Source organism: Myxine glutinosa, chromosome 2 (assembly GCF_964187855.1).
Source record: "Myxine glutinosa chromosome 2, kmMyxGlut1.1, whole genome shotgun sequence".
NCBI classification, from domain to species: domain Eukaryota; kingdom Metazoa; phylum Chordata; class Myxini; order Myxiniformes; family Myxinidae; genus Myxine; species Myxine glutinosa.
The window spans coordinates 201,235,254-201,307,342 of NC_136262.1; the positions used below are offsets into that span (position 1 = coordinate 201,235,254).

Consider the following 72,089-nt stretch of genomic DNA (forward strand, 5'->3'; position numbering starts at 1 on the left):
TTGGGGAATATTGGGGAAATAGGGGAATATTTACAAGCGGATATGGAGGCCAAATGCCATATCCGCAACAATATATATATATATAGTTACGGATTTGGTGGTCGGCGCTCCCATTACCAAGGGGGGTTAATCCCCTTGTCCTTTAAGCTGGCCATTTCCCCAACCCTAGAAGTTATAACGCTCCTTCCGGTCGGGAACAGCCAGGTTGATTGGTCAATGAAGTCCCAAATACCTGAGTGCTACCCCTGGCCGTGAAACAGGGAGATAACTTCTGCTCGGACCGCGGACAAGATGGAAATTGCCGAGCGGTTTAGCAATCCACGATCTGAGCCATTAACAAAAGGACTAAACCCGATTAAAGCAGTTCCGAATCGTGCCACAGGTACTCAATGGAGAGAAAAGACGAAGACAATCGAATAAGGAGAAAACAGAAAGAACAGGGCAATTTATTAACAATTTGTACAATTAGAAGAGGAAACGAAAGAAGGGCATATACAATAAGAAGAGCAAAAGGACACAGGGCAAGCTTACACAGTCTTAAATATCACGCCCAGGACAATACAGACAGACTTACACGAAAGGGGAATAGCAGGAAGGAGGAGAATGTCCAGGCAGATGGCAGGGGAGGAAGGTCCGGGCAGGTGGTTCAGGCATTGAGGTCCGGCTCGAGGTTCACGTTCCACTCTGGTCCACGCTTCAGTTCGGTCCACGCCTCAGTTCGTGGCGAAACCCGGCAGGCAGTGCGGTTGGTATTGTCGCGGTAGCGGACCGACTCTCTCACTCAACTTCGTGTCTGGTCTCGTTCTTGACCCAACTCTCAACTCGACTCTCTCACCATCTCTCCCTCTCTCTCTGCTCTCGTCTCTTGAAGTAGTCCCAGGCGAACGCTTTTATCGCGCGCTCGCGTATCAAGCCGCCCGCTTTTTAGGTCCGCCTACCGGTGAACACGCCTCGGCCCTGATTGGTCACGAGGGCTCACCGACTCCTCCCTTCGTGACACGTTGATGGGGCCACGCCTCGCTCCGACAACTCCTCGCCCTTCTTCGCCACTCTGTACGCATGGTTAATGGCGTTTGGAGTGAGCGCTGCGGCAGCGAAGGCTCAATGCAGCGAACGCTGCTGGCAAAGGCGCGCAATACAATTTGGATGGAGGCAATGCCGCAAAATGAAGGGGATTTGAAAAGGGGCCTAGGTTATTTGATTAATGCAACGCAGAGTCAGACTATTGGAAACAGAGCCTTACCTGAAACACATACTAATGAAATAACTGAAGAAGGTTCCTATGGTGTCCTACATGTTGCAATATGGCCTAACTCGGGTGCGACCTTTGACCTTTGGGAGATGGGGATATTTACAGGGAATTATTTACAGGAATTATTATTTTACAAAGTGAAGGTTCTAAAAACCGTAACAATATATTGTTGCGGATCTCAGCGCCGGCCTTTTCCCCTTACCAAGGGGGGATTAGTCCCCTTGTCTTTGACTAGCCGACGGGACCCGGGACCTTTGACGTCCTTCCTGGACAGCGTTAAATCGGGTTTTAGGACTAAGAATTCGCTACTACCTAAGTACTAACGCTGCCCATAAATGAGGAAATACGCCCCGCCCGAATCATGGGTGTTGGTGGATATGCCGAGCGGAAGCGAACCCGTGACCCGAGCCGTTATCAATGACTAAACCCGATCCAAGCGGTTCGTAATCGTGCCACACTTACCCAATGGAGGAAATCACTGAAACGGTCGAATTTGGAAGAAAGGAATAACACGATTTATTTACACTTTGTACAATAAGAAGAAGAAAACACAGTGCAGTCTTAAACAGTCTTATACTTATCCCCTGGACAACGGGCCCGTTCACACTCAGACACACTCACACGGGGTTTGCAGTTGACCAGGTCAGCATGTCCAGGGATGGCGTCCAGGCAGCTCGCTCTCCGGTCCCCAACTCGCACCACGAAGCAGATGAAACAGACGGCAGGAGCTCTCCGCATGTCGTTTCCGCGCACGGGGTTATTACAGGGCGAACGGTAGGGCGGGCTTTGGCGGTTACACTTGCGGCTGCGGCCGCGTACGTAATAAGCGAATAGTTCAATATGCGCTAACAATGCGCTTCTCAATCAATGCCTCGACAAATCCTTCCGATACTGTCGGGTGCACGCCGGTCCTCCGAATACTCCTCACACGAGTGCTCCGAATCAGTTCTCTCTAACAAGTCCTTTGTAAGTCCTCCTTGCAAGTCCTCTTAAGGGCAGTCCTCATAAGTCCTCATCAGTCCTTTCCTCACGAGTCCTGGTTGGCTGTTGCTCTTACTGTCATCGCCTTCTAACACGCTGCCTGACGCGGCCACACCTTGACCCTCGCGCTCCTCCCTCTTCTTAGGCCTACCTCGTGGTTACCCGTCCAGTTTTGAGCGAAACCAAGGGCAGCGAACGCTGCTGGCGGCCAAAGCGTAACAAACTTGAGGGATGCCAAATGGGGCGCGGGATCGAGTTTGCCCATGGATGAAAATGAAGGGTAGCCGCAAAATGAAAAGGACCTAAGCTCATTTCTTTGCACAACGCAGATGTCACTAGGGAAATGGCCAACTCTTACACATACTATGACATAACTAATACTCTAAGTGGGCCTACGTGTTGCTTGTGGACTAACTATGGGGGGCAAACCTTTAACCTTTAATTCCTTTCTCAACAATGGATGGAGGTCCTCAATGCCAAACAGGAAATTAGAGCTGTCTCCCTTGACATATCACGTGCCTTCGATACGGTCTGGCACCCCGCTCTGCTCACCAAACTCTCCTCTTTTGGTATCCATGGAAATCTCCACACATGGCTGGCGGACTTCCTCTCTAGTCGTAGTCAACGTGTGGCCCTGAATGGGTTTCTCTCATCTCCTCTTCCTGTTCAGGCTGGAGTTCCCCAAGGCAGTGTTCTGGGCCCTGTGCTTTTTCTGGTCTTCATCAATGATCTCTCTGAATTTCTTGAAAATCCTCTCCATCTGTTTGCTGATGACTCTACTCTCTGTCGCTCCATTCTTCATCCCTCAGATGGGCAGTCTGCAGCCTCCTCACTCTCTGCAGACCTGGACAAAATCACAGACTGGGCAAACAAGTGGAACATGTCTTTCAATCCTGACAAATCTCACACTCTTACGATGTCTCTCCGAAAAGACCGACTGGACAACCCTCCCATCCACTTTCTGAATAATCCTTTCCAAGAAGTTCTGTCACTCAAGCTTTTGGGTCTCACTATCTGCCATGATCTTTCCTGGGAAAACCACATTTCCAAGCTGGCCTCCAAAGCCAGTCGCCGACTGGGCATCCTTCGTCGTGCGAAGTCCTTCCTTGGCACACTTGAGCTCCTCACCAAATACAAGGCTTTCATCCGCAGCTCAATGGAGTACTGCTCTCCCCTCTGGGCTGGTGCTCCTGCCTCACACCTAGCTCGTCTTCACGCTGTTGAAACCAAAGCATTCAGAATCATTGGAATCTACCGCGATGACGCTATCTCCGAGGGCCTTTCACTTACTCACTGCAGGCAGGTTGGTGGTCTTTCCGTCTTCTACCGACTCCTCTCTGGCCTTGCCCCCCCCCCCCCCCCCAGCTCTCTCTGGGCTCTGTCCCGCAAATATTCCTCCAGGTCGCACAAGATCTGCCTGCACCCCTCTTATGGTTAAACTGCCAAAATCAAGACTCTCTGCTCACCTTCACTCCTTCATTCCTCTTTTCTCCTGCCTCTGGAACAAACTCCCTCACTCTCTTCAATCCCACTCCACCCTCCAGGTCTTTAAAACAGCTGTTCACCACCATCTCTTATCTTCCCCCATCCAAAACCTTGAGCTTTTCTATCCCCGCTAATTTCACCCCAATTCCACTTTTTTGAAATACCAACTTCTGTCCTGGAAGTCCTTGGTGTCCTTGTGTTTTATACTTCTCCCACCCCCCCCTTCCCACACCTCCTCCCCAAGCCCCCCCTCCTTCCCACACCTCCTCCCTCCCCCCTCCTCCCCCCAACCCTCGCACACATCTCCCTGCTCTTAAATGTTGTTTGCTCTCAAGTGTTTGTGTGCTTCCCCTTCTCTTGTCTTCCGCATCCTCTTTTTATATATTTTATTTGTCTGGTTGATTTGTTTGTGAAGTAAATGTCAGCTCTTTCACGACCCTCGATTCAGTATACAACAAAAAAAAAAAAAAAAAAAAAAAAAATGATGCCATCTATCTATAATTCCAGTAATCTCTGTCTGTACGTTTGTACGTTTGTACGTCTGTACGTCTGTACGTCTGTTTGTCTGTGACCGCTGTTTCTCGACAACCACGGGTCCGATATACTTTTAACTTGCCAGGTATATTGCTGGGGACCCGAGGATGTGCCTTTTCAAGGTTTCATATTAATCGGACAATTACTTACCGAGCTATGTCTAAAAAACGATTCAACCAATCAGAGAGCAGCGAACGATCGCGTGTGCCGAACGTGGAGGACACACTCTGCCTCGGATGGCACATTTGAGAGCGTATTCATTTATTTCACGTTTGCAAACTATGTTGGCGTTAAACTATGTTTTAAAACTAATAAAACCGAATTTGCGATTCATTCGCTTTCCTGCGCGTTTGTGCACGCGATGGCGATTTCTTTACCAAACTCCGGAAGCCGTTCGCTTTGGACCAAACCATTACATGTAAATAGAGGGGGGGGGATTGTCACCGTACTCGCAAGCCGTTCGCTTTGGACCAAACCATTTCATGTAAATAGAGGGGGGGGGATATAATTTTAGATATAGATATAGTACGGGCAATGCCCTAGTATATACAAATCTCAAAACCGCAACAATATATATATATATATATATATATATATATATATATATATATATATATACATTGTTGCGGTTTTCAGAATACAGGATAAGCCCCCTCGTAGGTAGTTGCACCACAACATGTAGCCTCACTTAGTTCAGTTATTTCTTAGTTTATGTTAAGCATAGTCTCCTTTCCTGTGTTAGTATGCGTTGAGCAGGCCAGTAAGTGTAGGCCTCGATTGGGCTAGAATGCCACGTGCTAGGCCTGGAACAAGCCCAAGGGAGGAGCTGCAGGGGAGTGGCCAGTAAGTGGTGAGCAGCCAATGAACGCTCAAGGGGAGTGGCTAACAACAGCAGCCTGAGGAGGGGCTTGGAACATTCGGGTAAGACTCTGTGGCAGGGCTATAAAACCCTGCCCCGGGCCCCCTGCAGCAGTCACCCAGTCAGAGTCAGAGAGAGAGAGAGAGAGAGAGAGAGAGGGTCGGAGAAGTCAGAGAGAGAGAGAGGTGAGGTTCAGAGTCAGAGTGAGAGCTGAGAGAGAACGAGAGTCAGCGAGTCTCCGAGTGCCCCAGTTGACCCAGTCAGTGTGAGAGTCAGAGTTTTCTGTCCAAGAGGTCTGTGAACGAACACTCTCTGCCCCCCTAGCCCTCTCTGTGAACGGCCTCTCTTGCTCGCTGCCCCCGAATGATCCCCTCCATACTAAGCTCCTTCTGTTGTAGCGAGGTGTTTTGAGAGTCTCGAGAAATAGCACGAACTATCCCTGTGCCCTGCGCTCTGCTGCCTATTGGTAGCGCTTGCGAGGACGATCTCTGCCGGGGCCACAGACGCCAACGAGCGCCCTGCACACGTGCCGAGAACACCTCGAGAGACATGCCCGGCGGGCTGACCGGGGCGAATGGCGCCAAGGACGCGTTTGGTGCGCGTACTTTTCCTTCCTTCTTTTCCTTGCGTGAGTGAGTGGGCCCTTGTCTGGGCATTAACTAAGACTGATTAAGTATCTGCTCTGTGTCTCTTTACCCTGATGACAGTATCAATTGTAAATAATAATAAACCTGTGTTCTTCCTTCCATTTGACCGTGCACGTCATTTCACACCATTGGCATCGCATCGCACGAATAAAACCACTCGAATCGGGTTCAATAAGGATTGACGACACGAGTCACGTGACACGCAAACCGCTCGGCATATCCGATTAGCGTGGCTCATGCGAAGTCCAGTCCCCGTTCTCGTGGCGGCGTGTGTACCGAAGGTACTTAGGGAATCGACCAGATACCCTTCCGCACGCTAGCTACGGGAGTGGAGGCTCGGCCTTGTGGACTCAAAGCTTGAGGGGGAAAAGGGTTTAAGCCCCCTCTGTATGTCGACGGGCTCGAGAGATCCGCAACAATATATATATCTATATATATGTATGTGTGTGTGTGTGTGTGTATATATATATATATATATATATATATATATATATATATATATATAAATTTTTCTTTAATAAACAGGAATTTAATTCCTGCGTGGAGCTCGTGTGAAAAATTCTGACTCAACCCAGGACTTGAACCACGGACCTCCATCACTTTCACGGTGACATCCCACTGAGCCATTGAGCCAACGGAATCTCCTCGGAAATTTTCCACACTTAACACTGCGAACTTTATAATGGCCGATGTCTTACATGCCTGCTCGGCAGACCCCGGATGTGAGCGTAAGTATATGTATGCATATGTACGTGTCTGCAAGTATATGTATACACAAAGAATTAAGTTAAGCACCCCCCCGTTTTTTTACAACCTCGCACATTACAAGTTTGTTGTCGTCAAAACAGTGTAATATACCCATGATATTGCTATATTTTCTGGAGAAGTGATATTATGGTCACATAAAAACATAACAATCATGCCGTTTTCAATATTTTATTCTGAATAATTTAAGGTGAAATTTTTTGGGAATTTTAGGCATATTTTCACCTCAATTTAAGTATGGAGCTATAGGTCCATCACGGACAGTGTGGATGACGTTTATGTTTTCTAACGTACAGTCATTGTTCTGAGAAGACCTCTAGCGATCTTTGCGTCAATAACGTGTGTAGGACCCACGTGATCGGATCACTGACTCAACCAATCACTTTTTTTCACTTTGATCACTCACTTTCATCAATGGATAATTGCTAATGTCATACCAATCATTATTTGATCTCACATACCTTAGAATATATGCCAATGTATACATATACACAAAGAATATATATTAGGGGGTGCTTACCTTAATTCGTTGTGTAGGGGTGCTTAACTTAATTCTTTGTGTATAGAAATGCATTGGAGATTAACTCATCGACAATTTTTTAATAAACAGGATTTAAATTCCTGCGTGGGGCTAGTGTAAAAACTTGGAGGAGTTTCAGTGATGTTTTGTGGTTACTGTGCTGCCTCTGTCACTGGGTGCCCTGAATGTGTGCACGGCATCATGAAATCAGGAGATTACCAAGGCATTTTGGAGCGTAATGTTCAACCCAGTGTCAGAAAGCTGGGTCTCCGTTGAAGGTCATGGGTCTTGCAGCAGGACAATGACCCCAAACACACTTCAAAAAACACCCAGGAATGGTTGAAGACAAAACGCTGGACTGTTCTGAAATGGCCAACAACGAGTCCAGATCAAAACCCCATTGAACACCTGTGGGGAGATCTGAAAACAGCAGTTGAGAGAAGGCACCCTTCAAATCTGGGAGAACTAGAGCAGTTTGCACAAGAGGAGTGGGACAGACTGCCAGTAGAGAGGTGTAGGAAGCTCATTCATGGCTATAGGAAGTGCTTGACTGCAGTTATTTTGTCCAAAGGTTGTGCAACCAAATATTAAGTCTCGGGTGTCAATAATTTTGTCAATGCCACTTCTTTTGATTTTCTGATTTAAAAGGATATATTAAGTTCTGAATCAAAAACAAAGGTTCTGTAATATTAACAGTGAAATATAGAATTGTGGAGACCAAATACTTTAGTCAATTTCAACTTGTATTTAGAGAAAATTGTGAGTTATTTGAAAAAGGTGCAAGGGTGCCAATATTTTTGGCCACGACTGTGTACATACATACACAGTCTTCGGTATGACTCAGCTGGGGTTTGAACCAAGACTCATAGCAGACACTCCATAACCATTACACCATTGAATGTGGTATAATAGTGTCTATCCAGGAGAATATGTGTCGCAGCTCCTGCTCGACCCTTGAAGCCTGTAAAAAAACAACAACAACAACAACATTGTGTAACCTATAAAATCTGATTCAGGCAATAATGGGTAAGGCGTGGGAAATATTACAGGAGTAGCCACTGTGCCTTCTCCATATCGTTGATGCTCCTGAGCTCAACTGGGACATTAAAAAAAAAATCCTTCAAGTTTTGAACAGTTACAGAATGTGCACGACAATTCTACAAGGGAGTAGCGATCAGTAGTGCTCGGCGCTATAGTTCATTAAACCTTTGAGACATTATATAAATCGTTGCTAAAGGCGTTGTGTTGTAAAAGTTTGTTGGCTGTAACTTCAGGATTATCTGATGTATTCCCCCCTCCTCCCCTCCACCCCTCTAACAGAGATATATTATACACAGTGTTCTTGTGCACTAAAACACGCACACTCTGTTGGGAATAAACCAAATACTGTTCACTCGCTGTTCTGTACACTTGTGAGGCACAAGTAAAGTGTTTGTGAAGATAACATGTTCAAGAATGCCAATGTTCTGATCTCTGGAGCATTATGTTAATCACCCAGCTGTTCATTAAAGCGAATGGAGTGTTGCCTCAGGTATAGCATCACCTTTTCCAGCATAAGAACTTGTCAGTAAACTAACCAAACCCGGTGTTGAATGGCATGGTGGTTAAGGTAGCTTGCTGGTTTAGGATCTTAGGGTCTTGGGTTCAAGCCCCTGTCGTGCACGTTGAATTAACACCAGGTGGGTTGACTCAGCCTGTTTCATCCTTCAGAGGCAAAATGAGGACCAGATTACTGGAGACAGGGGGGGCACCGTATCAGTGGCACGGCCTTGCTCCCCGAAATGATGCGACCAGCCACAGGCCGCATGGAGAATAAGAATTAAAATCACCTAAAAATGGGTCCTCGTATGGGTTTGGTGATCGTGTTGCTGCCAGGACAGGCAATGCAGGTCATGGCTAATGCTTCATTGTTTCCATTCTTGGAACACGGTGCACGTTTCTATTTTGCTTTCCAACCCTCTGGGACCCGGAGCCGCTATAAGTTGGAGCCCGACGGCCGTGTGGAAAACTTGCTGTTTTCTTCTCCGATGCAGTTACTCGAGAGGGAAGTGCGTTCAGCCGTTGTTCACGCCTTCCGCTTCTGGCCGCGATCCACGGCGTTGCCTCATTCCATGAAGGTTTCAAACTTCACTCCAGGCTCGGCTCACGACGGCGGACTTGGCAGAGAGGCTGCCTAACAATGGCGACGCTTGTTCAGTGAGGTCGCTTGACTGGAAACGCATCTTCTCAAGGACCAGATCCGATTGTGTCACCATCTTGTCGTGCCCATCTTTGAGGCGATCTGACTATTCTGTGACAGAGAATTATTTTAGTGCCATCTGATTGCGGAACCACCCGACTGGGTCGTGTGACATTCCGGACGCCACCAGCATGCCTCAGGCCGAGGATCGAGGGGAGGGTGCAATGAAAGGCACGTTGTGCATCTCGAGAAGTTGGACAGCTGAGTGTTCCCTGGAATGCCTGTTAGTGTCAGCATGGAGTCCCTTTGAAATGCCAGTGGGATCTATCCTGGCGGAGGATCATTAGAAACGTGGGTATATATCCAACCCCATAGATTTCACTTTCATACCCTGGGCTCAGGCAGAGGTTTCGGAACGATATGAAAAGTGACAAAAGGACGTAGAATTTGTGTCGTGAAGTCTGCCGAACAATCTAAAAACAAATAACATTCCTGAGAGCTTGAGCTGCAGCTTTGGGTCTGGTCGGGGGCATTTGCATGTGGTTTGTGGGCGCGAGGCGTGGGCAATGTGCAGGGTGCAGGTTGATAAGAGGCAGTAAGTTTCCAGACTTCCCTTTGTGAGAAGAACATTGTTATACAAACAACTTCAAGCCGCCATTTGTATTAGGGAAATTGTTCCTAAAATGAACGTGAGCTCATCTGTGCCAATGTAACCGATCTCAGAAGAAAGACGACATTATCAGGAAGTTGACTCATCGACATATCGTTGCTCAAGCTCCGAACAGAAGAGGCAGATTTTTTGAGGGTCCTGGAAGATGCTGTGAGGTTGGTTTCTGATGGGCTGCAGACAGTGGGTGCTTGGAACTTTGAACACGTGTGCAGCCCCCCGGGCATTTGGGATGCGCTAGAAGGATGGACTATGGGCAGATGGATGTGCCGGACAGCGGGGGCTGGTTCTCCCCGAGCAGCTGGGCACGATGGACGTGGTCCACTGGTTTGCAGCTTGTGCACAGGGTCTCAGGAGGAAGGTAAGCCGCCATGCTTTTGGGCGGAATGCCGAGAGCTGCTTTCAGTGTTCCTGTGGACGTCAGTTATGGACTAACCACATTGAGACCGGACTTCACGCAGGCTATTTCTGATGGACTTCACTGTCACTCCTGTAGAAACTATATGGAATAGACACTTTTGGGAGTGATTGACCCGTTCATATAAATCGAGGTGGAATCTTATATGTTCATGGCCTCAGTTTGCAATATATCTCAGTATCTTACACATATTGTATATATATATATATATATGTATATATATATATACATGCTGAGCACCGATTTGTACATTTAATGCATTTCTCAAGTTTTTCAGCAATTTTCTGCGTTTTAGGGAGAACATTGTTACATAATATTGATAAATTTCAATGTTTGGATTTGAAAAGTTTGACATAGTAAAAAAATATTCTAATTCTTATGTGTTATAACTTGTATAAAAACGTTCATTTGTGGATGAACAGAATTGGTAACCCCTCATTAATATATTATACTGAGGAAGAAAGAGACGGTTGATTAAAAGCTCAACAAATGAACTTTTCTTGGATAATGTTTGTTGTACCTTAAGTAAATTCTTGTTTTAAGTGAAGGCTTAACCTTAGTAAATGAGGCCGTACTAGTATCCAAAACAAAATATTGAATTTGACTTTTCCATGATGTTTTGCTTTAGTTGTGAGGTTGGTCATATCTACAAAGAATACAAGCAAAGAAAATAAACAAAAATAAATGTCACAAAAAACTTTTGTAGTTTTTTGGAATTTTGTCATTTTATAAAGATCCTGGTGTTGGGCTAGCGGCTAGGGTGCCGGCTTAGGATCCTGGGATCCTGGGTTCGAATCCCGGTCGATCGCTGAATTAACGCCAGGGGGGTTGACTCAGCCTGTCATTCCTTCCGAGGTCGGCTAATTGAGTACCAGTTCACTGGTAATTCCCTGTTTGTCGTTAAAAAAAAGGCGGCAAAAAGGGTTGGCGTCAGGAAGGGCATCCGGCCATAAAATCATTGCTTCAAAAAGGGGACCAAAAAACAACAACAACAACAACAACAACGGTTCCCGAAAAAGGCCAACCCCCGCAAAAAACAACAACAACAGAAAAAGGCCAACCCCCGCAAAAAACAACAACAACAACAACAACGGTTCCCGAAAAAGGCCAACCCCCGCTTTGCGGGGAAAAATGGCCTCTAAAGGTGGTTATAAAGATCCAAATTGAAAAATGAAGGCCAACTTACATAGCTGCCCAACAGAAACGGACCAAGTTGTGTTGGCAACTGGATACGGACAGATGGGCAGTTCAGTGGTGGTGCCTCATATTTTGGAAAATAAATAGCTGACTATCTCGTAATTACCTATCGAACGCGAAGCGAAAAGTGGGGTTACGCAATTGGTTTACTTTGTCTGTCTGTCTGTCTACAAAAGTCATGATCAAAGGACAACTATGATCAAGGGACAACTTCATTTAAACTGAATGTTATATTCTGAATACGAATCGCAACATGAATCGGAAAACGAACATGTCGTTTAGCAGTACTTTGGCTCTCAATTTGTCCAGATTGTGCATGCGCAGAGAGGAGTGAGTTTTTTTTTTTACTCTGTCTGTTTGGCAGTCAAGGAATATAGAAAATCATTCCAACTAGGAAACTTACTGTTTTTAACGACATCATAAGCATACAAACAATAGGAATGAATAACTAATGCGAAATTTAAATTAGAATGGCTCTCAGCAGAGCGCATACACACCTCCGCCAGGCTGAACAGTTTACGTTTTGTATCCCACTGATAGGCCGGATCTGGATTCGGACCTGATCCAAAATCTAATCGACTTGTTCTTGTCGCCAAACCAACTCATCCACCAAGTTTAGTCATAACTCGTCCACAACTTTTTGAGATATCCTGTTCACAAACAGACAGAAAAACAGACAGACAGAAAATGGTAAAAACATAACCTCCATCCCCCTCTAGTGGCGGATGGAATAAGGTCAGGTGGTGTAAAATGCTTCATCAGCGGTGTAAAACTTCCCCCAAAAAATTTATCCAACTTTTAAAATCTTTATTTATTTCAATTGAATATATACTTGAACGCAGCTGTAGAACACACATTGTCTTCTTGGCATTTTCAAAACTGCTATGTACTTGGACAAAATATTATGGCATTTTACGTCATCACGACCAATCAGATTTTCCGCTTGCCGACCCCAACCATGTCGTTGTTTCTCAAGAATGCACGGGGTAAGGTGTTCTATGAACTCCCGAGTTACCCTGCGCTTGCGAAGCGAAAATCAGGGTTAAGCATTCCGGTGCATCCATACGTGCGTATGTGTGGCGTGCATGTGGTGTGCATGCGAACGTATGTGTCTGCATTTTTAAAATTCATTTTCTCGGCAAACCGTTGGTCCGATTGACACAACATTTTACCATAGGAGCACCTTAGCGTGTAGAATTTTTTTAATTCATAATTATGACGTCATAGGTCACGTGGTGCAGACACCATCTTCGAAAAACGTTACACCTCTATATATTCCCAAACCGCTCAATGGAAAAAAGTTGAAACAAGGCTCATTTTCAAGTACTACCCATGAGAATAAGATATTGTTACAGACGCGGTTTTAGATGTTAGTTTACCGAGCGGTTTGGTATTACCGCGTCCGAACAGTTACTCCCCGATTAGAACCCGATCCCGCCCAACTCACCCGATTCCACTCGAACGTTGGCCGAATCGCGCTACGCTAGATCAATGAAGGAAAGGACACAACGGCTGGGATTAATGAAACGACACAAGGGGGTACAGTTCTCAAGACCTCCGGAGGAGGATATAATTGGTGATGCAGAAAATGGTAGATTACACGGTAAGAGGTAAAGCACAGAAAAGATGGGCACTTAGACACAGTCTTATCTTATCCCCGACAGACCACAGACAAACGGGACAAGACTGACTTACACGGGGATTGATGGCAAGGAAGGACAGGCAGTCGATCGCACAAGGTGCACCTTGGCTCAGGGGCAGAATCAACACGGTCCGGTCCAGAGATGCAGGGAGGTATTTCAGCGCTCGGAGGTGGCGTCTTCTCTCTCCAAGCTGGGGGTGCATCTGACGTCACCTCCCTCTCCCTGCGCATGCTCAGCGGGGAGTGACACGCCCTCGGCTCGTTGTCTCCGCCCCAGATGGAATCGGTCCGCCGCTTCTATTGGGTGCGGGGGGTTACCGGGCTCCGCCCTTGACGAGGAGCTGACAGCGAGCCCCTGCGTGGTAACCCCGTCGGAGCACATGTTCAATGGCGGCTAACCAAGCCGGAGTGAGGACGCACACTCCCCGCGCCGCCGCCGCTGTTGTTGTTGTTGTTGTTGTTGTTGTACCATGAGGAAGAGCTGCGGGGAGGTATTGGGAGGTCCTAAACTTTCTAACGGTGCCATACAATCACATTCTGGTGCAACGAAGAGTCAGAATTAATGGAAACGAGTCCTTAACTGAAATAGACTAAGAATAACTAGCAAGATGTCCTATAGTTGTCTACGTGAGATGCGGTGGACCTGGATGCGACATTTAATGGGGGAAAAAGGGGGAGGTCGGGTCTACAGAGTGTTGTTTACAGAAAATGGGACTAGGGAATGGGGGATTGGGGATAGTTGGGAAGTATTGGGGAAATAGGGGAATATTTACAAGCGGATATGGATGGATCCAAATCCCATATCCGCAACAATATGTTGCTGATGATGTCATCGTTGCCTTTATTATGACGTCATAATTCGGCAAGTACAACACTCGATTTGATCAGTATGAATTGTTTTTTCTCTGCAATTGTTGGTCCGGTTGACACAAATTTTTCACCATAGGAGCACCTCCTCCTGTAGAATATTTTAATGATAATTATGACGTCATAGGTCACGTGGTACAGGCGCCATATTGGAAAAACCTAGTACCTCTATATCTCTGAAACCGCTCAATGAAAAAAATTTCAACATGGCTCATTGTCAAGTACTCCCCATGGGGAATAAGATGTGTTAGTTATTATGTCATTGGTGTCGTAATTATGACGTCATAATTTGACAGGACAACGCTTAGTCTGATCATTTTGAAACTTATTGAGTGTGATCTATGCAACAATTATATTAGAGAATATAAATTTCTGATGTAATCGCTCACGTAGTTTGGCAGCCATATTGGATGAAAGATGAAAAACGTTTAAAAACAAAAGAGATGGCTCGCACCAAGTTGACTGCGCAAGGTAAGTATTCTAAGAATACCATCTAGTTGTTTTGAGCAGTGAATTTGAGTGACGTCTCATGACTTGTGAGCACATTACCAAAGTGATTCAATAAGAAATATCGAGTTCTATGAACTCTCATCGTTCTACGACATATAAACATCGTGTTCTTACATGGTTTTGATGCCAAGGACAGGGGCATTTTTTTTTGGTGCCTGGTGCCATTGGTTGGGTGTCGTGACTACCTCCGTCCACGAAGATGGACGGAGTTGATGTTTTCACCCCTGTTTGTCTGTCTGTCTGTGAGCAAGATATCTCAAAATGTTATCGACGGATGTGGACGAAACTTGGTGGACAGGTCGGGTGTGAGACGTGGACAAATAGATTCGATTTTGGTGAAGATCTGAATATGGATTCGGATACGATAGTTATTTAATTTTTAATTGATCCTTCACCATTGAGGGATCGGGCGAAAAGCGATATATAACATGATATTTAAAAAAGTTATGGACGAGGAATGAATAAACTAGGTGGATGAGTTGGTTATGTGACAAGAACAAGCCGATTAGATTTTGGTTCAGGTCCGAATCCAGATCCGGCTTATCAGTGGGATACAAAACATAAACTGCCCAGCCTGGCGGAGATATGCGCTCTACCAAATGTGGTTCTAGTTGTACATCGTACATGTATGTTACGTGCCCAGTTAATACATAAGAGATTGCTATGAAACAAAATAATATGATAATTAAGGTTTAAAAAACATGTCAATGTGCATTACAGGGAATCACACCCAAGGGAACTGAAGACATGTGAAGAAAGCGATCTGGACTTGACCCCTGATCTTGTGCGTCGTCACGTAGAGCAGAATCTTGGTAACTCCTGCACACCTCATTCCAACAACTTATCTCACACTTTGGGATCCATCGTGCTTTACCCTCACCGCTTTTGAATGCTTTCATAGATTGACCACAGTTCCTTCTCAAGGGTTGTGGTAGCAGTAGCATGATGGAGTAGCCATTTCCACATACATTGTACATGTGGCAATAGAAGGATGTGACCGGTTGTCAATAAATTGACGTATCTATAATACCATTCCTAAAAAATTTAAAAAATGAGTGATCTTTTGGTCTATCTCGCTGGAAGGAAGGGGCGGAGCTTGGACTGCGCATGCGCACTAAGACTATTTTTTTGTTTCTGCTCTGCCCCATCATTGTGATGAGAGTGGCAGGGCTCGCATCAAGCAAACAAACAAACTCGGTTTTATATACCGTACGACAAAGATCCTGTCATTACGGATGGATTAATTCCCCCACCTTAATGATTTATTACTTGTAATAAGAGCTTCCGCTGTCATCTCGTTGTTTCACAGGCACGGTGATTCATCAATGTGTGTGCCGTCCTTCGGATGGACGTTAAACTAGTGTCCCAACTGGTGGCATTAGTTGGTGGACATTAAAGATCCCATGGTGTCCTTCACGATGAGTAGGTGATCGAACTATCGCTAGCACCATGAACAAATTCCAAATTCTTGCCCTAATTGGTTAGTCGAGCGTCAGGACTGGCCAGCCGGTAGGTGAAAGACTTGGACCAAGATCCCCCTGGCCTGCCCCACAAGAACATGGGAATAATTATTGCAACTGGTAGAGATGAAGAAGAAGACAATATGGGAGTAAAGGAGAATCTCGGTTCCAACGTGTCAAAAATTGAAATTACATATCTTGGATTTGTCGTGACTACATACATAATTTTCTCCATGAACAGACAGTGCAGGCAGAATGAATTCACCAAGTTTGTTCCTCACATACTGACACGCTCCTAGCAAACGTTTGGTTGTTGGGGCGTGGTTTAAAACCAACAACAAGTAACTCGCATTACGAGAGGCCTAAGCATGAGGCTGAAGAAGAAGAGGTTGTTTTACGCCGACTCTCTCCTCTCGAGGGGCTTGGAGCTAAAAGGTGCATTAACGTGGTGTGGGTAAATACTGTACTTCACTGTTCTTTGGTTTCCCTTGGGAGTTTTAGCAGAGTGCTATGAGAAGGACACTCAGATATCAAACCGCACCTGTAGGTCAGCCTGGGCAGCATTACATCAAGGATATGTATGCCCATGAAAGTCAGTGGTGGCACCAACTTAGGCATCACTACGCAGTATCTACAGACAGCTGTGTCCACTTTGGATATCAAGGACAGCTGGCATCATACCCACGACCTGGCCAGTCTGCTTCACCTATGTACATCAGACTTCATGTTGCATTTACTGCACCTGCAGCCAACGATGCTTGCAGAAATAGGGAGTGAGAGAGGGATAGCACATTTATCATGCTATCACTTCTCTGTGCAGGTTTTTCACTTCATCGACACCTGCTCACCACTCATGTTTACCTTTACCTGATGTCGGGGATATGCAGAGAATGCCGCTGGCAGAGGCGTAGCTAGATATTTGGGGGCCTGGGGGGGGGCTTGAATCATTGAGGGGCCCCCTCCAACATTTGGTGAGGTTTGATGAAAAATGGAAAAAATTGCAACAATAAATCTTTTTTATTTGAATTTCAATTTGAACTGAAAATTTGAAAATACAGTCGCTTCCTCATGCCACCAAAACAAGACAAAATCAAATAATAACACAAGTAAAAAACATCAGTTGTACACTTTTTTTGGAAAACCACATATAGTCAGGTTCACGATGTCAATAAATTATATTTCGTTCAAAATCATGGTAGATTAGCAAACCTATACATTTTTGGAAAGGTTATAGCATAAGGAAACTAAAAATCAATGTTTACATTTGGAGAGATACCTGTATGGCGGCCATTTTGGATTTTCAAAATGGCCACTGTAAAATACATATTTTGTTCTATTTCTGCCTCTAATTACCCTAAAAACTTTTTAAAATATACTAAACCTATATTTTCAGGGACAAGGAATCCAATGAAAGTATCAAATTAGTGCTATGGGGAATGGTAAGACACGAATCAAAGGTTTTGAATTGCAAAATACTGTCTTTATATTCGCGATAAGTTGCATAATCAAATACATGTTATCATTTTGTACAGGCAGTTAATAACATCAAAATGTGTCACAATAATTAATATCACCAAACATACACAGGCAGTCAGCAAAATCATATATTCACATGCAGTCAGTATAACTTCACATCTACACAGGCAGTCAATGACAAAATATACACAGGCAGTCAATGGCATCAAACATACACGATTACAGAATATGCCATTTAGAGGTCGTCGTCACTGTCCTGTGTGTCGTATCCGACAATATAGTCCGCATCGTTTTCACAGTCCGTTCCACACAAGCAAAGGTCGGTCAAATTGATTGGAAAATCGAATTGGTCGAATGGTCGATCGAATCGAATTCGATGAATCGAATCGAATCGAATCGATCGAATTGGTCGAATGGTCGATCGAAGCGATTGGTCGAATGGTCGAATGGTCGAATTGGTCGAATGGAATTGGTCGATTGGTCGAATTGGTCGAATCGAATTGGTCGGAATTGGCAAATGTAAACATTGATTTTCAGATTTTCCATGTAATAACGTTTCCAAAAATGTATAGGTTTGCTAATCTACCATGATTTTGAACGAAAAAACATAGTGAACCTGACTAATAACAGCAAAGGGTTATAATGAGTATATCAGTTCATCTTCATATTGCCTCCCGTCGTGCTTTCTTTGCAGCAAAATCATCTATCACATCATCGAATGATAAATGATATAGATATTGAATGATAAATTAAAATGATATAGAAATTATAATTTGAATTATAACATTAACCCTCTCACTCAACTTAATAAGCTTGGTTCCCTGCAGGGCCGCCGAGCCGGTTCCTCCGCCGAGCCGGTTCCGCCGCCGAGCCGGTTCCTCCGCCGAGCCGGTTCCTCCGCCGAGCCGGTTCCACCGCCGAGCCGGTTCCGCCGCTGAGCCTGTTCCGCCGCCTAGCCGATTCCTCTGCCGAGCCGGTTCTGTTGCCGAGCCGGTTCCTCCACCGAGCCGGTTCCTCCACCGATCTGGTTCCTCCGCCGAGCTGGTTCCTCCACCGAGCCGGTTCCGCCGCCGATCCGGTTCCTCCGCCGAGCCGGTTCCGCCGCCGAGCCGGTTCCGCCGCCGAGCGGGTTCCGTTGCCGAGCCGGTTCCTCCCATAAGCGTTATGCGTGCGGCAGGTGCGTGAGTATTCTTATTCAATATTATTTTTCTCGAGGAAAATTTGTGGTTATTTGCAAAAATTATAAACCAATTATAAACCACTAAAATCAGTATTTAAATTTTCTACAACATAGATTTTTAAAAAAGATTATTATAATTTATAAGACATTAAGACAGTTTTGTTAGGTATGTCGCAAAGAGATTGTTAGGTATCGCAAACACCAAGTCGCAAAGAGATTGTTAGGTATGGAACTTTTTATTCATTTCTTTTGTACTTACAAGCGAAAAAATAAGGTTTTGGGCCCCCACAAGGAGAGTGCAGAAGGTCCATACGATTATTGAATTTAAAAAATATTTTTATTCACATCAGGGTATTTTGAGGGGGCCTCCCAGACCTGCCTTGATTTTTTGTTTAATTTAAAAAATACAAATCCTGAGATCCATTTGGGCCCCCCCCAACCCCCTCCATTGGGGGCCCGGGGGGAATTTTCAAATAACCCCCCACCCTCCCCCCTTAGATACGCCACTGGCCGCTGGGAGTCAGTAGTCACAAGTGCACAGGTATGGTGGTACAAGTATGATGGTCGTTTCGTCATTGACCAGGAGCAACAGTGACATTTCTATCCTTCTTGGGCGTCAGAGCAGCCCTCTTCAGGGGGTAGCCAACCACTGCTCTCTCCACATGGACAAGGTGATATAAAAAGTTCTCCAAAGAAAGCAGGATGGTCATCCATTTCTGCGGTCAAGAAACAACAAATCAAAGTAAATTAATAAAGAAGTCCAACAAATGTAACAAGACACTAATTTCGGTGTCTGAAACGTGCGCATGCTACATAACAATGGCAGCTGCCTCGAATGTCGAACGTCCTGTCATTGGCTGCGAATTGATGCGATGTGGGATAGACATTACAGCACTCGGTGAGACTCGTCTACCTGGTATATCCCCATCTTGAAGAGCAAGGCTCCAATTATAAGTTTTACTGACCTATCAAGCCAGAAAGTGAAGGTCATCAGACAGGTATAAAAACCAATCATGTATGCCTTCTAGATGCTGTCCCAATTAATGAACATGAACGTCTCAGTGCGACTCAATCTTGCCAATGAACGCCATGGTGTCATCATCAGTGCATACGCCCCTACCATGACAAACACAGACGAGGTCAAAGAGCCTGTTTTACGATGGCCTTTCAGCAGTCATACAGTCAACATTTCGTAATGCCAAGCTGATGGGGTCGGGGGGCTTCAACGCCCATGTGGGACGTGACTATGTTGTGTGGGAAAAGGTGGTTGGACACCTCGCCATCGGCAAAGAGAACTGCAATGGCACTTTGCTGCTGAAGCTATGTTCAACCAATGACCTCGTCATTGCAAACTCCTTGTTCCAACAAGCTGATAAATACAAAGCGACATGGATGCATCCACGCTCTAGACAATGGCACCTCAGATTTTGTCATAGTCAGGCAATTCTACTGGCATTATGTCAAGTACACACCTGTCATGAGAGGCTCCGACTGTTGGTCCAACCACAGCCTTGTTAGGAGTAAAATACCACTTATGATCAAGCTTCAGGTGAGAAGGTAACGTCTCGAGCCTGCTACAAAGATCAACACTCAACAGCTTAAATGCAGCGATGTGCAATCACAGTTTCAGCATCATCTCAATGCCACCTTGGAACAATCGGATAAACCGACCTCCAATGCCGAAGTGGGATGGGTCATTTTACAAGACTCTAGAATATAAGACCCGTCGCTTTGCTGACGGAAATACCAATCTTTGCTGCAATGGCTAATCTATGGGAGGAGGAAAAAAAGATTCCTGGGGGATCCTGCTCTCCGTGCAGGGATAACCAGCATTGCAAGTTGGTGTTTGCAGTTTCGACACGTGTGCCCATGCAGACATACACACAAATCAGCCTTTTTAAAAATTAAAAAAAAACATTTTTGTGGCGCAAACCTTCCCGAGAGTTCCCTGAATGCACCGCAGTTGGAATTATTGAAATCCGTTAATCCGCTCTCAAGTTATAACACGACAAACAAACAAACAGACAGACACCTTTTATAATAGAGATTACCTTCAGGGAAGCTTCTGAGGTTCTCGGTTTCGTCAAGCATAGTCACAAAGACTGATTTGACGAGAACGCCTCTCAGATAAATAATCCACTTACCTCCATGCATGTGACTCAATTATGCTGGGTTGATGACAGAGGCTCAGTGAGCAAACACTCCTCTTACCTGCAACTTAGGAGTTAGGAGACTTGCATAATCAAGACTACAATCCATGAAAGACAGCAGGTGGGCAGCAAGAGCAGAAGAAACTCAGGAGGCAGCTGAAACGAAGAATTTCAGGCACTTATATGCTCGTCTAAAGGAAGTCTATGGACCATCTTCTCATGGCATCGTCATACTCCAGAACTCAGATGGCCAACACCTCATCACAGATCCAGCCATGACTCTGGAGTGCTACACTGAACACTTTAATGGTGTCCTCAATTGCACCTCCTCCAGCAGAGAAAATGGCCTTAAAATGCCTGTTGTGTGTTGTTGTGCAGGAACTCCAAAATTGATATGTGGTGGAAATAGCGCCACCTTTGGTGGTATCTGGTATTACAAATCATCTCATTATATGGAGTATGATATGTTGTGATCAATAAAATTTCTTTCAAAAATGGCAGAAACTATATACCGGTAAGTACATTTCCAGGTGGGCTGAGAAACTATATAAGTACCCCCCTCCCCTCCACCCCACCCCACACCCCAGCACTCCCCTTTCAGCCCCAAGTCCTCAAACCCCCTCTCCCAGCTCGCTGCTCCCACCCCAACACGACTACTCACTCTCCCACCCCCACAACCACAACCCTATCTCCACCCCCCCTCCCACCACCACCACCATCACAACAACTCTCTGTCATTCCCCCCACCACACCTCTTTACTCCCTCTCTGCCACCCACATAAATTGTAGCCTCCACTCTCCCTTTTTTCTTGAAGTCCACCAACTCGCTCTTTCTTCTTCAACACCGCTGTATATTGTAAACAAATCTTATATACAGCTGTGTGTTGTGTTAAAGACTACTTTTGTGTCTATTTCCTGTCTTTTGCAATGACTCCCCAAATGGGGACCACTGATCTCTATACTAACTGGATAGGAAGGGGGCTCATTTTTTGAAGCCATTTGTCCGCCATCTTTGCTCCCTCACGATTCCCCAAAACGAGTCATTTCCCGATGTAATGTGATTCCTCTTCTTTATTCAAATCGACTGCTGCGGTTTTTATAACCGTAAGCAGCTTACGATGGCATTTCATCAACCCTGTAATAATGCTTTTTCAACCCTGGAACGGATTAAAATCAATTCGGAATGGAATAAAATAAAGTGGGAAGGTGGAATTTTCGTAGGAAATATGCTGATAATTAAATATTAATTTTTTAAAATTTCTTCTAATTAAATATTAAATATTAAATAAATGAAATATTCTAATAATAAATAATAATATTAATTATTAAATACCAAATACACTTTTAAGTGTTAAGTACACCAGTAAAGCACCAAAACTTTTGACTGGTAGTCTATACATATATATATATATATAAATTTTTGGAATACTAAGTCGTGGCTCGTGTCAGAGCTAACAAATAGAACATATAATAAACAAATAAAGGGAGTGGGAGAGAGAGGGAAGCACAACAGTAGGGAACAGGGACATCGGGAGATCTGTGGAAGGGAGAGGGCTCGGGTGGGGTACACGGGATAAACAAGATGGACACTGCTAGGACTTTCATGAAAGAAAACGGAATTTTGAAAAAGGTGGATTTGGGGGTTCATTAACGGGTATAGAAAATATTTAGGATTTGGATGGGGTTTCAGTTTCTGTAGGCATTTTGAAAAAATCAATTTGTTTTCTTTTTTCTGTTTTTTTGTGGGTGCTTAAAACACTCCCCTACCTACACCCAGTAAGGAAAATTCATATTTAATATGATCACACACACACACACACACACACACACACATACACACACACACACACACACACACACACATACACACACACACACACACACACACACACACACACACACACACACACACACACACACACACACACACACACACACACACACACACACACCTGAAAGTACCCTTGGCCGATACACCGTATAGTACCGTATCGATATGTTAAATTCTCACCCAGTTCTTCCTCTTCCGTTTTTATATTGCCAATCATCAATTATAGTGACACGTGACAGTAAGCTTACCTTTTATGCTAATTTTACCCTCCCCCATCCCACAATTACTACCTGCAGGTACAAAAAGCCTATTTATTAATTGCACACAAAAGGTATCCTCGACTTTTACGAAAAACATGTAATAATAATAGTTATGACGTAGTATTTTGTGCTCACGTCAACAAATCAATAATTTGCAGTATGATGAAGAAACAATTTGTTTTGTACAATCCGCCGACCTGTAGTTGGTGTAAGGATTCGCATACGTCGGTCGAAACAACAGGTATGAAAGTTTTTTGTTTTTTTTAAATAAAACTTAACCGAAGTGACGACGTTAAACAACAGGTCGAGGCCAGCTGGCCAGGTAGACATCCGTGCGCGGTCCTTGGGAATGGACCATGTGATCTGATGTCAGGGTAGCAACCCGATATATCCGGAAACGAGAACACCTGTGCAGGAAGGTGCACTGTGCGTTCACCTCCACCAAAAGGGCGTCCATTCCCTCCGGTCCTCAATATAACAATGGAACCATTTACCGTTGGACACGCGAGGGAAAAAGGTAACTACAAAGGGGTTACCTTCGGGTTCCCACTTTTCTCCCCCTTTTTCCCGAGGTTACCATTCCGTATCTGTGCACCAAACGTGATGGCGTGCGACCTGTTGTTTAGGTGTGTAACATGTGGTCGTCGATTTTAATGTGGGAAGTGAGTAAACTACAGTGTTAGCGAGTTGTAGTTGTGCTGTAGTTGTACTACAGTTGTACTGTAGTTGTGATGTGAGTAAATTACCGTAGTAGCGAGTAAACTACCGTAGTAGTGAGTAAATAACTAACGTTACACCGAGCGTTGTATCACAATGATAACAGTTTAGGGTATTACCTACATCTGCATACGTGCCCAATTATTTATTTCTTTGTGAAACCTTATTTCCCAAACCTGTGATTGCCCCACTGGTCTCCCCCACTGGTCTCCCCCACTGGTCTCCCCCACTGGTCTCCCCCACTGGTCTCCCCCACTGGTCACCCCCACTGGTCTCCCCCACTGGTCACCCCCACTGGTCTCCCCACTGGTCTCCCCCCACTGGTCTCCCCACTGGTCACCCCCACTGGTCACCCCCCACTGGTCTCCCCACTGGTCCCCCCACTGGTCCCCCCGCTGGTCTCCTCACTCCAGAGAAACTCGGAAAAATTAATTAATGTGCTGAGGATGTAGCGCAGGCATGATGGGCCAAATGCCCTCCTCGTGTGTTACGATTCCTTGCTTTCGCTTTTGTAAGGAACACAGGAATGTAACTGGTAACCAGTGGATGTCGGTGTCCATGGCGGGTTAATCTGGTAAACACCACCTGCTCATGGCTTCTATTTACATTTGATCTCGTCCTGCGAGTCTGCGACTCGCAGCCAGGTGTGGTGTGTTCGTGTCGAGTATCTGCGACTCACAGCCAGGTGTGGTGTGTTAGTGTCGAGTATCTGCGTTAACAGCTTCGTCTGACCTTGTAAAGTCTCGAACTAAACGTGAAAACGACTACACTTTCCATGCTGCCAAGTGTTTCTCCTGCGAGGTCTGCTTAGAGTAATATAAGGTGATATTGGGAAAGGGGGATTCAACACCTTTTCGCCAATTCCCCTTTTTCACCCCCATCTTACCCAACACCATTGTTAACCCCTCTTCCCAAATAGCTTTCTTTACCCCCTCTCCTCCAATTCCTTTCTTAACTCCTCTCCCCAAATACCTTTATTAACCCCCCTCTACCCCAATACTTTAACCTCCCTCTCCCAAAATACTTTTCTAAACCCCCTGTCCCCAAATAACTTTCTTATCCACCCCCCCCCCCCTTGTATCTCTCACCTATCCCCCCCCCCCCCTCCATTCCTGCCTTACCATACCTTTTTTGAGACAATATGATGGATGTTGTCACATTCGGTTTTAAAAATGAATGTTCATGTACAGTATAACGGTTTTTATTGTTGTTTTGTTTTTACAACAAAACGTGATAAATGTAGCTTTCACTGTTACTGTAGTTTTAATGTATCTAAATATTGTAGTAATGTATGTTTACAAATTATTTTGTGAGTTGTTGAATTTTTAATCAACTATTGTGCAAAATATAACCAAATGCTTCTTCTGTGTGAACAATAGTTAAAAAGTGAATGGGTATCAGTGTATTTATTTATTTATTTTGTCTCAATAGTGGCCAAATTCATATTTATATGAAAGGCTGATAGATTATTATATCTAATCTTTGCTTAATTCTGGTTGCATTTGGCACAAAATTTGATTTTAATGTTCAATAAACCTTTTTTTTTGTCATTTTTCTACCTGGAGGTTCCTCATATGGTGAAGAATCCTGTGGTGCAGAATCGGACGATGAACAAGAGGATGAGCAAGATGAGAACTCTGTTCCCTTGACTCTTTCAACGGTTGCACAAGTGTCCCTGGACTTTGCGCCCGACGGCTCTGGTTCTAAACCCCCGGAGGACAACGAGGCCGTGGGTACAGATAGCTGCCTCAAATCGGGGGTCCAGTTGGACACCACTCAACTGGTGCTGGACGACGTGTCTGAAAATTGTGGAAGCCATCAATCCATTCAGTTCCAGAAAGTCTCGGAACAAAAAGAAGGCTCTGACACGAGCAACAACGATATGGAAGAGAACAGGATGGGTAGGATCGGTGTAGACGTGACGAGGCTTAAAGTCAAGCTGCCTAGTAAAAGTCTGAGTAAAACCAGACCTCATGGCAACGCTGGCTCGTCGGAACAAATCCGGGCAGCTCCAGATGGGAGTAACAGCGAGGCGGGGAGCAGTGAGGGTGGCCGAGAGCATGGTGATGAAGTTGTTACTTGTAAAAAGAAGCGGCCTGTGGTGAAATCGTAAGTTCTTTATTATCCATTAAAGCAATATTTAGTTTCAAGTTTTTATATTTGGGGGATGTGGGGGTTACACCTTCAAACTTCCAAGATATTTATGGGAGTTTGTCTTTGAGGGATTGGTAGATAATGCCATTATATATTGAATTCAGTTGCCGTGAGGCAGTTGCAGTTGTGGTGAGGTGAGGGAGTTGCCCTGAAACAACTTGCCTTTGCCTCATGGAAGGCAAATCAAACAGAAGACTCATTTCCTTTCACAAAGCTCGGAACCAGTGTGTGTCTACCCTCAGCAGAGCCAGGAAGCACCATCTCTCTACTCTCAAGACTGAACTCTCAAATCTGTCTCCCTCCTCCAAATCCTGGTGGCGTCTGGTTAAATCTGTTTCTGGTGTTTGTTCCCCCTCCATTACCTCAAATGGCTACACAGCTGACTGCATGTGAAAAAGACGAATTCCTCAACTCTGTGTTTGCCTCTAAATCTTGTGTCCCAAACCCATCTCTCTGTACCCACCTTACCCAGTCGAACCCAGCTGCTCCTGGACTCTGTGTCCTTCTCTCCTGACAAGGTGGATCATTTTCTGTCAAACCTCGACTCTGATTCTGCAACTGGACCAGACGGCATCAGCCCACGGGTCCTAAAATCCTGCTCTTTCACACCCTCTCTCTGTTCTCTTCACCCTTTCTTTTGCTCAAGGTTATCTGCCATCTGCTTGGAAATCAGCCAACATTACCGCTTTACACAAAAAAGGGGCAAAAACAGATCCTTGCAACTACAGATCAATCAGCCTGCTCCCAATTATCGGCAAGGTCATGGAATCAATCATCGCTTCGGATATCAAATCCTTCCTCTTCTCCAATGGCTTGATCTCTGATCATCAATTTGGTTTCAGACCAGGTCATTCTATTCTGGACATGCTGCTTCTGCTGTCTCAACAATGGATGGAGGTCCTCGATGCCAAACAAGAAATCAGAGCTGTCTCACTTGACATCAAGTGCCTTCGATATGGTCTGGCACCCAGCTCTGCTCACCAAACTCTCCTCTTTTGGTATCCATGGAAACTTCCACGCATGGCTTGCGGACTACCTCACTGGGCGCAGTCAACATGTGGCCCTGAATGGAATTTTCTCATCTCCCCTTCCTGTTCAGGCTGGAGTTCCTCAAAGCAGTGTTCTGGGCCCTGTGCTTTTTCTGGTCTTCATCAATGATCTCTCGACCCTCTGTAAAATCCTTTTTATCTCCTTGCTGATGACCACTCTCTGCCACTCTATACCTCATACCTCAGATTGGCAGGCAGCAGCCTCCCCACTCTCTGCAGACCTGGGCAAAATCACAGACTGGTCAAACAAGTGGAACATGTCTTTCAATCCTGTCAAATCTCACACTCTTACTATGTCTCTCCGAAAAGACCATCTGGACAACCCTCCCATCTACTTTCTCACAATCCTCTCCAAGAAGTTCTGTTACTCAAGCTTTTGGGTCTCACTATCTGCCATGATCGTTCCTGGGAAAACCACAGTTCCAAGCTGGCCTCCAAAGCCAGTCACCGACTGGGCATCCTCCGTCGTATGAAGTCCTTCCTTGACACACCTGAGCTCCTCACCACATACAAGGCTTTCATCTGCAGTTGTACTTGTGTGCTTCCCTCTCTCTCCCCATGCTGTCTCCCACTCCATTTATTCTATGTTGTATGTGTCCGTTTATGTTTTTGTGATTAATGTTAGCTCTTACACGAGCCTCGATCGTGTGTGTGTGTGTGTGTGTGTGTGTGTGTGTGTGTGTGTGTGTGTGTGTGTGTGTGTGTGTGTGTGTGTGTGTGTGTGTGTGTGTGTGTGTGTGTGTGTGTGTGTGTGTGTGTGTGTGTGTGTGTGTGTGTGTGTGTGTGTATGTGTGTATGTATGTATGTGTGTATGTATGTATGTATGTATGTATGTATATATATATTGTCAACGGAGTAAACAAAAACAACTTCTCTGGAGTCGAGTTCTGCATTTAATGACTTTCCTCCACCTTGGCAATTTACCCCCAGTGCCACTTTCAGGGTAAAGAAGCTGACGCAGAAGTACTCCGAATCCACACCTGAAATGCAGGTCTGTTTGAAAGTTACAAACTGATAAATGAGGATTCTGATTTAAAATATCATTATATATATATATTTTTCTTGTTGAAAAACCAATGGGTTTCCATCACTCGTCTTGGGTGTGTGGTGCCCTATATGAATGTCCGTGAATTTTTTGTTTGTTTTTTAGTCAAATTAGCGTGTGCTCGATTTTGTCTATTTCTCTCAAATTCTAAAAGTGGCGGTCACAGCTCTGTGATGTCTCAAACGATGTATTGTGCATCTCATGAGCCATGGCACTTTGTCATCTACTTTGACACAGTTTGCAAAATGAAACGATTGTGGTTACCTGTAAATATAAATGTAAAGGTGTGCATCTGATCCGCAGGACCCGGAAACGCTGTGCAGCAGTGAGGAGCACAACCGTTCTGACGAAGAGAAGTTGCAAGCCTCCACTGCTGTGGTTGTAGCTTCAGCGGAGTTCGGCAATGCCTCGACATGCCCAAGTGTGTATAAATAATGAAAAATGCACAAACTCCACATGAGGAAGCTTTGGGTCATTAATGCACCAAACACACTTGTTGGTGGGATTTATAACCTGTCAATATTTTTTACCTTTCTGCAGTTGAACGGCAACATAAACGAGAAATAAAATTGTGCCCTTTTATTGCAGATTTGGATCAAACTATCAGCACCAAGTCTCAGGTTCCTCTCCACAAGCTGGAAATTGATTACCTGGAGCAGTTTGGATCTTCGGTGAGCTAATTGTTCCCACCGCTGCATTTCCTCTTCAGCGTTTTCTGGTACTGTACTGATTTGCTGACAAATGAGAGTGCTCCTAAAATTGATAATCTCGGAATGGCATCGGGGAAATGTTTGTTGTAATCTCGGTTGCTTGCCCGCTTCGTATACAAAGGAGGCTGTTTAAACAAAACGTGCTGATAACCACCTGATCACTACAAACAAGGTGAAGGAGATGCGGCCCAGACGACAACCACACTCTAACATAACAAGCAGTGTACCCTTGATTCGGGTAACCTCCAAGAAGACCCAGACTGCTTGCTACCTGCAGTGCAGGAATTTGTAATTTGTCCATGGTGCCAGCGATAACTCGCTTGCTCTTCGTGAAGGACACCGTGGGATCTTTAACGTCCACCAACTAATGTCAGCAGATAAGATGTGCAGTTTAACATCCACTTTCAGGGTGATGCATTGACTTCTTTCCTTGCAGATGAGACACCAGGGTGGCAGTTTATAGTTTTATTATTATTATTATTATTATTTTTTGTATACAAGATCGAGGCTCGTGTAAGAGCTAACGTCAATCACAAAAAGACAAACTGACATACAAAACATACAATAAAGGGAGCGGGAGACAAGATGGGGAGAGGGAAGCACACAAGTACAACAGCAGACAGGGACAACGGGAGATCTGTGGGAGGGAGAGGGCTTGGTGGGGAGGCATGGGAAGGGGGGGGGGGGGTAGTATAAAACACATGGACACTGCTGGAACTTCCAAGAAAGAAAAAAAATCGGTATTTAAAAAAAAAGAAGTGGATTTAGGGTGAATTGATGGGGGTAGAAGAGATCAAGGTTTTGGATGGGGGAAGATAATAGGTTAATCGAGATGTAAACCTGTGCGAGACAACTCGCTCTGCTGTAATCTACATATGCAGGGTGAGGAGTGTTGAAGGCCCGGGCTGTTAAATAATCTTTCAAATGAGGGGGTGGGGAGTGGAAGGGAGAGAACTTGAAGGTTCAAAAAGATGATTTTTGCATGAAAGTGAAACGATCGAATAATTAATTTTGACATGAATGTACAAGTGAAGCTTGTGGAAAAGCAAAATGATGAATGGGTGTTTGATGTGTTGCTGTGATTGCATCATTGGTTATCCTTTGTGATGATTCGTGTTGATACTCGAAATCTGATTGCAGTTACTCACTCATTTTCATAGCAATTGCTCTGTGGGACTTTGTTTTTCTTAGAGAGAGAGAGAGAGAGAGAGAGAGAGACAGAGAGACAGACAGAGAGAGAGAGAGAGAGAGACAGAGACAGAGACAGAGACAGAGACAGAGACAGAGACAGAGACAGAGACAGAGACAGACAGACATTCTGAAGAAGTGAACAGACCGATAAACACAAATGTACGAGTATCAAGTGAACATTTTAATGTGTGGCAGATTGAATAAACCAAAAGGAAAAACTTCTGTAAGTGTTGGGAATTGGGAAATGTGGATTCTTCATGACTTTGAAAACTTACCTTTTAAAATCCTTGCTGTTATGAAGTCTCAACTGATGTCTGCTTTCAGAAGGACCTCACCAATTCTGAATTACGGAAGCAATCCCTGTACCTTCGCTTCGATCCTCTCCTGGCAAATACGACTGTGAATTCCGATGCGGCAGGCAGGTGAGTTGTCCAAACCCCATCCCTTGACATTTGCTGCAGACTTTGGCTGCATTACCAAATGGAGTTTAATGTCGCTTTGTATCGATTCATGAAGTTAAATGCAGACGACGATGACCCGGAAGTGCTGATGTTGAGGAATGCTATTCATGCCAGTGTCTGTGATGGAAAAAATAAGAACTACCAGTACTACTGTGTAGATGTGATAAACGCTAACGAACTGCCTTGTTCATTTCTGGCTGCTATAGAGACGGTGCCGAAACGCCTGAGACTGTGCCACCCACTGCCAATCCTGCCAACCCATTGGACCTGCTGAGTAGTGAGGTGGTAAGTTTGGATCCAGCCAACATGAAATTTGTCGTTATTGCAACCAAAAACCCCATGTGCTTCCACCACTGTATTTAGTTTATTTGTTCCACAGGGGACATCTGTGATCTGTAGCTAGAAGGGGATCTGCTTGCTACACCCCTTTAAGTGAAATGTGTTCCTCTAACTAGTGGCAGTGCCTTACGTTTGTGGTTGTATGGATGTCCACTTAATCTTCCTTTAAATATTTCTCTTGTATAAGACTACAGTCTACATATATGATGTAGGCAAGCTGGAAGGACTGCTTTGCTTGTGGCTAATGCTGCCATGTGATGAACACGAATCCCAAATGTTTTGTTTTAACAAGCAGGGAATTGTATTCTGAGACAATCACCCAATCCAATATGGCATTTTCCGTCCTCGGTGGAACGTTTTGACAATTTGTTGCTTTTATCGCCTCCTGGTGGGACTCTGCCCTGTCCTCACTGTTGGTCTGAAGCCCCTAGTGGAGGGAGTCGACCTTCGGCCGTGTATTGCTGAAGACAAGTAATGGCAATTGTGAATAAATTACGGTTTGCAAAACAGTCAAATTCGATAACCTGATCATTATCCAAATTTTGCCTTGCACCTGGTAGCGTCTGGTGATGAGGATGGTCCGAGGGCAAGATCGAGCTTGGCAAAAAAGAAGAAGTGTATAACCGGCACATTGCACCATTTTGCTTAAATTGTATTGCAAAATGAACCACGAGGATATTAATATTTTTTGCAGAAATCAATAGGCTACCAGCTTGTATTATCTGCTATGTACTGTCACCAACTTTAAGCATCTCTATAATTAAATAAAAGCGATTTTAATTTTAAAAAAAGTACTTGTTGCATAAAACCTGCATTGATGAGCTCCTCCCACCTTTTTTTGCATAAAACCTGCATTTGAAGAGCTACCACCTCCCAACCTCCTCCTCCAATGGATTAAGTACATGGAGGATCTGACGCAGGAAAATTCTCCCTTTGCGCAACCCACACATCGCCATGTTTCAGCCTTATTTGCAGTGCCATTTATTTATCCTGTCCTCATGGCAAAGCTTAATAGTTGTGGAATCTGGAGATATGGACCTGACCTCGATCAGAGTCCTGAAGTCCTGAAGATGAAAGGTTTCAAATACTGTGGTGGCATTGTATGTACGGTGGTGAGAAAAAGTTTGTGAACCCTTTGGAATGTTCTGTATTTCTGCATAAATTTGACCGAAGATGTGATTAGGTCTTCATCCAAGTCTGAATAATTTGGATTAAACAAAAAAAATCTGCTTTTTAATGTGTTTATTGAGCAAAATGATCCAACATTCAATTTGTCGGAAAAAGTATGTGAACTTTTAGGTTAATCAGCTGAATTAAGGTGGTAATTACAGCCATGTTTCAATCAGAGATGACAATTAGGAGCGAGTATGGGGTGCCCTGCCATATATGAAAAACCTAAACTTTTTTCATGACCATCAGAGTCTGGTCTTCACCACACAGGTTAGTGGAAACGTGTCACGCTCCGATCAAAAGAGATTTCTGAGGACCTCAGAGTTGTCAATGCTCATTTTCTTAGTGATTGGTTTTAGTAATTTTGCTGTACGGAGTTAAAGGGGGTCAGTCGGCCATCTTTGGTCGGATTGCAAAACAAAATCTTTTGCATATGTATACTCTCAGGTATTGTCTTTGTGTCAAGTTTGAACAAAATCTATCCATGCATGTCGAGAAATGGTTGGGGACATGTGTAAGTAACAAAATGGCCGCCAGTCGGCCATCTTGGATCTGATCACGAAAAAAATGACGTGCATATGTAAGACATCATTCATTATGTGTGCCAAGTTTGAACAAGATCGGTAAATGCATGTCCGAGAAATGGTTAAGGATGTGGTCAATATTGGGTTTTTTTACAACTAAAATGGCCGCCAGTCTACCAGTCGGCCATCTTTGATCAGATCGCAAAATAAAGTGAGGTGCACGTGTATGCCATCATGTAGTGTGCTTGTGCTAAGCTTTAACAAAATTGGTCCATGCATGTTCAATAAATGGTTGGGGACACTTATGTAACAAAATGGCCGCCAGTCGGCCATATTGGATTTGATAGCAAAAGAAAATGGCATGCATATGTAATACATCATTCATTATCTGTTTGCCAAGTTTGAACAATATCGGTAAATGCATGTATGAGAAATAGTTGAGGACGTGTTAAACATCGGGGGTTTTTTTTCAACTAAAATGGCCGCCTGTCGGCCATCTTTGATCGCACCATGAAATAAATTATGTGCATATGTATACACATTTTTTTTCTTTGTGCAAAGTATGTGCAAAATCTGTCCATACATCTCAGACATGGTTGCAGACGCATGCACAGACGGATGAGACCCAATCCACAAGCCCCTGTTTTGGACTAAGTCCAACGGGGGCTAATTCATATTTTATTTTGATGGGTTTAAGAGACTGCTCAAGACTAAGTGGCACCCTTGTTCCTTGCCTCAATCGGCAGCTTGAGAGATCTACATGCGAAGCACAAGCGACCAAGGACCTCCAGGCAAGCACTGCACAATGGAGAATGAGAGCTGAGGAAGCTGAGGAAAACCTCCTTACTTTGAAGTGAGTAGTTGATTGGATTTTAGATGTGAGCCTTTGTGGCCATAATTGGCACGCTTTCACCTATAGTACGCACCAATAGTATTTACACTAGAACTTGATATGATATGGAAAACAGTTTTGCTATAGCTGTGCATTTATTACCTCTACCACTGAAGGTGGACAAAGGTTGTTTCACAAAAAGTTATCGACGGATTCTGATAATTTTGTGGACCTGTTGGGTGCGTGACAAGGACGAATTCATTAGATTGTGATGGAGATCCAGATCTGAGAATTTTAAAGTGATTCTTCACTGTTGAGTAAAGGGGCCAAAAACGACATATGGCATATTTAAAAGTTTTGGACTGATTGACAAAACTTGATGGGTGACTTGGTTAGGTAAAAAGAACAATCTGATTAGATTTTGGTGTACAAAGGACAAATGGTCAGGATGTAAATGTAGCCCATCAGCGGGATAAAAAACCGAAATTGTTCAGCTTGGTGGAGGTATATTTGTAGTTATAAGTATAAATGTAAATTGTTCAGCTCGGCACAGCTATTGAGTGCTATTCTAGTTGCATCGTTAGTTTGTACCAATTTGAGGATTTTATGCTTGCTTCGTAAACCGCTTGTGATTGGGAAAGCATGTGTGCCGGCACATCATGACAGAGGGAAAATGTGAGATGGGTGTGTGACTGCGGCGGTGTAGTGCAGATGTGAGTGGGTGCAACGCAATTGATTAAACACAGTTCTTAAACAGTGTTCAACATGCCTAGTTGTGAGGTTCACCCACATGAGCTGTGTGGCGTCCTGCTGGAGTAATGAAAACAAATTGCAAAAAAGTTTATGAATTGCATGACAACGCAAGCTGAGGGTGTCTGTTCTGCTTTTATCGTGTTTTTAAAAGCAAAGTTCCAACTCTGCTTTGTGGGGCTTTTGATGTGTGCATGGAGGCCGTACTCGTGTTGCCGGCTTTAAATCTGTTTTAAAACGTGATTTGCAGGAATCTTGTTCAACAATACGAGGGAGTCATGATGAAGACTGTCGGTAAGATACCATTGTGAAATGGACATTTTGTTTTTGAAGGGAAACGAGCAGGCATTGCACACCTTTGGTTCCATCACTTCGTCCAACCTTTTATGATACCAATTGCACATCATTTGTCTTTGAATGACAACAGCAAAAAAGACACAAATGTGATGTTTTTGATAGACTTATCCTTCAATCTAATTGTTTTTTTTACTCTCAATGCCCAACATTAGCAGCGTTTGTCTTGCTTTTCTGCAATAATTTTACATTTCTGTTCACAATAACCAATAAGTTTGAGATTATCAAAACTGTGTGCAGTGCCTAACACTTTCTGTGGAAAAGCTGCGCGACGCATTTGGCTTTACGGCCCAAACCCAGTCCAATGTCTTGGCTCCTTTTCCCTCCACCCATAGAGCAGCAGCAGAAGCAGAAGGTAGAGATGGATGCTGCTCTGGCAAAATTCAATTTCGAAAAGAGCATGATCTCGGATGAGAAGAAGCAAGCACTGTCAGATCTGGCCAATGTCGAACGCTCTTTCTCCGAACTCTACAAACGTTACGACAAACTAAAAGATGCTGTGGACGGCTATGAAAAGGCATGATGGGCAAGCCACGCAGATTTACATTCCCAAATTCTTTTACACGGTGATGTGGAAATAACCTCATATGCTGCTACTGTTATTCAGAATGAAAAGACTTTGAAGAATTATGCAGAGGAGTTGTTGACGAGATTTAAAAAAGAGGAGCAAAGATATAAAGCTTTGAAGGCCCACGCAGAGGAGAAACTTGCTCGGTACCTTTTTTTTTTTTCATTTTGGGACATGTTCTTGTTGGTCGGGGAAGGGAGAGTTGGAGCATTGGTGTGGGATTGCACTCAATCTCAGAGTAACGGGTCTTGAACACAGCAATTGTCCAATGTCAAAGTTTGTGTACTCTTGGCACAGCATTTGAATCACGCAGTGCCCGTGAAGAATGTGTAAGCGTGAGATGGCCAAGGCCATAAAAAGTAAATTCCTCATTATATTTTTAAAGCACATTTGTATTGATTGAATGAGTGTGTTTATAATGACGCCACACTACAGGGTAAACAATAATGTGGGAGTGGTGCTCTGTTTTGAGGAATTACTATGGCAATAGAAATGGGGTTTTTGCAGCTTATCATTGAATCGTACAAAACGACATGATGCTATCAGCCTGGGGAATTTTGTGGAGAACTGTGGGTCTAAGTTGAGCCATTTCCTTTTTGCACGTTTTTGTGAGTAAGTAGTAATGTTCCAAATGACTCGGTCATTTCATGGATTCCAAGGATTGATTCTAAACTTTATGTAGTACACCGATGTTTTACCAATACTAGTTACGTACTTAACTCAAAGCTTGGACTTCTAAAGTGTATCGGGGTAGGATGGCTGCCATCAGGCCTTTGCACATTATACAGTACTTTACTGATTGAGTGGTGCAGGGCAAGTCAGGATTTGGCTGTGTTGAAAGAGCAAGGACGTCTAGAAATACTGTCTCTGCAAGCTGCCCTACAAAAGGAGCAAGTGAAGTTTCGATCGATGGAACATTCTCTGCAGCAAAAGGTGATGTGCTTTAAAGGAATGATCACTCAACTTTCATTCTGTCCAAAACTGCAACAATTAGTGATACATTGCAAAGTTAGACAAGCTATTATTGTAATGAACTTTGAAACGTCAAATGTAAGGCTCGCAGCACACTAGACAATGTTTGTCAACGCAACACAACACAACAAGACCGTTGGTGACGAATCTTGTAAAATCTTGTTTTGTCATACACTGCCACACACTACATGATTGTCTGACACTATTGTCGGAAAACAAAATGGCGATTCAGAAGAAATGCAGGGAGGGAATGAGAAGGGTGAAGGCTCTGAGCACTGCTGGCATGTCAGACAGCATACCAGGAAAAAGTGGTGGCTGTAGGACTGTAGGTAAAGCTCTGGGTGGAGAGAAGGCCTGGCCCTTGGAGAGCATCAACTACTTGCTTGTGGAACTTGCTACAGAAGATTAGCGCTAACTTTAAGAGGATGCATCCGACACTCTTTAATGAGTTAGTGGAACGTGTTAATCAGTGGAATGCTATGGTGGTTGGAAGTCGATGAAAGTTGTATTTGAATTGGTCAATAAATTGTGCTGCGTCGGCAATTGTCCTAGACCACTGCACAACTGTTGCCGACAACTCATCAAGTTGAACATGAACACTGAGCATGTTCCATTTTTATGACAATCGCTGACATGCCTGAAAACCTTGTTGTCTGGTTGTCAAACGCCACACATTACACATTTTGCCATTTTGCAATTTTGCCATTTTGCAATTGTTTTTATGTTTTGCTATGCATTATGTTTTGCACTCTGTCAAAGCGTCTTTGGGCTTCCTGAAAAGCGCTATATAAAATAAATGCATTATTATTATTATTATTATTACAGGATTATCAAAAGAATTTCACAGACTAAACTATCGCAGACAGTCTTGTTGTGTTGTCGGCTAGTGTGCGGCTGGCTTTATGCTGCTTCACAACTAGCATCTCGTTTGTTAATGATGGGAGAAGCTGAAGGCATCAAGTTAACCATTTTGGCATCAGCTCTCAGGATGTAAACTAAAAATGCAAATGCATGGTGTAAAAATGCAAAAGTAAAATCTTCATTCCTCCTTGCAGGATAAGGCGCTTGAAGAGCTAACAAGGATTTGTGATGAGCTTATTGGAAAGATGAAGCCAAACTGAGTACTGCTGCCTCGTGTTTTTGCCCTCCATATCCCCACCCCCTCTCGTATCCACCACTTGTACATCCCACATTACTGGCTTTGGTGCAACTCTGAGCTATTGTGATTCTGTGTGGCCATTTCTAGAGGTTGACAGTTTTACAATGTTCTCATATAGGCATATATATATATATATATATATATATATATATATATATATATATATATATATATATATATATATATATATATATATATATATATATATCTATATATATATATATATTGCACAATTTCCTTGTACAGAATTTTTATTGCATAAGCCACAACTTCAGATTTAGATTTTGTTGTTTTGTAGTGGAATAGTTTTTGAAATTGTGTCAAAATGAGGCTTTTAATTTTTCCGGTGCAATAAAATGTTGATTTTTATTGTTACCGCATCGTTTGAACTTCTGTGGAATATATTGCATTAAAGTTGGTTTGCAAGTCTTGCATGAAGATATTGCCCATATGTTGCTTCCCTTTTTTTTCGATAGAAGTTTGCAGAATTTTGGAAAAGAAGGGAAGGAAGAAAATTTGATAGTACATAATGTAGAAAAAAAACAAAAAACTTCAATCTCCCGTATTTGTTGATGTGCTGCAATTTAAGTGAATAATGAAATTGTATTTCCAAAAAGCTTTACTAATCTGCCGCTATGCCAAATGCATTTGTGATCTTGAAGGAAAAGTACTCAATTGATTTGTTTCTGTTCCCCCACCTACAAGGAAAATAAAAAGAAATGTATTAAGGAAGAGTAATGTTCATCATTGGTCAAATTGCAAGTTACAAAACTGATGGTTCCAGGTTGCTTGCGTACAAGGTCCACAGTCGCAGACGAAGAAGCGACGGTTAGGCCTCAACTGATGCTGTACATGGGTGATGTAGTTGAGAATTTTGTTCTGTTTGATTTTTTTTTTTTTTTTTTGTCAAGGGTTTGATATTTGCCAAACTATGTATGAAATGTTAAGCCAGACTTGGCCGAGCAAAAACTGAGGTTGTATTGCATTTGGATGTTGATCTTTCAAAGTCGAATTTTGGACACAAGCTTGTACCTGCTGCCACACAGACTTCCTTTCTCATTCGAGAATGGAGATTGTTCTGCACAGGATTGTCCAGATGGCATCAGGCCCCGTGTTCTCAAATGGTGCTCTTCAGCCTGTCCTCCTTGGGCGACCACCTATCTGCTAGCATAATTCCAGTCCACAATAATGGTACAAAAACATTTCTCAACAGAACAGCAAGCTTGGTTCCAATTTTATAAGAACAGTCATGGAATCCATCATTGTTGCAGTCAGGTCTGTCCTGTTTCTGTTTTTTCCCAAACTGATTTCTGACCACCACTTTTAATTCCATGCTAATCATTCAACTACGGACATGTGTTGCTTCTCTCAACAATGGGTGGTGTACGGTACTAATAACTGCAGAAGTAAGGAATTGGCCTCGGTTTTTAAAATAGTAATATTTTCATAATAATGGTAATGTTATAGTAAATCTAATCGTAACAATCCCTTCGTAGTGACTGCAAAGTTACTGGAGGTTAAAATATATCATCTTCTATATATTAAAGTAGCGGCAGTTTGATGGCGTACGATGATTGACTCCACCGACTAACATTTTAATGTATATGCCATACAGGCCGAACCTGTCGTGTTTTTACACACGGACAGCTGTACATTGCAGTGAGTAGAGTACTATGGCTACACCGCTCTTAGACTTTTGTACACCGCTCCTTTCCCTTTCCATCTCCAGGCATTGCAAAACGTCATTGCCGGGCACCGAAGGGGACTCGGCAGTGACGCACGCTGAAAGGGAGTACTCAGTTTTCACTCTGGTTGTTTGTTTTTGTTTTCTTGTTGTCCGGGCTATATCTCAGCCATCCTTTAAGCTAGGAAGCTGAAATTTCGGCACAATAGTGAGCAAGGCCTTTGTCAAAAAAGGTATTTTTTGTTTTTTTATTAATCGATTAATTGAGGAGTTATTTAATTATTAGCGATTAATTAAGTACTTATTTAATTAATCAAATTTCCTTTCTCTTCTGACCATTAACTCGGGCACCTTTTGAGTTAGGAAGCTGATAATTGGATATGCCAGTGACCAGGTGATTTGGCTGCAAAGGCTATTTTTGATTTACTAATAAATCAATTAATCAATTAATTATTTCATTATTCGATTAATGACTAATTTTTTATTTTTTTTAGTTACACATTCTGATGAAATGGTGGTGGTTTATGTGTTCCATGACCAAATTGATTAATTTAATTTTTTAATGATTATTATTTATTTATTTTCGTTATTAATCATTTATTTATTTTCTTTCTCATTTGGCCAATATCTCAGGCACCTTTTGAGCTGGGAAGCTAATATTCGGACATGACAGTGACCAAGTGATGTGGCTATCAAGGATATTTTTGATTTATTTATTAATCATTTAATCGAATAATTATTTATTGAGTAATCAATTATTTAATTTTTTATTAATGACTTATTTAATTACATTTCTCAAAGATACATCTTCGGATGAAGCACTGGTGGTTTAGTTATGCTATTAGCCAATTGATTAAGAAAATAATTTGTGATGATCTTTTATTGATTTTATTTATACAATTAATCAATCAATTATTGTGCACCTCTCCCGCCCAATGCAGTTGCTATGAGCTGCACTGCGGTATTGCCGGGCACCTGAGGTGCCCCGGCAATGCTGCGCTGTAGGATATTTAATTATTTGGCATCGGGGCGGTGTACTTTGAATGTATCTGTACTTGTTGTACACCGCACCTTTCCTATGCCATCTCCAGGCATTGCAAATCGTCATTGCCGGGCACCGAAGGGGGCTCGGCAGTGACGCACGCTGAAAGGGAGTACTCAGTTTTCACTCTGGTTGTTTTCTTGTTTGTTTGTTTGTCTGGGCGATATCTCAGCCATCCTTTGAGTTAGGAAGCTGAAATTTCGGCACAATTATAGTGAGCAAGTCCTTTGTCAAAAACTTTATTTGTTGTTTTTTTATTAATCAATTAATTGAGGAGTTATTTAATTATTAGCAATTAATTAAGTACTTATTTAATTAATCAAATTTCCTTTCTCTTCTGACCATTAACTCAGGCACCTTTTGAGTTAGGAAGCTGATATTTGGACATGCCAATGACCAGGTGATTTGGCTGCAAAGGCTATTTTTGATTTATTAATTACTCGATTAATGACTAAAATATATATTTTTAAAGTTAGATTCTGATGAAATGGTGGTGGTTTATGTGTTCTATGACCGAATTGATTAATACTTTAATTTTTTAATGATTATTATTTATTTATTTTCGTTATTAATCATTTATTTATTTTCTTTCTCATTTGGCCAATATCTCGGGCACCTTTTGAGCTCGGAAGCTAATACTTGGACATGAGTGACCAAGTGATGTGGCTATCAAGGATATTTTTGATTTATTGATGAATCAATTAATCGATTAACTATTCCATTAATGACTAATATTTTTTTTTTTTAAGTTAGATTCTGATGAAATGGTGGTGGTTTGTGTTCTGTGACCGAATTGATTAATTTAATTTTTTAATGATTATTATTTATTTATTTTCATTATTATTATTATTAGGTTTACTCTCCACTAGGGCATGCCCGTACTATATATATATCTAAAAGTATATCCCCCCCCCCCTCTATTTACATGCAATGGTTTGGTCCAAAGCGAACGGCTTGCGAGTACGGTGACAATCCCCCCCCCCTCTATTTACATGAAATGGTTTGGTCCAAAGTGAACGGCTTGCGAGTACGGTGACAATCTCCCCCCCCCCCCCCCTCTATTTACATGAAATGGTTTGGTCCAAAGCGAACGGCTTGCGAGTACGGTGACAATCCCCCCCCTCTATTTACATGAAATGGTTTGGTCCAAAGCTAACGGCTTGCGGACGCGGAGTTTGGTAAAGAAATCGCCATCGCGTGCACAAATGCGCAGGAAAGCGAATGAATCGCAAATTAGTTTAAAAACATAGTTTAATGCCAACATAGCGCCAACATAGTTTGCCGACGGGAAATAAATGAATACGCTCTCAAATGTGCCATCCGAGGCAGAGTGTGTTCGCCACGTTCGGCACACGCGATAGCTCGCTGCTCTCTGATTGGTTGAATCGTTTTTTGGACATAGCTCGGTAAGTAATTGTCCGATTAATATGAAACCTTGAAAAGGCACATCCTCAGGTCCCCAGCAATATACCTGGCAAGTTTCAAGTATATCGGACCGGTAGTTGTCGAGAAACAGCGGTCGCATACACACACACACACACACACACACACACACACACACACAGACAGAGATTAGTGGAATTATAGATAGATGAAATGGAGAGTAACCTATTATTACTGCTAGAGTTTTTCTTATTATTCTTCCACGCTATTTTGCACCTCCGAAAACTTCATAATTAAGTTTCTCAGCAACCGCTGGACGGATTGACAGGAAATTTTCATCAAATGATCGGGTAGGCTCGTAGAATTTTTAAATGCTAATGATGACGTCATAGGTCACGTGGTATGGGCGCCATCTTGTAAAACACCTTCAACTTTGCCCCTCTGTATCTCCGAAACGGCTCAATGGAAAAATTTGAGGAATGGCTCATTCTAAAGAACTCTGCAATGGGAACAAAAAACATGTGTATTGAGTATATCAAAAATGCTAACGTTAAGAGGTTAGAATTCGTCAAACACAGTTTTTCTCCCCCGAAAAAGAGATTTTTCTCCCAGATGCTTAGTTAAAAAAAACTCAGAATGCGAAAATTTTCGAAGTCATACGTCACATGGTTCGGCCGCCATCTTGTTTTCCGTGAAAAAACACAAAAAACCCTTTTTCTCCGCAACGGCTGAACGGATCGAGCCCAAACTTGGCATGCATATTCGCATACCCATGGCGAACAAAAAAGTCAACGAGCACGGTCATCCGACACGTGGTTTCAGAGTTATGACGTTTTCAAATCTCAAACTAGAAATGGAATCACCTCCATAATTTGTGGAGGTATCGAGTGGAAACTTTACACAAATGTTCCTCATGGGGGGATGTTTAATCGTTACTTGAGACGTTTTTTTAAGTCACATGGTTTGGCCGCAATAAATAATGGAAGTTAAATTTTAAAAAGCTTGTAACTCTTGAACCACTGCATGGATCGACTTGAATTTTTAATACAATGTAGCTCTCATCGGGTGGAACAAGTGTGCAAAATTTCAAGATGATTGGATGTACGGTCGCGAAGCTAAAGTCTTTATTGTTGAAAGAGGAACAAACACACCATTTTGTCCTGCCAGGCCACATCTCCCAGTGCTTTTGCCATTTTCAGTTTTAATTTCCTTTAAAAAACATTTTCTCTGCGAGATAAAATTTTCACCATAGGAGGCACTCGGTCTGTAGAATATTTTAATGGTAATTATGACGTCGCAGGTCACGTGGTTCGGCCGCCATCTTGTTTTTCGTGAAAACACGAAAATCCATTTTTCTCTGCAACGGTCTGAACAGATCGAGGCCAAACTTTGCAAGCAGAATCGCATACCCATGACGAACAAAAAAGTCAGCGAGCACGACATCATCCGACACATGGTTTCAGAGTTATGACGTTTTTAAGCATGAACCTTTAAAACCTAGCTCCTCCCTCATTTTTGATCCAATCGAGGAGAAAATTCACAACTCTGTTCAGCATGTCAGTCTACTAAAATGTCATTTTAGAATTTGCGATAGGTCACGTGGTTTGGCAGATATCGTTAATTAAACGAAAATATTTTTTTTTTAATGGATATCTCTTGAATCGCTTTATTGATCGACGTGAAACTTCATACTGTAGTAGGAGTCATGAAGAGTAACAAGTGTGCAAAATTTCAAGATGATTGGATGTACGGTCTCGAAGCTATAAGTCTTTATTGTTGAAAGAAGAAGAAACACACCAATTTGTCCCTGCCAGAACGTGCTCACGATAACGCGATCTCCCGCGGTCATTTCAACAACAAATGAAGTTCCAATTGCAGAATTATCAATAGGTGAGGCATATTAACAAACGAATGAAACAGATTTGCTCCAATTCTGACTATTTTTAACTCGATCGTATTTCACTCAAAGTTATGAGCGCCTGAAGAAGAAGAAGAAGCGTTTAGCTTCTCAGATAAAATAAATAATTCTGTCTGCAATTTCAGGTTAATTTTCTTTTTAAAATGGCTTTTTCTGCAATCAGTGCATGGATTGACATGTGTGGATGTGTGTGTGGGTGTGGGTGTGGGGGGGGGGGGGGAGGGGTGTGTGTGTGTGTGTGTGTGGGGGGGTGTATGTGTGGAGGGGTGTTCGTGTGGGGGGAGGGGTGTGGGGGTGGAGGGATGTGTGTGTGTAGGTGGGGGGGAGGGGGGGTTGGTGTGTGTGTGTGTGTGTGTTTGGGGGGAGGGGTGTGGGTGGGGGTAGGGGGGATGTGTGTGTGTGTGTGTGTGTGTGTGTGTGTGTGTGTGTGTGTGTGTGTGTGTGTGTGTGTTTGGGGTGGGGGGATGTATGTGTGTGTTTGTGTGTGTGTTAGGGGTGGGGGGATATGTGTGTGTGTGTGTGTGTAGGTGGGGGGGGGGGGGGGTTGGTGTGTGTGTGTGTGTGTGTGTGTGTGTGTTTAGAGGGGTGTGCGTATGGGGGGAGGGGTGTGGTGGGGGTAGGGGGGATGTGTGCGTGTGTTTGTGTGTGTTAGGGGTGGGGGGATTTGTGTGTGTGTGTTGGGGTGGGGGGGGGGGTGTAGAGATGTGTGCGTGTGTTTGTGTGTGTGTGTGTGTGTGTGTGTGTGTGTGTGTGTGTGTGTGTGTGTATGTGGGGGAGGGGGTGGTGTGGAAGGGGATGTGCGTTTGTGTGGATATGTGTGTGTGTGTGTGTGTGTGTGTTGGGGGTGGGGTGTGTTTGTGTATGTGGAGGGGGGGGGGGGGTTGGTGTGTGTGTGTGTGTGTGTGTGGAGGGGTGTGTGTGGGGGGGGGAGGGGTGTGTGTGTGGAGGGAGGGGTGTGGGTGTGTGTGTGGGTGTGTGTGTGGATATGTGTGTTTGTGTGTGTGTGTGTGTGTGTGTGTGTGTCTGTGTGTTGGGGGTGGGGTGTGTTTGTGTATGTGGAGGGGGGGGGGGTTGGTGTGTGTGTGTGTGTGTGTGTGTGTGTGTGTGTTTGGGGGGAGGGGTGTGGGTGGGGGTAGGGGGGATGTGTGTGTGTATGTGTGTGTGTGTGTGTGTGTTGGGGGTGGGGGGATGTATGCGTGTGTTTGTGTGTGTGTTAGGGGTGGGGGGGATATGTGTGTGTGTGTGTGTGTGTAGGTGGGGGGGGGGGGGGGGGTTGGTGTGTGTGTGTGTGTGTGTGTGTGTGTGTGTGTGTGTTTAGAGGGGTGTGCGTATGGGAGGAGGGGTGTGGTGGGGGTAGGGGGGATGTGTGCGTGTGTTTGTGTGTGTTAGGAGTGGGGGGATTTGTGTGTGCGTGTGTGTGTGTGTTGGGGTGGGGGGGGGGTGTAGAGATGTGTGCGTGTTTGTGTGTGTGTGTGTGTGTGTGTGGGGGTGTGTGTGTGTTTGGAAGGGTGTGCATGTGGGGGAGGGGTGTGGGTGTGTGTGTGGGAGGGGGTAGGGGGGATGTGTGTGTGTGTGTGTGTGTGTGTGTGTGTGTGTGTGTGTGTGTGTGTGTGTGTGTCGGGGTTGTATCCAAGGGGGTTGTGTCAAAGCATGTCCAATGAAAGTGGGGTTGTATCACAAGTGGGGTTGTATGAAAAGTGGGGTTGTATCAACAGTGGAGTTGCATCAAAAGTGGGTGCGAGTAAACCGGTCATCACTGCCAGCAGTTTTAAAGTGGCAGTTCTAGTTATTATTATTATTATTTTATTTTTTTTGTATACAAGATCGAGGCTCGTGAAGGAGCGAACATTTATCACACAGAAAGACAAACCGACAAACCGACACATAACCGACACATAAAACAAAAAGCATCGGGAGCGGTAGACAAGATGGGGAGAGAGGGGGAAGGACACAAACACAACATTTGAGAGCAGGAACCGAGAGACATGGAGACATTGAGAGAACTGTGGGAGGGAGAGGGCTTTGGGGGGGGAGGCATGGGAAAGGGGGTGGGAGAGGCATAAAACATATGGACACTGCCAGGACTACCAGGAAAGAAGTTGGAATTACAAACAAGGTGGATCTGGGGTGAATTAGTGGGGGTAGAAAAGATCAAGGTTTTGGATGGGGGAAGATAAGAGATGGTGGTGAACAGCTGTTTTAAAGACCTGGAGGGAGGAGTGGGATTGAAGGGAGTGTGGGAGTTTGTTCCAGAGGCGGGAGAAAAGAGGAATGAACGAGTGAAGGTGAGCAGAGAGCCGAGATTTTGGCAGTTTAACCATCAGAGGCTTGCTGGCAGATCTTGTGCGACCTGTAGGAATATTTGGGGGACAGAGCACAGAGAGAGCTGGGGGAGCAAGGCCGGAGAGGAGTCGGTAGAAGACAGAAAGACCACCTACCTGCTTGCGGTGAGTGAGTGAAAGGCCCTCAGAGATAGCTTCATCGCGGGAGATTCCAATGATTCTGAAAGCTTTGGTTTCAACAGCATGAAGACGAGCTAGGTGTGAGGCAGGAGCACCAGCCCAGAGGGGAGAGCAGTATTCCATTGAGCTGTGGATGAAAGCCTTGTATGTGGTGAGGAGCTCAGGTGTGCCAAGGAAGGACTTCGCACGACGGAGGATGCCCAGTCGGCGACTGGCTTTGCAGGCCAGCTTGGAAATGTGGTTTTCCCAAGAAAGATCATGGCAGATAGTGAGACCCAAAAGCTTGAGCGACAGAACTTCTTGGAGAGGATTGTTGAGAAAGTAGATGGGAGGGTTGTCCAGTCGATCTTTTCGGAGAGACATAGTAAGAGTGTGAGATTTGTCAGGATTAAAAGACATGTTCCACTTGTTTGACCAGTCTGTGATTTTGTCCAGGTCTTCAGAGAGTGAGGAGGCTGCAGACTGCCGATCTGAGGGAAGAGGAATGGAGCGGCAGAGAGTGGTCATCAGCAAAGAGATAGAGAGGATTTTCCAGAGAGTCAGAGAGATCATTGATAAAGACCAGAAAAAGCACAGGGCCCAGCACACTGCCTTGGGGAACTCCAGCCTGAACAGGAAGGGGAGATGAGAGAAATCCTTTCAGGGCCACACGTTGACTACGACCAGAGAGGAAGTCCGCAAGCCATGCATGGAGATTTCCATGGATACCATAGGAGTAGAGTTTGGTGAGCAGAGCTGGGTGCCAGACCGTATCGAAGGCACGTGATATGTCGAGGGAGACAGCTCTGATTTCCTGTTTGGCATTGAGGACCTCCATCCATTGTTGAGACAGGAGAAGCAGCATGTCCAGAGTAGAGTGACCTGGTCTGAATCCAAATTGATGATCAGAGATCAAGCCATTGGAGAAGAGGAAAGATTTCATATCCGAAGCAATGATGGATTCCATGACTTTGCTGATAATTGGGAGCAGGCTGATTGGTCTGTAGTTAAAAGGATCTGTTTTTGCACCTTTTTTGTGTAAAGCGGTAATGTTTGCTGATTTCCAGGATGCTGGCAGATGACCTTGAGCAAAAGAAAGGGTGAAGAGAACAGAGAGAGGGTGTGAAAGAGCAGGATTTTAGGACCCGTGGGCTGATGCCGTCTGGTCCAGTTGCAGAATCAGAGTCGAGGTTTGACAGAAAATGATCCACCTTGTCAGGAGAGAAGGACACAGAGTCCAGGAGCAGTTGGGTTTGACTGGGAAAGGTGGGAACAGAGAGAGATGGGTTTGGGACACAAGATTTTGAGGCAAACACAGAGTTGAGGCATTCGGCTTTGTCACGTGTAGTGTCAACTCTGTAGCCATTTGAGGTAATGGAGGGGATGGAGGGGGAACAAACACCAGAAACGGATTTGACCAGACGCCACCAGGATTTGGAGGAAGGAGACAGGTTTGAGAGTTCAATCTTGATTGTGGAGAGATAGTGCTTCCTGGCACTCCTGAGGGTAGACACACACTTGTTCCGAGCTTGGTGGAAGGACCTGAGATTGCCTTCAATTGGATTTGCCTTCCAAGAGGCAAAGGCAAGTTGTTTCAGGGCAACTGCCTCACCACAAGATTCAGTGTACCATGGACGGGAGGAAGGGTAAGACAACTGAAGACGAGATGGGATAAATCTGTGCATGAGAGAGAGCAGTTTGCTTTGGAAGAATTCCCAGGAAGAATTTATGTCAGGCAGTAGAGATGGGAGACCAGTCCAAATGATTGATGGCTGCTTGCAGACCGTGCCAGTCAGCCTGAATGAAATGCCAGACTCGTCGGCGCTGAGGAGGCTCTCTGAGAATGGCCAGAGAGATGTCCACTTTAACAAACACATGATCAGAAGAACCGATTGGAGCAGAAGGAGAGCAGCAGACATTTGCAGGGAAGTTAGTCATAACCAAATCCAGAAGAGAAGATACTCCATTGACTGAGATCCGGTCGGGAAATTGACAGATTGTGTCAGTCCCAATGAGTCGCAGTTGTCCTTTGCTGAGGTGCCATGGCTGGTGAGAGATGAACCCACACACAGCCAGCTGGCATGATGACAATTGAAGTCGCCACATATGAGGAAGAGAGAGTTTGGATGAGTTGATAGAAGTTGGTCCATGTCCAACAGTGAAATGTAAATGGAGTCATCACTGTTTGGAGGACTGTACAGAACACATATGAACAAAAGGTGAGAGTGGAGAGGAAGCCGTAGCCAGAGGTACTCCTGGGGGGTGGGGTGGAGAGAGGGCAGTGCAAGGAGAGTGAGGAAGAGAGTTTTTGATAAAGATAGCCACCCCACCACCAGGACGAGCTCAGGTCTATCATACCGGAGGAGGGAGTAACCAGGAAGAGATATTGAGGAATCAGAGACATCTTGAAGGAGGAAAGTCTCTGTTAAGCAGATCAAGTCTGGATTGTCAGAAGCAACCTGTATGGAGAGATCAGTCAGGTTTGAGCGAAGGCCCCGGATGTTTGAGGTCCATACCGTTAAAGAAGAGAGAGAGGGAGCATCGGGTACAGGACAGGGGAGGGGAGGAGTCGGGTAAGATGAAGGATGAGAGGGGGAGGTAGGGAGAGCAGTTGATAGTGTGTCAGAGATTACAGAAGAGTTCCAAGAAAGGGAAGGATGAGGAGGATGAAAGGTTTGGTGGTGAAGGGATGAGGCAGAGTGAGGGGTTGTTTGAGGGGGGGGCATGGGACAGTAGAAGGTTGGGGGGGGGTGGAGGCATGAGATAGAAGGGAGACGAGGTGGGGAGGAGGCAACTTTGAGGAGGGGGGAGGAGGGAGAATTTGAGAGGAATGGTATGGGGGGAGATTTGAATGGGAGGAGTTTGGGGGGAGTTTTGAAGGGGAGGAGTGAGGCGGGAGTTTAGGAGGGGAGGGGCAAGGGGGGAGTTTAGGAGGGGAGGGGCAAGGGGGGAGTCTAGTAGTGGAGGGGCAAGGGGGGAGTTTAGGAGTGTAGGGGCAAGGGGGGGGGGGTTGGAGGGGAGGGGCAAGGGAGGAGTTTATGAGGGGAAGGGCAAGGGGGGAGTTCAGGAGTGGAGGGGCAAGGGGGGGGATTTGAAGGGGAGGGGCAAGGGGGGACTTTAGGAGGGGAAGGGCAGGGGGGGAGTTCAGGAGTGGAGGGGCAAGGGGGGAGTTTAGGAGTGTAGGTGCAAGGGGGGGGATTTGGAGGGGAGGGGCAAGAGGGGAGTTTAGAAAGTGGATGATTAATGAAAGACGAACATTGATAACAAATGGGGTTTGTTGTGATTTTCAAGTTAACAATCCGATTCAGAACGATGGAGGAGGGATGGAATGAATGTGAATTTAGACCATGTAGTGAGGGAGACGTATAAGATATTGAATTTCTTTTTTTTGACGTGGAATGAGTTGGAGAGGAAATTGAGAAAAGCCTTTTAAATAGGAAGAAAAACAGCGTGTTGTAATATACCACTGAATAAACCACTGAAGGGGAAAGCTTAAACATATTTAAAATAATATTTAAACAGAACCGTGAACAATCTTATATGCACAAAATACCAACGGGGGAGGGCCGAGAGGGACCACCACGAGTCACGTGAACAGGGCAAAAGGTGGATGGCAAGGAGATAATGGGGGCGGGGCGAAAAGCACCGCGATACACCTGGACAGAAAGTACAGGATGAGACAACGGCACACGTGGAGAAAGGAAAAATAAATGTTTTTTTGTTTGTTTTTTTTGGGGGGGGTGGGGGGGGTGGGGTGGGGTGGGTTGGGGATTTAAAACGTTAGACAGAGTATTACGTTCGGTGTAGAAGGGAAAAACTGAGAGCCAAGCAAAACACGATGTAGGGGACTTAAGTTAACAAACACCGACAGGGGTACAAGGCCGCACACGAGGCAGAACAGGATTAATTAATTACGAGTTACAGGAAATTCAAACCAAAACTAACTATAAACAAACAATAAAGCATGGACGATAAAGTAACGAGTTGAAATTTGACAAACACACGAATGAAAAAATAACCACTTTGGATGCCCGGAGAGAAACCAAGCCTCCAGATCGGAAACTTCAACAACTAGGCCGCGTGGCCGCGCGTGGCACAAGATACTCGACTATTTTTTACAGGTATGAAAGATTAACCCCGATAAAACTTCCGAGGGACACTTAACAGGTACACACACGTAAGATAAACAGTTTAGACAAGAATACAAATGTGACAATGACTTAGCTTTGAGCGTGCGCGAAGATCGTGGAACAGCTTCGAAAATCCATGACCGCCCCGATCAAGATCTCGCGAGATCTCCGATTATTAATCATTTATTTATTTTCTTTCTCATTTGGCCAATATCTCGCACCTTTTGAGCTAGGAAGCTAATATTTGGACATGACAGTGACCAGGTGATGTGGCCATAAAGGATATTTTTGATTTATTGATTAATCAATTAATTATTTGATTAATGCCATTTTTTTTTTAAAGTTTTTTAAGTTGGAGTAAGGTTGCTGAGGATTCTGGCAATTGTGTGGGTGTAGCAAGTACAGGCAGTGGTGAGGGTGCAGGGTATATTGTGGGTGTAGCCTGTAGGCAGTGGAGAAGTTGCAGTCGTTACGGATCCGTCACTTCCACTTTTGTTGTTATTATATACTTGTAGGATTTTTAGTTTCAGGTAATAAGATTTTTGTGTGAAATGGAGATGACTAGTAAAAGGTTAAAATAAATGTTTGTGAAGGAAAAAGGAAAAACTCCGCAAAGAAACTGAGAGGGAGAAGAGGAGAGAGGATGAGATGAGCAGGGAGAGGAGAGCTGTGAGTTGCAAGGAGGCTGCGAGCGGTCTTTTTTATATTGGTCGCGAATGAGTTGAGGCTTCCCGGGAAAGGGATTGCCCGCGACATTGTCACATAGTGATTGCAATTAAACCTACGTCTCAGGTTTTATCACTAAGTGTGAGCTATTGTTGGAGGGAAAGCAAGCGTCTCCATTACAGACAGATACGCCATTTTGTCCTCGAAGGCTGTCCGCTTCGTGCATCTTGTTTTGTCGTTGGGATTCCCATATCGACATCACCATGTGGAGTGCTGTTGGTTCCCATGTCGGTGCGATTCCCATATCGATTCAATTCCCATATCGACTTCTCACCTCGTAACTCCTCTTCTGCCACCGTGCCGATACCTGCCTGTTCTCGTCGTTCTGCACGACTTCAACCAGCGTGGGGATTCATGCACAGACTTTGGGGAATGTTACATTCCACTCGCGTTTTACGTATCGTGAGTTTATTGCTTTGAGAGCATTGGGGAATGATCGTACCATCATAGGTATTGTTCATTTGATGCAAGTGATATTTTCATTGTACTTTTTAAAAGAGTTATTATTGTGTATATGAGAGTTCCTAATACAATTACTTGTTTTGTTCTACAATTGCATTGGTGTGGTTTTACCATGGTTTATTAGAACACTCCAAAATAACAAATCTTTCTGCCGCGTTCTCTTTCGAGACTGAGGGGCACCGTAACAGGAGTTTGGGGAGGTATCACGTAATAACTGGCAATGGTGTGGGTGTAGTGAGTACAGGCATTGGTGAGGGTGTTAGCAATATTGTGGGTGCAGCCTGTAGGCAGTGGAGAGGTTGCAGGCAGTGGTGAGGGGCTCAGAGGGCAGACAGTGTTGTGGGGTATCGGGGGCAGGCAGTGGTGAGGGTGTAGCAAGGACAGGCAGTGGTGAATAGAGTCCCTTTATAGCAACAATTTGCAATTTGACGCCATTTTGTTTCCATCATGAATTTCGCACCAAACCCATTTCCATTGTGTGTGAAGCGTAATGTGTCCGTTTTCTAATCAAACTGTCTTTTTCTGCACCCAAAAAGGTTTATATTACATTGTGGCATATATTTGTGGGAATTCAATGTGGCATATATTTCTCTGCATGCAAAAAGGAGATGTTAAAGATCCCATTGCATCCTTCAGGAAGAAAAAGAAAGCTATAACCGCCATCATGGCAAAGTCCTGCCCTAAACTTCGCCGTGCATCAGGGCAGCCGGTTCGTGAAAGACTTGTGCCAAGTTCTACCAACCACCCCCACAACGTGGGAATAATTGTGGCCGTTAAATAAGAAGATAGAAGGTTGTTAGTAAAGGTGAGTGCTTGCGGTGTGGCCCGTAGAGTAGCTAACTGGATTAGTGATAGGAGGCAAAGAGTAGCTGTGAGTGGGAGGAGGTCAGGCGAGGAGGCTACAAGTAGTGGGGTACCTTTTGAATCAGTACTGGGACCATTTAATCAATACTAGATCAGCTAGGAGGATACAAGCAGTACTGATCACTGGGATCAGTACTTTTGGTGAAATAAAATGAATCACTTTACCAAAAAAACAAGCGTGACGCCTAGGTCCCCCGTCGGTGAAGTGATGTGAGTTGACGAAGTGGAAGACGCAAGGCGGCCATCTTGGATTTTGACGTGGCGACCCAATTTTCAATAGCGTTCTTCCTTATGCCCAGATATACCCACACACCAAATTAGAAGTTGGTACTTCGCTTATTTTTCCAAGATATTCCGCTCAAGGTTCAGACATATATATGGTGGCGGCCATCTTGGATTTTGACGTGGGTTGCACCCACACCAAATTAGAATTCGGTCCTTCGCATACGCACGCACGCACGGACGAAGGGGAAAACCATAGTCCCCTTTTCGCTCCGGGGTGCGACGGGGGACAATAAAATGTGTTTATTTAATGAGTCGCGAATATTTGTCAGGTAAAAGCCATTATAGGTAAAGCAAACAGGTTTTTAGGTTGTATTCCAAGGGGGATAACTTATAAATCAAAGGAGATGGTTTTAACCTTGTATAGGATTTTAGTGAGGCCCGATATAGAATATTGTCCGCCTGGTGTTGGCTTATCTGTTCGGGTGCCGGCTTGGGATCCTCGGATCCTGGGTTCGAATCCCGGTCGATCTCTGAATTAACGCCAGGGGGGTTGCCTCGGCCTGTCATCCTTCCGAGGTCGGAAAATTGAGTACCAGCTTCATGGTAATTGGGGCACTGCATCAGCGGCACAAACACGCTTCCAGAGAAGTTATGCAACAAGCAGCCACAGGCTGTATCTGAAAAACAACATTTCGAATATTGTGTGCAGTTTTCGTCACCACAACTCAGGAAGGTCAAAGCTGCCATAGAGAGGGTTCAGCATAGAACTATTGGAGAGGTTCCGGGGCCTAGCTAGATTACGCTATGAGGAGCAGCTGAAGGAGAAAAAAAATTATACATTTATAGAAAGGACGTGATTACGAGAGGATATGATAGAGATGTTTACGATGATGAAGGGTATAAACAAATAAGTGCAAAAGAGTTCTTCAGAAAAATAGTCATAGGACCAGGGGCCATAACCTGAAAGTAAAAAAGAGTTAGGACAATAGTAAGATAAGTGTCTTTCCCTCAGACAGTATTTCATGCATGGACTGGTCTTCCTGGAAAGGTAGGGGCAACAGAAAGTATATAGGTATAAATTGGAATTAGACAGGTACATATAAGCATTGGAGATAGAAGGTGCGGATATATTTGCAAAATTTGGAGGTAACTTGAGAATGGATGGGCGATTGTGTACATATGTGCTAATTGTGATGTCTGTGAGAGGGTTTCTTCAAGGGACAATGTGTTGTCGGTGTTATAATATACGGTATTCTTCAACCGAAAAACGCCTCTACCCACCCACATCAAAGAAGGTTAAAAAAAAAAAAAGTTTTACTTCCAGCACCTTTGTGATATCCTTGAGCATGCTACACTTTTCTCATCCCCCATACCCCGAATAATATTAAGTCGTTAACTTGACTGACGTATTAGCGTCTGCTGAACTTAGTCTAAAACGGGGGCTTATGGATTGGGTCTCGTCCATCCGTCCACAACCATATCTCGGAGATGTATGGACCAATTTTCTCCTCACCACATACAAGGCGTTCGTCCGCAGCTCAATGGAATACTGCTCTCCCCTCTGGGCTGGTGCTCCTGCCTCACACCTAGTTCGGCTTCACGCTGTTGAAACAAAAGCTTTTAGAATCTCCCGCGATGAAGCTCACTCCGAGAGCCTTTCACTCACCGCAGGCAGGTTGGTGGTCTTTGTCTTCTACCGACTCCTCTCCGGCCTAGCCTCCCCCCCTCCCCAGCTCTCTTTGGGCTCTGTTCCACAAATATTCCTGCAGGTCGCACAACATCCGGAACACGCATGGTCCCCCAAATATTCCTACAGGTCGCACAAGATCTGCCTCTCTTATGGTTAAACTGCCAAAATCAAGACTCTCTGCTCACCTTCACTCCTCTTTTCTCCCGCCTCTGGAACAAACTCCCCCACTCTCTTCAATCCCACTCCTCCCTCCAGGTCTTTAAAACAGCTGTTCACCACCATCTCTTATCTTCCCCCAACCAAAACCTTGATCTTTTCTACCCCCGTTAATTCACCCTAGATCCACTTTTCTGAAATACCGACTTCCTTCCTAGAAGTCCTAGCAGTGTCCATTTGTTTTTACCTCTCCCAACCACTTCCCCCTTCACCCCCCAACCCTCTCCCTTCCACAGATCTCCAAATGTCCCAGTTCTCTACTGTTGTGCTTGTGTACTTCCATCTCCCTCCCCATCTTGTCTCGTGCTCTCTTTATCATGTGTTTTATGTCAGTTTGTCTTTTTGTGATCAATGTTAGCTCTTACACGAGCCTCGATCTTGTATACAAAAAAAAAAAATGTTCATATTTAGCACAAAGACGATGGTATACATATGCACATCATTTTGTTTCGCAATGTGACCAAAGATGGCCAACTGGCGGCCATTTTAGTTGTAAAAATCCCGATGTTGAACAAGTCCTCAACCATTTCTTGGACATATATTTACCTATGCTGTTCCAACTTGACACACACAATTAATCAATGATGGCTTACATGTGTACGTCATTTTCTTTCGAGATCAGATCCAAGATGGCTGACCAGCGACCATATTGTTACTTAAACGTGCCCCCAACCATTCCTTGAACACGCATGGTCCGATTTTGTTCAAACTTGCACATGCACAGTACATGATGGCATACATGTGCATCTCACTTTATTTTGCGATCTGAGCAAAAATGGTCGACTGGTAGCCAATTTCGTTTTTTTTAAACCCCCGATATTGAACACGTCCTCAACCATTTATTGGACAGGCATTTACCGATCTTGTTCAACCTTTTCACACATATAATGAATGATGGATTGCAGAGGCACGTCATTTATTTTCGAGAACAGATACAAGATGGCTGACTGGCGGCCATTTTGTTATGTAAACATGTCCCCAACCATTTTTCGACATGCATTGACCGATTTTGTTCAAACGTGGCACAAAGACAATTGACGAGAGTATACATGTGCAGAAGATTTTGTTTTGTAATCTGATCAAAGATGGCCGACTGAGAGCCTTTAACTCCGTACAGCAAAATTACTAAAACCAATGGGGCTATGACATTTAATGTCTTTTGCGTCTTGTTTAATCTGGTGTTAGCGTAGCGCAGGCATGAGTGGGCCGAATGGCCTCCTGCATCAAATTTCCTTGTTACTTGCAAAATCGAAGACTTTTCAAGTATATTGGTCGGTTGCGTTTGTGGTTCTGTCTGTCTGTCTGTTTGTCACCGGCCTACAGGTCACAATTCAAAACCGATCGTCAAGAAACTTCACCTAGTTGTATAGGTCGTCCCAATTGAGAAGCCTATTGATTTTGAGGTCAAAGGTCATCTGGAGGTCAAATTTCTAAAATCGCCATTTTAAATCCGATTGACTTGAAAATTGAATAGCATTTGTATATCAAGTCACTAAATTGGGAAATGAAGTATTTTCTAGGTCAAAAGGTCAAATTTTAAAAATCAATTTTCATCGGAAAAGCTGTCAATTTTCAACCGATTGACTTGAAAATTGAACATTTGCATATTGCCTCGCTGAATTGGGAAATCAACTATTTTTGAGGTCAAAAGGTCAACTGGAGATCTCGCGAGATCTTGGAGACGACGGCAGGGATTTTCGAAGCTCCACACGATCTCCACGTTTTCAAAGTTGTCTGTTAAAAATTGTATTTTGTCGAAACTGTATTTATCTTTCGGTGTGTGAACTTATAGTGTGCCCCTTAGAAGTTTCTCGGTGTTTATCATGCATAAATTAATCGTTTGTTTGCCACGTCGCGAGCGAGGCCTTGCAGCCTCAGGCTTCGCCTGTCGGTTGTTCCTTCCTTCGCTGTTTTGCTAGGTTTTTTGACTCTCCCTTCTCCCCCAAACATCTACTCTTTGTCTAACGTTGTAACCCCCCCTCCCCCCCCCCCCCCCCAAAAACAAAAAAACAAAACATTTCCCTTTCTCCTCGTGTGCTTTTCTTCCATCGTGCGCCTCTGTCCATGTGCGCTGTCCCGCCCCGTTTTCAAAGTTTCCACCTCAGGAAACTGGAGATCTCGCGAGATCTTGGAGACGACGGCAGGGATTTTCGAAGCTCCACACAGTCTCCACGTTTTCAAAGTTGTCTGTTCAAAATTGTATTTTGTCGAAACTGTATTTATCTTACGGGGTGTGAACTTATAGTGTGCCCCTTGGAAGTTTCTTGGTGTTTATCTTCCATAAATTAATCGTTTGTTTGCCACGTCGCGAGCGAGGCCTTGCAGCCTCAGGCTTCCCCCATCGAAGGTTGTTCCTTCCTTTGCTGTTTTGCTAGGTTTTTGATTTTCCCTTCTCCCCTAAACTTCACCAAACATCTACTCTTTGTCTGACGTTGTAACCCCCCCACCCACCCCCCAAAAAACAAAAAACATTTCCCTTTCTCCTCGTGTGCTTTTGCCTCTGCCCATGTGCGCTGTCTTGCCCTGCCCCCATTATCCCCTTGCCTTGCACCTTTTGCCCTGTTCAAGTGACTCGTGGCTGTCCATCAAGGCCCTCTCCCCATTGGTATTTTTGTGAATATAAGATTGTTCTTCACTGTTCTGTTTGAATATGTTTAAACTTTCCCCTAGAATGTTTTATTCAGTGGATTATTACAACACGCTGTTTTTCTTCCTATTTAAAAGGCTCCTTTCAATTTCCTCTTCAACTCATTCCATTTCAAAAAAATATTCAATCTCATAATTCTTTCTCACTACATGCTCTAAATTCTCATTCATTCCACCCCTCCTCCATCGTTCTTAAACAGATCGCTAACTTGAAAATCACAATAAACCCAATTTGTTATAAATGTTCATCTTTCATTAATCATCCACTTTCTAAACATCCCCCTTGCCCCTCCCCTCCTAAACTCCCCCCTTGCCCCTCCAAATCTCCCCCTTGCCCCTCCCCTCCAAATCTCCCCCCTTGCCCCTCCCCTCCTAAACTCCCCCCTTGCTCCTCCCATTCAAAATTCCTCCCCAACCCCTCCCCTTCATATATACCCCCCAACCATCCCTCCCAAATTCTCCCTCCTCCTACCTTCTTCTCAAAGCTGCCTCCTCCCCACTTCGTCTCCCTTCCATCTCATACCTCCACCTCCCCCAACCTTCGGCCTTCCTCTGCCCCCCCCCCCCTCAAACAACTCCTCAATGTGCCTCATCCCATAACCATCAAACCTTTCGTCCTCCTCATCCTTCCCTTTCTTGTAACTCTTCTGTAATATCTGCAACACTATCAACTGCTCTTCCGACCTCCCCCTCTCATCCTTCATCTGAGCCTACCCCTCCCCTCCCCTGTCCTGCACCCGATGCTCCCCCTCTCTCCTCATTAACGGTATGGACCTCAAACATCCGGGGCCTTCGCTCAAACCTGATTGATTTCTCCATTCAGGTTGCTTCTGACAATCCAGACTTGATCTGCTTAACAGAAACTTTCCTCCTTCAAGATGTCTCTGATTCCTTAATATCTCTTCCTGGTTACTCCCTCCTCCGGTATGATAGACCTGAGCTCGTCCTGGTGGTGGGGTGGCTATCTTTATCAAAAACTCTCTTCCTCACTCTCCTTGCACTGCCCTCTCTCCACCCCACCCCCCAGAAGTACCTCTGGCTACGGCTTCCTCTCCACTCTCACCTTTTGTTCATATGTGTTCTGTACAGTCCTCCAAACAGTGATGACTCCATTTACATTTCGCTGTTGGACATGGACCAACTTCTATCAACTCATCCAAACTCTCTCTTCCTCATATGTGGCGACTTCAACTGTCATCATGCCAGCTGGCTGTGTGTGGGTTCATCTCTCACCAGCCATGGCACCTCAGCAAAGGACAACTGCGACTCATTGGGACTGACACAATCTGTCAATTTCCCGACCGGATCTCAGTCAATGGAGTATCTTCTCTTCTGGATTTGGTTATGACTAACTTCCCTGCAAATGTCTGCTGCTCTTCTTCTGCTCCAATCGGTTCTTCTGATCATGTGTTTGTTAAAGTGGACATCTCTCTGGCTATTCTCAGAGAGCCTCCTCAGCGCCGACGAGTCTGGCATTTCATTCAGGCTGACTGGCACGGTCTGCAAGCAGCCATCAATCATTTGGACTGGTCTCCCATCTCTACTGCCTGACATAAATTCTTCCTGGGAATTCTTCCAAAGCAAACTGCTCTCTCTCATGCACAGATTTATCCCATCTCGTCTTCAGTTGTCTTACCCTTCCTCCCGTCCATGGTACACTGAATCTTGTGGTGACGCAGTTGCCCTGAAACAGCTTGCCTTTGCCTCTTGGAAGGCAAATCCAACTGAAGGCAATCTCAGGTCCTTCCACCAAGCTCGGAACAAGTGTGTGTCTACCCTCAGGAGTGCCAGGAAGCACTATCTCTCCACACTCAAGATTGAACTCTCAAACCTGTCTCCTTCCTCCAAATCCTGGTGGCGTCTGGTCAAATCCGTTTCTGGTGTTTGTTCCCACTCCATCCCCTCCCTTACCTCAAATGGCTACAGAGTTGACACCGCACGTGACAAAGCCGAATGCCTCAACTCTGTGTTTGCCTCAAAATCTTGTGTCCCAAACCCATCTCTCTCTGTTCCCACCTTTCCCAGTCGAACCCAACTGCTCCTGGACTCTGTGTCCTTCTCTCCTGACAAGGTGGAGAAGTTTCTGTCAAACATCGACTCTGATTCTGCAACTGGACCAGACGGCATCAGCCCACGGGTCCAAAAATCCTGCTCTGCCGCTCTATCTCACCCTCTCTCTGTTCTTTTCACCCTCTCTTTTGTTCAAGGTCATCTGCCAGCATCTTGGAAATCAGCAAACATTACCGCTTTACACAAAAAAGGTGCGAAAACAGATCCTTGCAGCTACAGAGCAATCAGCCTGCTTCCAATTATCAGCAAAGTCATGGATTCCATCATTGCTTCGGATATCAAATCCTTCCTCTTCTCCAATAGCTTGATCTCCGATCATCAATTTGGATTCAGACCAGGTCATTCTACTCTGGACATGTTGCTTCTGCTGTCTCAACAATGGATGGAGGTCTAATGCCAAACAGGAAATCAGAGCTGTCTCACTTGACATATCACGTGCCTTCGATACGGTCTGGCACCCAGCTCTGCTCACCAAACTCTCCTCCTATGGTATCCATGGAAACCTACACTCATGGCTTGCGGACTTCCTCTCTGGTCGAAGGCAACGTGTGGCCCTGAATGGATTTCTCTCATCTCCCCTTCCTGTTCTGGCTGGAGTTCCCCAAGGTAGTGTTCTGGGCCCTGTGCTATTTCTGGTCTTCATCAATGATCTCTCCGACTCTCTGGAAAATCCTCTCTATCTCTTTGCTGATGACTCCACCATCTGCCGCTCCATTCCTCGTCCCTCAGATCGGCAGTCTGCAGCCTCCTCACTCTCTGCAGACCTGGGGAAAAAAATCACAGACTGGTCAAACAAGTGGAACATGTCTTTCAATCCTCACAAATCGCACACTCTTACAATGTCTCTCCGAAAGGACCAACTGGAAAACCCTCCCATCTACTTTCTCAACAATCCTCTCCAAGAAGTTCTGTCACTCAAGCTTTTGGGTCTCACTATCTGCCATGATCTTTCTTGGGAAAACCACATTTCCAAGCTGGCCTCCAAAGCCAGTCGCTGACTGGGCATCCTCCATCATGCGAGGTCCTTCCGTGGCACACCTGAGCTCCTCACCACATACAAGGCTTTCATCCGCAGCTCAATGGAATACTGTTCCCCCCTCTGGGCTGGTGCTCCTGCCTCACACCTAGCTCGGCTTCACGCTGTTGAAACCAAAGCTTTCAGAATCATTGGAATCTCCTGCGATGAAGTTAACTCCGAGGGCCTTTCACTCACTCACCGCAGGCAGGTTGGTGGTCTTTCTGTCTTCTACCGACTCCTCTCCGGCCTTGCTCCCCCAGCTCTCTCTGTGCTCTGTCCCCCAAATATTCCTCCAGGTCGCACAAGATCTGCAAGCAACCCTCTAATGGTTAAACTGCCAAAATCTAGGCTCTCTGCTCACCTTCACCCTTTCATTCCCCTTTTCTCCTGCCTCTGGAACAAACTCCTTCACTCTCTTCAATCCCACTCCTCCCTCAAGGTCTTTAAAACAGCTGTTCAGCCCCAATTCTTATCTTCCACCATCCAAAACCTTGATCGTTTCTACCCCCGCTAATTTCACCCCAGATCCACTTTTTGGAAATTCCAACTTCTTTCCTGGAAGTCCTTGCAGTGTTCATATGTTTTATACCTCTCCCACCTCCCCCAAAGCCCTAGCCCTCCCACATTTCTCCCGTTGTCCCTGCTCTCAAATGTTGTTTGTGTCCTTCCCCCTCTCTCCCCATCTTGTCTGCCGCTCCCATTATTTTTTGTGTTTTGTGTGTCGGTTTGACTTTTTGTGTGATTAATGTTAGCTCTTCCACGAGCCTCGATCTTGTATACAAAAAACAAAAAAAACAAAAAAACTGAAGGTCCAACTTCCAAAATAATAAATTTTCATCTGAAAAAACCGTCAATTTTCATCTGATTGACTTGGAAATTGAACAGCATTTGTGTATTGCGTCACTGAATTGGGAAACCAACTATTTTTGAGGTCAAAAGGTCAAACTTCTAAAATCATCACTTTTCATCCTGTTGACCTGAGCTTTGATCAAGATCGTAAATTTTAATCTTCATGAAATGGACAATTTGCTGTATCAGTGGAAACTTTTGGGGCGGGGGGGGGGGGGGGGGGCGGGATTTTGCAAGTATCGTGCTGCACATGACGTCTTCTTGTTATATCTTTGTGGCAGGCGCAACAAGCCTTAGGCAGCACCTGGGTCACCTGTTCATACATCCGGCCCTGCGTGTGAGCATGGGCTGCTTATAAGCTATGCATCCTGAACATTTTTTGACGAGGTGAAGTTTGAAAGAAGAAAATAAATTGGACAATGTTGTCCAAAAGCCATTGAACGAATCAAACGAGTTGGGCTTGAGCCAGTGTTAAAGTAAGAGAGTAAGACTGCATATATCAGAAGGGATTTCCAACAATCATGAGAGGTGTGTTTGTTGTGGTTGGTTAGGGTGTGGGGGAGGGAGAGAGGGGGGGGGGGCAAAGCAAGGGGGAGCAGAAGAGTGACTGACAGTACCTGGCTCAAACCAAAAAACAATTTGCATTTACCATATAACTAGTTTATTTTGCAAGATGATAGTGATAAGGTGCATCTTTCATTGTGAACCAAATAATAATAATAATAAAAAGGGGGTGGGGCCTCTTTAAAATGTCATAAATTTAATGCACAGCATGGTTAAACAGCACATGGGAATTCAATGTGGCTTGTATATGCATGTGGCTAAAACGAAAACCTGTAACAATCTACAATTCTTAGAGATTGACACTTGCAGCCACAGCCATCATTTATTTGTAACACGTCATCTTCATTGGATGCACAGAAGTTGCATGGTTTATACATACATATGATCACACTTACAGAAAACTTGAAATGACTTCATAGGTCGTCACCGACGGCTTGATTTTTTTTTTTTTCCTTTTGCTGATCTTTGGTTGGGACATAAAACATGATTCGGCGATTTGAACAACTCTTCAAAATAAAAAATAAAAAAACAACAAAAAAAAACGCTGAAAGTGAACTTTGTACACATCAGGAAGCAAACAATTATTCCACAACTTATGGATAGAGTATGGTTGATGTTATCGGTTATGCTGGTGATTTGTGCTACATTTGGTTTGGATGCTACAAGGTTAACGAGTTCAAAGTTGGCATTTTATGATATTGTCGGTGATGTCATGCTTGCCATTTCACAATCGCTTAAGGCATTTGCCAAAGTTGTTCTCAATTTACAGGCAAGTACACAAGAACAGCTCAAGTCGATTATGGACTGCATTCTGCTCGTACTACCTTGTACGTACTACGCAAGGTGAGCAAGAACACTAGCCGCAGAGAATGTCGTTCAGAATCCTCACAAGATGTGAATGACGCAACAAACTAAACAATAATGATAATAGCAATGAAAAACAAAAGGCTCGACAAACTTAAACGGATTTTAAAAAAAATGTTCAGGCTCATTTCTAACACAAGGTAGCCATCCATCATCAACAATTATGCACGAGGCTTAAATTCCAGTGGAAAAGTAAGATTGACCTAACAGGACAAAAACATACAGTATTTCAAAATCAGTTTTTTGACAAACAATTTTTTTTTTAATGTGGCATTCTCATGTGCGTATATATATATATGTTAGGGTCAAAAGACAAATTTCAGAAATTGGGAATTACTGGATCTTATCGAGCATAACAAAAACATACCTTTGTTTCCACTTTCTGACCTGGCCAAGGAAAAACTCTTTTTTAAGAATCATTTTTTAGGGGGACTGTCAAGTCGTTCACACCCCAGATGGTCGCACGCCCAGGACCTGCGGTGGAGTTGTAAAATGCTGGGCACGCTTGTGTGCGTATTGTAGACAAATGCCAATCTTACATGCAGGTAGGGTAAAATTATTGCTTTCAAAAAAGAAAATAAACCTCTAGGCATTGCAAACCTTGTAAAAATACGTGTATGGGGACTACATTTTAAATGTGTTGTTCAGGGGGAAAAAAAAGCATCCAAATTGTGGTGACGTCAATTGCCAAAGGCTGAAACTCTTCATAGACAAAGCAATTTCCTGTGTGGATTTGTGTGGGAAAGGTGAACACGATAAATATAAAACAAAAGGCCTTGTCATGCAAATTCTGTTTTTCTTTCATTTCCGACCTGGTGATAAATTAAATGGGAGTAAAAATGGGATAACCGTTTTTAAATTTAAAATTATGTCCAACTCACTTCCTTAATTTTTTGGGGACTTGTAGGTGGAAACAGATTTTTTAAAACCAAAAAAACATTTCCAGGCGTCATATTATTTTCACTTCATATACCGATGTGACAAAAATCCACCATTAGGCGGAGGGTTGGTCTGGCCTGTATCCACCATCTTTTCCATCGATTGATGCACTGCATCTTACTCTTCGGACAGAAACTGACTGAGTAAGCTTACTCAACGACACTCTCTCTCTCTTTCCTCCATACCTCCAGCTATCCTGCCCGAGTAAAACAATTCATGCAGTGAGGCAATTGCTAGAAAGCAGTTTTCCCTTTCTTCCTGGAAAGCTAACAACTGATGGGAACATGCAAAGCTCGTAACCATCGTTTTTCCCTACTCAGCAGAATTCAGCATGAGGCCCACTTGAGGTCTGAACTAGAAGGTGTTGCACCACCAACAAAACATTGGTGGCAGTTGGTAAAGTGTGTCTCTGGAACATTCATCACATGTTCCTGCTTTCTTGACGGATGAGGTGACGATGACAACTGAGGTTATGCTTAGGCTGACTGCCCTAATTTTGTCTTTGCTGTAAAGGCCAAGGTCTCTAATCCCACTCTTTCTGAACCAATCCCTACACTCTCTCACTGAAAACATCCTACATAATAGCATGCGAACTTCCCCTCTACCAAGGTGGAGACATTCCTGGTCTCTTTCAACTTAACTGCTACAGTCCTGACATCAGTGAAATAATACTCAAAAACTTGAACTCTTGTGTATTCCTGTTTTTCTGCTCTTAAGAATGGTGCCAATACTGCCCTTCAGCTGCCCCTCCCCCCCAATCATAAGCAAAGCAATGGATTAAATAATGGCAACAGACCTCGACTCATCTTTTTTCAAACCATATCTTCAACCATCAGTTTGGCTTCCACCCACATCATCCACCTTGGACATGCTGCTGTGTCAGCAATGGATGGATGCCCTCAGGGCAATCATACTAGACATCTCCAATGCATGTAATTCAGTCTGACACCACACCCTGATTTCCAAACTGTCAGCGAACAGTATCTGGAGTTCCCTTCTAGAATGGCTATCAGCAGGTTACTTTTTGATGGAATATTATTTCATGCTGTACCTCCAAAGGCTGGTGTCGCTCGAGGTAGTTTTCTGGGACCAATCTTTCCTTGATATACACAACACACCTATATCAATGGAAAATCCACTACACAGGGTAGTTGCACACCCCTTTGTCAAGCAGACTGCAGCCGCATCCTTCTCTTCCTATAGGGGGGAAAAAAACAACAAATGTTCATCTACCTGGAACATGTATTTTAGTGCAAGAAAGCCCAATATTCTCACTGTCCCTCCACAAGGAATGGCAGGCAGTTTATTTTTGTTGTCAGCCTCGAGTTGTGCAATCTATGGAGCTCCTTGCCTCACTAACAGCTATAAACCTGTCTTGGGCAGATATCTCCAAGGTGGCCACCAATGCCGGCTATTGCTTCATAACTATCTGCAGGGCCAAGGCTTTTCTCTGCCATCCTCAGCATATGATGGTAAGCAAAGCCTTCCTCCAGAGTATCATATAGAATATGGTTTCCCATTGTGGACTGGTACTGCTGTTTCCTATCCTGACCCACTTTGCATCATGGAACAGGAAGCAGAAGGGGTCGCAGTTTATGCTTCTTGCTCACCGGAGGCAGATTCATGGCCTCTGTCTTTTTTTTAAACCGGCTCTATTCTGGCCATGCAGGTGTTGAAAGACACAATGAGGATAATAACTAAGTATTCTGGTCATGTATTATGGTCATTATCTTGCTTTTTCACCGCTCCACACAACTCCTGCCCCTCCAGGGCTACAAGTATTCAACCATAAGCCCTTTCCTCATAACCCTCCACAAGCCAAACTCAATGCTCACCTCCATTCTTTCATACACGTCTGTTCTCTCCTGAGGAGGTCTATCGAAGTCCGATGTCTCAAAAATTTCCCTACAGGATTCCAAGTGTGCTGCCCATTGCCATCTCATAGTCTCTCCGAAAATTGAATTTGCAATTTCAATGGATTTTGATTTTTTTTTTTTCCCCTGAAGGTAGAGATTTTTTGCCTTGTTGATCCAGGATTGGCTGTGAAATGTCACAAATGAGAGAAGAAAAACCATCAGCTGTTCAATATTGGTTTTTTTTTGGTAATACAGTAATTTGCTTAAAAGCAGTACAAATATGATAACATTTGTAATTAGCCTAAACAAAACAAAATCAATTATTGTACCATAAGGGATGTTGTTAGCTCTTATTGAAGCTCAGCAAAGTATGCATGTGAACTTCATAAAATTATTATTTTGAGGTTCTTTAATCAAAATTGCAATTAATTTGTTCAGCTATATTAGTGATGGAGCTATTTCTTGTGGGATCTCTAATTAAGGCATTTGCACAACCCATAACACAGACAAGATTTAACTGCATATTCTGTTCTAGTAACATCACCCTGTGTTGAGGGCAGAATCTGCCTTCAATTGCAGAATCTGTACAGGTAACCCACCCTCCCTCCCCCAATTCCAATTTCTTTCTAGTTCTGGTGTGGGTATAAAGTCAGATTGTGGTTTCAGTTTTTCTTAGATGTCAATATTTTTGATAGGGGCCTGCCAGTATATTAGAGAAATGGTGTCGAGGGTGGGGTCCTGTAATGCATGACCACCTTTATAATCATTACTTCATTTTTAACAAATATGGTTACAATGCGATGAGAAAAGATTATGCTAAGTTTGTATGCTGCCTCTATTCCCAAGCACAAAATGCTGGGATCACAAGAGATGTCAATACTGGTCATTTTGCCAAAAGTAGGATAAAAATGAAGGCCTTTGACCCAAGTCTGGCAGCTTGGCTTTTCACGTCAAACGGGCCAATCACCAGAAACTGGAATGAAGAAGAGCATTCAGAGCCAAGCAGAATCTGCCCTCACCCTTTGGTCGTGGGTGAGACGTCAAAGATGGCACTTCAGTCGACAACTGATGATTTAAGAAGTAACGTCAAAAAGAGGTCTGATGGAACTTGGTCGTCACTGTGCTCAGCCTGCCTGCTGTCGAACTGATTGTATATGCGAAGTAACTGGACTTGCCTGTATAGAGGCATGTGCAATACAGTGACTGTGAAAATCCAAGCAATCACTTGGTCTGGGATGATGATGCAGACAAATCACGCATCATACTTTTTACTGAGTGTGTCATATGCGTGTTAGCCAGATAAATATAAAAATGTACTAGAAATTATAGTATCAAGAAGATTCTGTTTGCAACATATTCACGTATCCTGATTCTGGCTGATTGTACATCTTACTTACAGCTACTGATGTATGTGAAGGGGTTAATATATAAGTATATGCTTCACGTAATAAACTCGTCGTGTGCTGCTGGAATAATGTAATCATACAAGATGATACATTTTCAGGGTGGTTCATAAAACTGATTGAAGCTGTTAAAATGTATGATTATTATTTATTTATTATCCAGAGGCAACTCCAATAACATTCCAAGTACTAGCAAAGCTCAAATGTATATATTAAAAGGGTCATCATCAATGGACTTATTAACACCTTGTTTGCCAAAAATAATCTGATAATATGGTGTACAGGGGGTGGACTGAAAGTCACAATAGCCCTCCCCAGTAAAGCCTTCATTCTTAAACCGTTGTAATATACAGGTTTTGTTGTGCAGTATTTACAATAATTAATCAGTCATTGTATCTGCATGTGTCCCGGTGTGTAGCCTGGTTTAGAATAGGTACACCGTATCCCTGCGTGTCGTAAGAGGTGACTGAGAGGGTTGGCGTCAGGAAGGGCATCCGGCCATAGAAACATTGCCTCAAAAAGAGAACCATGACAATTACAACTACATGTGGGCAGCGTACAGCCTGAAGTGGAGATCGGTTTCTGAGGTTTGGGACATGGAATGTAGGGACAATGACAGGGGGATCAGGAGAAGTGGTGGAAGTATTGGTCAGAAGAAGAGTGGACATATGTTGTGTGCAAGAGACGAGATGGAAGGGAAGTGGTGTGAGAATGGTGAAGGGAGGGCAGGGACAGAAATACAAGTTTGTGTGGCAAGGGTGCCTGGAGAGCGTGAATGGTGTTGGTGTCCTGTTTTCAGAGGAGTTTGTAGACAGTGTGGTGAGTGTGACTAGAGTGAGTGATAGGTTGATGATGGTGAAAATGATGATTGGAAAGCTCTTGGTGAACGTCATCTCGGGATATGCTCCGCAGGTTGGTCGGAGCGATGAAGAGAAGGACAAGTTCTGGTGTGCGATAGAGAAGCTGATGGAAAACGTGAAAGATGAGGAAGTTGTTGTGGTAGGAGACCTAAATGGACATGTGGGAAGGAGTATGGACGGTTTTGAGGGAGTTCATGGGGGTTACAGATATGGTGTGAGAAATGGAGAAGGTGAAAGGATTTTGGAGTTTGCTGATGGAGCTGATTTGTTGATTTGTAATACTCAGTTCCAGAAAGAGGACAATAAGCTTGTTACATACACGTCAGGTGGGTCGACGACAACTGTTGACAACCTGATGGTGCGTAGGCGAGATAGGGGGCACCTCCGGGACACAAAGGTGATCCTGGGGGAGGAGGCTGTTTCACAGCCCCACTTGGTTGTCTGCGACATAAGGGTGAAAGGTGCGAGGAGAGCTCGGCGGGTGAAGTACCAAGTGAGAATGAAGGTGTGGAGGTTGAAAGAGGTGACAGTAAGGGAGGCATTAAAAGAGAGGCTGAGTAGGGTAGAGGATGATGTGGTTGAGCTTGAAAGTAGTTGGATGTCAATGAAAGATAGTCTGTTGAGAGCCGTTGGTGAGGTATGTGGATGGACAAAAGGATCACCGAGGCACTCGGAAACATGGTGGTGGGATGATGAAGTTGGAAAGAGGATTGACGAGATGAGGAAGAAGTTCAAGGAGTGGCAGAAGGCGAAGGGTACGGGAGCAGAAAAAGCAGAGCATGAAAGTTATAAGGCAGCCAAGAAGGCTGCAAAGAAAGAGGTAGCAAAGGCGCAGGAGGCATGTAGGAAAATGTTCGGAGAACGCTTGGATTCGGAAGAGGGTCAGAGAGCGGTATTCAGGATTGCAAAGCAGATAGCGAAAGAGAGGTGTGATGTGATGGGGGTGAGTTGCTTAAAGGATGAAGTGGGACAAATCGTTGTGGACCCAGATGGAATTAAAGGAAAATGGAAAAGATATATGGAAATGCTGTTGAATACAGAGAATGAATGGGATGGCAACATAGAGAGTAACCCAGTTTTAGGACCGGCAGAGAAGATAACTGAGAAGGAGGTTGAGGAAGCGATAAAAGCAATGAAGAGTAGAAAAACGGGAGGGCCGACGGGAGTTGTGGGAGATATGTTGAAGGCAGCAGGAAGTTGGAGTGTGAAGAGAATGACAGAGATCTGTAATCTGGTGGTGAAAGAAGGCCGCATTCCAGTGGTTTGGGAACTGAGTACCCTCGTCCCTCTATAAAAGGGGAAAGGTGACCCTCTGGAGTGTGGCTCGTACCGAGCGATAAAGTTATTGGAGCATGGAATGAAGGTATTGGAAAGGGTGTTGGAGAGGAGGATAAGGAAGAAAGTGAAGTTCGACGAAATGCAGTTTGGATTTATGCCAGGAAGAGGAATGACAGATGCGCTTTTTATTGTGAGGCAGTTGCAGGAGAGGTACATGGAGAAGAGGAAGAAGTTGTTTCTTGGGTTTGTTGATCTGGAGAAAGCATTCGATAGGGTTCCACGCGAAGTATTGACATGGGTATTGAGGAAGTTAGGAGTGGAGGAATGGTTGATCAGAGTAGTGATGGCAATGTACAAAAGAGCGCGCACAGCTGTAAGGACGAAGGATGGGAACAGTGGTGAGTTTGAGGTGAAGGTGGGAGTGCATCAGGGGTCGGTACTAAGTCCACTACTATTTGTAGCTGTGATGGAGGTGCGGGCTCAGAACGTAAAGGAGGATTTACCATGGGGGTTGTTGTATGCAGATGATCTGGTATTGATTGCAGAAAGTATGGATGGACTGAAGGAAAAGATGAACAAGTGGAAGGAATGTATGGAGCCTAAAGGTCTGAAGGTGAATATCGGAAAGACGAAGGTGATGGCAAGTGGTAAAGCATGTGGTGAGGTGGAAAGAACTGGGAAGTGGCCATGTGGTGTGTGCCGGAAGGGTGTCGGAGTGAACTCCATTCAATGTACAATGTGCGCTGAGTGGGTTCATCAAAAATGTAGTGGTCTGAGAGGATCATTAACCAGTGTGGCAGCTACATTCAAATGTAAGGTGTGCACAGAGGGGGCTGCAGATGGAGGAAATGTTGAGTTGGATCTTGGAGACGGCGTGAAGCTGGAAGGTGTGAAAACATTTTGCTACCTCAGAGACATGCTGAATGGAGAAGGTGGATCAGACTCGGCAACGGTTGCTAGAGGGAGATGTGCATGGAAGAAGTTTCGGGAACTGACTGGCATGCTGATGAGGAGGGGAGTGTTGTTGAAGCTGAAGGGAAAGGTGTATGCTGCATGTGTGAGAAGTGTTATGATTTACGGGAGCGAGACATGGGTAATGAACGTAGAGCAGCAACCAAGGCTGGAAAGGGTGGAAATGCGAATGGTTCGGTGGATGTGCGGAGTATCGTTGAGAGAGGAAGACAAATGATGAATTGCAAAAGATGATGGGAATAGAGCCTGTGGTTGATGCTGTGAAGAGGAACAGGTTGAGATGGTTTGGTCATGTGTTGAGGAAGGATGAAAGTGACTGGTTGAGAAGAGTGATGGAAATGAATGTAGAAGGAAGTAGAGGACGGGTAAGACTTGACTAAAGATGGTGGAAGAAGAAATGCGGGCAAGGGGGTTAACAAGGAGAGATGCAGAAAATAGGGCAAAATGGAGAAGATCGTCATGGGGACCGCAAGGCTAACCCCTGTTCTAGCAGGGAAAATGGCCTTAAAATGCATGTTGTGTTGTTGTTGTTGTATCTGCATGTGCTCTATCATCCTCCTTAATTATTGTAAGTACTGTAGAACCCCAACATTCACAGGGAATACATTCCTGAAAAATGCCGCGAATGTCGGGGCATTGTTTCAATGGGAAAAAGGGAGATAGGTTCCTGACGGTTTGTGATTCATAAGTGGAAATAAAAAAAATCCCATGAAAAACCACGAATATACCCACAAAAAGGTGAAGCACAGAGCCGCAAATGTCGAAGCAGGTCAGAAAAACTGTGAAAACGCGAAGCACAGGGCCGTGAATGTACTAGTAGGTCAAATTTTATCAATCGTGAATGCTGGGACTGTGAATTTTTTTTTTTTTTTTAATTTTTTTTTTGTATACTGAATCGAGGCTCGTGAAAGAGCTAACATTTATTTCACAAACAAATCAACCAGACAAACAAAACACACAAAAAGAGGGAGCGGAAGACAAGATGGGGAGAGAAGGGGAAGCACACAACCACAACATTTGAGAGCAGGGAGAAGTGTGGTAGGGAGAGGGCTTGGGGGCAGGAGGCGTGGGAGGGGGAGGGCGGGGGGGAGAGGTATAAAACACAAGGGGACCGAAATTAGCGGGGGTAGAAAAGATCAAGGTTTTGGATGGGGGAGGATAAGAGATGGTGGTGAACAGCTGTTTTAAAGACCTGGAGGGTGCAGTGGGATTGAAGAGAGTGAGGGAGTTTGTTCCAGAGGTGGGAGAAAAGAGGAATGAAGGAGTGAAGGTGAGCAAAAAGTCTTGATTTTGGCAGTTTAACCATAAGAGGGTTGCAGGCAGATCTTGTGCGACCTGTAGGAATATTTGGGGGACAGAGCCCAGAGAGGGCTGGGGGGGCAAGGCCAGAGAGGAGTCGGTAGAAGACGGAAAGACCACCAACCTGCCTGCGGTGAGTGAGTGAAAGGCCCTTGGAGTTAGCTTCATCGCGGGAGATTCCAATGATTCTGAACGCTTTGGTTTCAACAGCGTGAAGACGGGCTAGGTGTGAGGCAGGAGCACCAGACCAGAGGGGAGAGCAGTATTCCATTGAGCTGCGGATGAAAGCCTTGTATGTGGTGAGGAGCTCAGGTGTGCCAAGGAAGGACTTCGTACGACGGAGGATGCCAAGTCGGCGACTGGCTTTGGAGGCCAGATTTGAAATGTGGTTTTCCCAGGAAAGATCATGGCAAATAGTGAGACCCAAAAGCTTGAGTGACAGAACTTCTTGGAGAGGATTATTCAGAAAGTGGATGGGAGGGTTTTCCAGTCGGTCTTTTCGGAGAGATATCGTAAGAGTGTGAGATTTATCAGGATTGAAAGACATGTTCCATTTGTTTGCCCAGTCTGTGATTTTGTCCAGGTCTGCAGAGAGTGAGGAGGCTGCAGACTGCCGATCTGAGGGATGAGGAATGGAGCGACAGAGAGTAGAGTCGTCAGCAAAGAGATAGAGAGGATTTTCAAGAGAGTCAGAGAGATCATTGATGAAGACCAGAAAAAGCACAGGGCCCAGAACACTACCTTGGGGAACTCCAGCCTGAACAGGAAGAGGAGATGAGAGAAACCCATTCAGGGCCACACGTTGACTACGACCAGAGAGGAAGTCCGCCAGCCATGCCTGGAGATTTCCATGGATACCAAAGGAGGAGAGTTTGGTGAGCAGAGCAGGGTGCCAGACCGTATCGAAGGCACGTGAAATGTCAAGGGAGACAGCTCTAATTTCCTGTTTGGTGTTGAGGACCTCCATCCATTGTTGAGAAAGCAGAAGCAGCATGTCCAGAGTAGAGTGACCAGGTCTGAAACCAAATTGATGATCAGAGATCAAGCCATTGGAGAAGAGGAAAGATTTCATATCTGAAGCAATGATGGATTCCATGACTTTGCTGATAATTGGGAGAAGGCTGATTGGTCTGTAGTTGCTGGGATCTGTTTTTGCACCTTTTTTGTGCAAAGCGGTGATGTTGGCTGATTTCCAAGCAGATGGCAGATGACCTTGAGCAAAAGAGAGGGTGAAGAGAACAGAAAGAGGGAGTGAAAGAGCAGAAGAACATGATTTTAGGACCCGTGGGCTGATGCCGTCAGGACCAGTTGCAGAATCAGAGTCGAGGGTTGACAGAAACTTTTCCACCTTGTCAGGAGGAAAGGACAGGAGGAATGTTGAGGTCCGAGGGTGCTGTACAATACAACGGTATATTAAAAGAGTTTAAGAATGAAGGCTTTAATGGGGAGGGGTAAAGCGACTTTCAGGCCACCCTAAAGATGTGGCACATTTGCTTTTGAGATGTCTAGTTTCAGTTCTGTTCTTAACCTGACTACAAACTGTTGGATTGATGCTCCGTATGCAGTGGGTTGCTTCAAAAAGTAGTGCTGCGGTCCTTTTGGTGGATATGGGGGCGTTAAAGTAATAGATAGTAATAGTTTCGAGCTTTGCCAAAGAGGAAGCACCTGTTACAAATATATCAAATCTGTTTAATGTTAACCCACCCCCATATTTCTGTAACTTGGAGACAGACACCTATCACAAATATTTACCTTTTGAATCTGTTACTAAAATCTGACTTTATACCTACCCTAGAAAGGCTCAGGGGGTTTTGC

At 44.4% G+C, this 72,089-nt stretch overlaps 2 protein-coding genes across 7 annotated transcripts in view; one reads left to right on the forward strand and one right to left on the reverse strand.

Annotated features, from left to right (window-relative positions):
- The first annotated feature begins 9,109 nt into the window (after positions 1-9,109).
- LOC137420929 (uncharacterized) lies at positions 9,110-37,603 on the forward strand. 5 transcript variants are annotated; one of them, XM_078772171.1, is made up of 14 exons: positions 9,110-10,250; positions 15,244-15,335; positions 25,163-25,706; positions 27,731-27,791; positions 28,149-28,266; positions 28,434-28,516; positions 30,074-30,168; positions 30,414-30,491; positions 32,983-33,093; positions 34,073-34,116; positions 34,512-34,693; positions 34,784-34,890; positions 35,557-35,677; positions 36,772-37,603. In XM_078772171.1, the coding sequence occupies exons 1-14, from the start codon at positions 10,135-10,137 to the stop codon at positions 36,835-36,837; spliced, it is 1,818 nt and encodes a 605-aa protein (XP_078628297.1). In that variant the 5' UTR covers positions 9,110-10,134; the 3' UTR covers positions 36,838-37,603. The 5 variants fall into 5 exon arrangements, with proteins under 5 accessions (XP_078628297.1, XP_078628298.1, XP_078628296.1 ...); XM_078772172.1 differs by having other exon boundaries at positions 9,113-10,250; positions 30,414-30,492; positions 32,987-33,093; XM_078772170.1 differs by having other exon boundaries at positions 9,114-10,250; positions 30,071-30,168.
- A 23,379-nt stretch (positions 37,604-60,982) lies between these two features.
- LOC137420930 (uncharacterized) overlaps positions 60,983-72,089 on the reverse strand; it is a 51,269-nt gene continuing 40,162 nt past the window's right edge. Inside the window, exons 2-3 of one of the 2 annotated variants that reach the window (XR_013622452.1) lie at positions 62,035-72,089; positions 60,983-61,870 (exon numbers count right to left, since the gene is read on the reverse strand). The exon at positions 62,035-72,089 is cut by the window's right edge and continues 5,290 nt beyond it. The gene's annotated coding sequence lies outside the window, so the exon portion shown is untranslated. The other variant, XM_068106451.2, reaches the window with a different exon arrangement.

What these genes read in the sequence shown, in the direction of transcription:
- LOC137420929 (XM_078772170.1), top strand. Translation starts at nt 10,135, where the DNA reads ATGGACTATGGGCAGATGGATGTGCCGGACAGCGGGGGCTGGTTCTCC. An exon ending in GACCTGCTGAGTAGTGAGGT is followed by an intron (nt 30,492 to 32,982) that starts GGTAAGTTTGGA and finishes TTGCCTCAATCG; the next exon opens with GCAGCTTGAGAGATCTACAT. An exon ending in AACATTCTCTGCAGCAAAAG is followed by an intron (nt 35,678 to 36,771) that starts GTGATGTGCTTT and finishes TCCTCCTTGCAG; the next exon opens with GATAAGGCGCTTGAAGAGCT.